General features: G+C 41.9%; 2 protein-coding genes and 2 long non-coding RNA genes across 4 annotated transcripts; 3 read left to right on the top strand and 1 right to left on the bottom strand.

The window, feature by feature from the left end:
• The first annotated feature begins 24,547 nt into the window (after positions 1–24,547).
• LOC139027637 (uncharacterized) lies at positions 24,548–25,092 on the top strand. The gene is made up of 2 exons (XR_011479757.1): positions 24,548–24,874; positions 25,032–25,092. It is a non-coding gene; the product is annotated as an uncharacterized lncRNA (long non-coding RNA).
• Positions 25,093–27,368: 2,276 nt separating this feature from the next.
• Positions 27,369–31,584, bottom strand: LOC111963042 (voltage-gated potassium channel regulatory subunit KCNF1-like). Its single transcript, XM_023986264.2, has one exon. The coding sequence runs from the start codon at positions 31,422–31,424 to the stop codon at positions 29,967–29,969; it is 1,458 nt and encodes a 485-aa protein (XP_023842032.1). The 5' UTR covers positions 31,425–31,584; the 3' UTR covers positions 27,369–29,966.
• Positions 31,585–43,605: 12,021 nt separating this feature from the next.
• LOC111963063 (uncharacterized) lies at positions 43,606–48,798 on the top strand. The gene is made up of 4 exons (XR_002877207.1): positions 43,606–43,680; positions 47,065–47,191; positions 48,520–48,599; positions 48,708–48,798. It is a non-coding gene; the product is annotated as an uncharacterized lncRNA (long non-coding RNA).
• A 1,098-nt stretch (positions 48,799–49,896) lies between these two features.
• LOC111962985 (nucleolar protein 10-like) lies at positions 49,897–55,356 on the top strand. The gene is made up of 5 exons (XM_024147056.2): positions 49,897–50,017; positions 50,122–50,183; positions 50,714–50,797; positions 53,026–53,202; positions 53,355–55,356. The coding sequence occupies exons 1-5, from the start codon at positions 49,897–49,899 to the stop codon at positions 53,514–53,516; spliced, it is 606 nt and encodes a 201-aa protein (XP_024002824.2). The 3' UTR covers positions 53,517–55,356.
• Positions 55,357–66,423: the final 11,067 nt, after the last annotated feature.

Here is a 66,423-nt window from a genome sequence, read left to right as displayed (position 1 = left end):
ACGGTCCCTGCCTTTAAGATGCACCTCTAACTGACCTCGCGCTTCGGAGGATAGCGCGGTGAACAAGGCATGGCTTGGGGTTGCTTGTCCTTGATGATCTTTATGCCTTCCTTGACATCGGGTGTGTTAGGTGTCCTGTGACGCGCAGGTAGTTTGCCCCCGGTGGTGCGTCTGCAGCACCTCACTACCCTCTGGAGAGCCTTACGGCTTTGGCGGAGCCAATTCCCGTAACCAGCGGTGATAACAGCCCGACAGGATCGCCCTCTCGCATTGCTGCATCTGTAGAAGTTGTGAGTGCTTTTGTGACAAGCCAATTTCTTCAGCCTCCTGAGCGTGAAGAGCGCGCTGCTGCCGCCTTCTTCACGACGCCGTCTGTGTGGGTGACCAATTCAGTTTGTCCGTGATTGTACACGAGGAACTTAAAACTTTCCACCTTTCTCCACTACTGCACCCGTCGATGTGGATAGTGGCGGTTCTCCCTCTGCCTGTGTCCTGAAGTCCACAATCATACTCCTTTGTTTGGTGACTTTGATATGAGTTATTTCCTGACACCACACTCCGAGGTCCTCACCTACCTTCCCCCCCCCCCCTCCCCTTTTCCCCCCCCATGAGGCCGTTCTCGTCGTTGCTTGGTAATACAAGCCTACCACTGTTAGTGTCATCCGCAAACTTGATGCATTGAGTTGGAGGCGGCATGCCACTCAGTCGTGGGTGAACAGGAGCTACAGGAGAGGGCTCAGAACGCACCCTTGTGGGGCCCACGTGCTTGCAGATCAGCGGGGTGGAGATGTTGTACCTACCCTCACCACCTGGGCGCCCGTCATAGTCCAGGACCCAGTTGCACCAGGGCGCGTCGAACCAACAGGGTCTCGAGCTTGATGAACGGGGGGGGGGGGGGGGGGGGCGGGGGGGGTTTGGAGCGGCTACGTATGTGTTAAATGCTGAGCCTGTAATCGATGAACAGCATTCTCACATGGTATTCTCTGCCTCAATGCTAGGCAGTGTCGCAGTGTGCGTTCGATTGCGTCGTCTGCTGGACCTATTGCGGCGGTAAGCAAATGGAGCTGGTGTCTAGCGGTCGGGGCGCCGGTAGGTGGAGGTGATATGCGTCGCTTGACTAGTCTCTCAAAGCCACTTCATGATACGGAAGTGCAGTGCCTACGGGCGGTAGTCGTTTAGCCTCAGTTACCTAGCTTTCTGGGAACAGGTAACAATGGTGCCCTCTTGAAGCTGTGGAACAGCAGACTGGATAAGATTGATTGAATATGTCCTGGTAAACACCACCAGCCAGCTGGTCTGCGCATGCTCTGCAGGACGCGGCTGGAATGCCCGTCTGGGCCTGCCAGCCTTGCGAGGGTTAACACGTTAAATGTTTACTCACCTCGGCCTACAGTGCAAGGAGAGCACGCAGGTTTTGGTAGGGGGCCGTGTCAGTGGCCACTGTATTGTCCTCAAAGCGGGCAAAAAGTTGTTTAGCCTGTCTGGCGAGCAAGACATCCTGGTCCGCCGACGGCTGGTTTTCTTTTGTAATCCGTTGATTGACTCGTAGACCCGCCACTACCTTCTGGTGCTGAGCTGGTTGAATTGCGACTCGAATTTTGTCTCGTGTAGCTGGAGACTGAGCCCTGTCTTGATTGCCTTGCGGAGAACAATACTACACTGTTTGATATACTATGCGTGTCTACACGCTCGCGGTCTACCTTGGCCCTGTTAAAAGCCAGTGCGTTTCGCGCGTTTTCAAGTTTTCACGCGAATCGCCTGCCCGTCAAATCCATCGTTTTGGTGGTTGGTACTATGTTTTATCGTTGCTGTGGTACGACAATCGTCAAGCACTTCCTATGAACTCGCTACCGAATCAGCATATTCGTCAATTTTGTGTGAACGCAATGCGGAACATATTCCATCCGCGTGATCGAAGCAGTCTTGAAGCGTGGAATCAAAGATGGCGGACCAGCGTGAACAGACCTGAGCGCGGAGCTTGTTTTTTAGTTTCTGTTTGTAGGCTGGAATCAACAAATGGAGTCTGGTCAGCTTTTCCGAAAGGGGGGCGGGGGAGGCCTTATATGCCGCCTGGAAATTAGTATAACAATGATCTAGGGTTTTCCAGCCCTGGTAGCACAATCGATATGCTGATAGAATTTAGGGAGTTTTGTTTTTAGATTAGCCTTGTTAAAATATCCCCAGCTACGATGAATTGCCAGCCTCAGGGTGTGTGGTTTCAGTTTACAAAGAGTCAGATAAAGTTCGTTCAGGGCCATCGATGTTCTGCTTGGGGGGGAATATATACGGCTGTGATTATGACGAAGAGAATTCCCTTGGTAGATAATGCGTCGACATTTGATTGTGAGGAGTTCTAGATTCCAGTGAACAGAATGACTTGAGTTCCTGTGGTTGTTATGATGATCACACCACGTCTCGTAATCATAACGCATACCCCCCCGCCCCTCTTCTTACCAGAAAGATGTTTGTTTCTGTCGGCGCGATGCATGAAGAAACCAGCTGGCTGCACCGACTCCGTTAGCGTCTCTTGAGTTAGCCATGTTTCCGTGAAGCAGAGCACGTTGCAATCCCTGATGTCTCTCTGGAATGCTACCCGTGCTCGGATTTCATCAACCTTATTGTCAAGAGACTGGACATTGGCGAGTAGTATGCTAGGGAGTGGAGCGCGATGTGCCCGTGTCCGAAGCCTGGCCAGGAGACCGCCTCGTTTGCCCCTTTTACGGCGTCGCACAGGGTCGCCGGCTGGGATCAGATCCATTGTATTGGGTGGAAGGCAAAACACTGGATCCGTTTCGGGAAAGTCATATTCCTGGTAGGAACGATGATGAGTTGACGTTAATCGTATATTCAGTAGTTCCTCCCGACTGTATGTAATGAAACCTAAGATTACCTGGGGTACCGATGTAAGAAATAACACATAAAAAAACAAAATACTGCATATTTTCCAAGGAACGCGAAGCGAGGCGGCCATCTCGTTTCGGCGCCGGATGTTCAATGTCGGGTAGGGGTGTGGATCAGAAAACCAGTCAGTGTCTGGTGTGACCCCCTTTTGCCTCATGCAGCGCGACACCTCTCCATCACATAGAGTTGATCAGGTTGTTGATTGTGGCCTGTGGAATGTTGTCCCACTCCTGTTCAATGGGTGTGCGAAGTTGCTTGATATTGGCGGGAACTGGAGCACGCTGTCATACGCATCAATCCAGAGTATCCCAAACGTGCTCAATGGGTGACATGTTTGATGAGTATGCATGGCATGGAAGAACTGGGACATTTTCAGCTTCCAGGAATTGTTTTCAGATCCTTGCAACATGGGGCTGTGCATTATAATGCCGTCAATGGCAGTGGATGAATGGCACGACAATGGACTTCAGGATCTCATCACGGTATCACTGTGCATTCAAATTGCCATCAACAAAATGCAATTGTGTTCATTGTCTGTAGCCTATGCCTGCCCATACCGTAACCCCACCACCACCATGGGGCACTCTGGCCACAACGTTGAAATCAGCAAACCGTTCTCCAACACGACGCCATACACGCTGTCTGCCATCTGCCCGGTAAAGTTGAAACCGGGATTGATCTGTGAAGAGCACACTTCTCCAGTGTGCCAGTGGCCATCGAAGGTGAGCATTTGCCCACTGACGTCAGTTACAACGCCAAAATGCAGTCAGGTCAAGACCCTGGTTAGGATGACGAGCCCGCAGATGAGCTTCCGTGAGACGGATTCTGAGAGTTTGTACAGAAATTCTTCTGTTGTGCAAACCCATAGTTTCCTCAGCAGTCCAGGTGGCTGGTCTCAGACAATCCTGCAGGTGAAGAAGCAGGACGTGGAGGTCCTGGGATGGCGTGGTTACATATGGTCTGCGGTTGAGAGGCTGGTTGGACGTACTGCCAAATTTTCTAAAACAACGTTAGAGGCCACTTATGATAGAGAAATCAAAATTAAATTAAATTATTTGGCAACAGCTTTGGTGGACATTCCTGCAGTCAGCATGCCAATTGCACACCCCCTCAAAACTTGTGGCATTGTGTTTTGTGACAAAACTGCACATTTTAGAGTTGCCTTTTATTGTCCCCAGCACAAGGTGCACCTGTGTGATGATAATTCTTAATATGCGACACCTGTCAGGTGAATGGATTATCTGTGCATAAATGCCCACTAACAAGGGTCTAAACAAATGTGTGCACATAATTTGAGAGAAATAAGTTTTGTGTGCATATGAAACGCTTGTGATCTTTTCTATTAGATCATGAAACATGAGACCAGCACTTTACATGTTGGGTTTATATTTCTGTTCACTATTATACATGATGAGATTATTATGGATAAGAGTGAGTGTATTTGTCAAATAAAAGTCAAGCATAGATCATCATGTCACTAGAAAAAGGCACCCTCGATAGTTATTGGAAAGGAGCATCAAGATCAGCGTACAATTTCACCACCCTGTGAAGTTCATAAGTTATTTCATCTGTAGCCTAATAAACTGCATGGTTTACCGAATCATAATGGGAGGAACACACACCATAGCATCTCGTGACTCAAAGTTTACTTAGGTATGATGGTTATTATATCAATATTTGCGAATAAAGGCTTTTTCACCGCCATTTCTCACATAATTAATGTTACCAACACAAAAAGATCCCATGTTGGCATGTATAAAATTGTACCGAAACTTCCTGTTTCCATCACAGCTGTCTTGATTTTTTTTAAATGGTATGACTTTTCTCACATAAAAACTGTGGATGGAAATGTGGTGTTTCAGTCCGTGTTTCAAGTCAGCAACCTGTAACATCTCCAACTGGCAGGCGCCCTTTTCACAACACATGTATTATTGATTATAAAGCTCTTTCTCCTCCCAAAAATATGAAACAAAATGAAACTTACATCTCCCCGTCAAAAAATACATTTTCCGAAGTGCTTCCAACCTGAAAAGCGCAGCAGGGCCATCTGAAATGCCAATAGACGAGGTGATCAACTGTGAGGGAGTGGGCGCAATAAAGAAAGAGCGAAAGAAAATCCATTCATGCAACTGCAAGGTTGAGTGCTTTCTGAAAGTCCCCGAACCCAAGAAAGGATTCTCAAAAGCTCATTTTACAATAGGAGTCTAGCCTGATAGACTGCAACTATTGGATTTTTGCAGTGGCGTGTATTCATGGATGCCAAGGGAAGCCAAGTTTACCCCAAAAATTAAACAATTGTGTCTCTCTGTGTTTCATAATTTCCCTTCAATGTACAATAGGCTGAATGTATAGTGAATTTGGAAAGTATTCAGACCCCTTTTTGCACATTTTGTTACGTTACAGCCTTTTTCTAAAAATTGATTCAATGTTTTTCCTCATCAATCTGCACACAATAACACTAATAACAAAGTTAAAACAGATTTTTGGACATTTTTGCAAATGTATTAAAAATAATAAACAGATACCTTATTTACAAAAGTATTCAGACCCTTTGCTATGAGACTCGAAATTGAGCTCAGATGCATCCTGTTTCCATTGATCATCCTTGAGATGTTTCTACAACTTGATTGGAGTCCACCTGTGGTAAATTCAATTGATTGGACATGATTTAGAAAGGCAAACACCTGTCTATATAACATCCCACAGTTGACAGTGCATGTTAGAGCAAAATCCAAGCCATGAGGTCGAAGGACTTGTCCATAGAGCTCCGAGACAGGATTGTGTCGAGGCACAGATCTGGTGCAGGGTACCAAAAAAATTCTGCAGCATTGAAGGTCCCCAAGAACACAGTGGCCTCCATCATTCTTAAATGGAAGAAGTTTGGAACCACCAAGACTCTTCCTAGAGCTGGTCGCCAGGTCAAACTGAGCAATCGGGGGATGGTAACTCTGACAGAGATCTAGAGTTCTTCTGTGGAGATGGGAGAACCTTCCAGAAGGACAACCATCTCTGCAGCACTCCACCAATCAGGCCTTTATGGTAGAGTGGCCAGACTGAAGCCACTCCTCAGTAAAAGGCACATGACAGCACGCTTGGAGCTTGCCAAAATTCACCTAAAGGACTCTCAGACCATGTGAGAAACAAGATTCTCTGGTCTGATGAAACCAATATTGAACTCTTTGGCGTGAATGCCAATTGTCACAGCTGGAGGAAACCTGGCACCATCCCTATGGTGAAGCATGGTGGTGGCAGCATCATTCTGTGAGGATGTTTTTCAGCGACAGGAACTGGGAGACTAGTAAGGATTGAGGGTAATATGAATGGCGCAAAGTACAGTGAGATCCTTGATGAAAACTTGCTCCAGAGCGCTCAGGACCTCTGACTGGGATGAAGGTGCACCTTCCAACAGGACAACAACCCTAAACACACAGACAAGACAATGCAGAAGTAGCTTCAAGACAAGTCTCTGAATGTCCTTGAATGGCCCAGCCAGAGCCCGGACTTGAACCCGATCGAACATCTCTGGAGAGACCTAGAAATAGCTGTGCAGCGATGCTCCCCATCCAACCTGACAGAGCTTGAGAGAATCTGCAGAGAAGAATGGGAGAAACTCCCCAAATACAGGTGTGCCAAGCTTGTGGCATCATACCAAAAAAGACTCAAGGTTGTAATTGCTGCCAAAGGTGCTTCAACAAAGTACTGAGTAAAGGGTCTGAATACTTAAGTAAATGTGATATTTCCATTTTTTATATTTAATACATTTGATAACATAAAAAAATAAAAATAAAAGAGTTTTTGCTTTTTCATTATGGTGTATTGTGTTTAGATTGATGAGGGGGAAAAACGATTTAATCAATTTTAGAATAAGGCTATAACTTAACAAAATGTGGAAAAAGTCGAGGGGTCTGAATACTTTAAGAGTGCACTGAATATCACAGGAGAAAGAATCCAAGTGAGCGAAACAGCTCCCCTCTGTCTCACTGCTAGTCAGTTGTCTATCTGATGCTGTCTGGTCCAAATGAGTATGACATTATTGCCGCCCGTATCATTGAAGGCAAGGGAAACCAGCGAGAATTTGGCCTCCCTTGACAAAAAAAGTATACAAATTAGCCAATCAGTGTTGAGCTAAACTGTGCGAGCTCAACTATGAATGCTCCTGGCGAACCAAAAAAAGTGTCATGGGAAGCCAGCTTGGATTTTGGCGTCACTCCTATCAAATCCCATTGAAAGCATACGTCATTGACAGAAAAACTTTAATTGTTGCATCTCGTTGTGTTGATGTCCTGCACTGACTAGCTAACTTTCAAAAATTGCCCCTTTCCAAAATTAGCCATGGATGGAGATAGGGATTTGGACTTGTGATTTTACTTAATTCTCTGTACTGGCCAATGATTATAACGGCGATTCTGATCCATCCATTAATTCATTCATTATTGTGCCCCTGGCCTGAAAGGATGGAAGTTCAATATGTAGCTAGATGTAGAAGGCTAATGTTAACTTGCTAGTGTTGCCCATGAATGGAAGTTATGCTAGCGATCAAGCATTTTAGCCAGGTAGCTTAGGACAACAAAGAAAAGTGTGTACTGTATGACGGAGTGATAGACCATGTCGTCAACATGAAAGAGAGGAGAATGGCATTGGCGTTTCTCTAGAAGTAGGACGAGTCAACATGTTTTTCTACTTGCACGAACGCGCGCACACACACACACACACATACACATAAATCAGAACCATGGACAGCCACATCATATTTAGCTTACGTTGATTGGACTAAATTGTTTTTGTTATCTTTTAGTTGTCACTGTATTAGACTAAGCAGAAGTGATTTGGTGATGTTGAAATGGTGCTGGAAAAGTGGAGGGAGCTCCTGTTTCTTTGCGACTTGCGGTAAATCTCTATGGTTCTAAATCAATAGTTGTTTAGTGGTCCGAAAAGGTCAGAAACATTAACTTGCTTGACCATGCTGTAGGTCATGTAACTGTCTGTAACTGTACATGCAATATGCTTAATGGACTTCACTGGACAGGGGTTGCTAGCTTGGCTTCCACAGTGATTTTACCCACGCACCGCTACTGGCTCTGTTATTTGACCCCACACATTTCCACCTGCTGATATATTCAGAAATACCTGAGTGATAGCTTTCTGGTCCGACTATATCTCTCAATGTTTAACAAAATATGGAATACCATTTTTTTTTAAATAATATATTGACCAACAGTTTCATTACCAAATTACTCAAACGTATTTTGTCTGGTGCTTTTTTCATTATACAGCTTTAACCACGTTTCCATCCAGTTTTTATGCAAGTAAAGTCATACCATAGGCATATCAAAAAATATGACAGCTGTGATGGAAACAGGAAATTTCAGTGCAATTTTATAAATGCCAACAGATAATTTGTTCGTTCAACATGGTGGGATCTTTTTGTGTTGTTAAAATGCATCATGCATAAATGGTGGTAGAAACACCTTTATCCACAAATGTTGACATACAGTATTAACTATCATATCGAAGTAAACTAGGAATCAACCCGATGATATTGTGTGTGTGTGTGGTCCTCCCACTACGAAACCATGCAGTTTGTTAGGCTACAGATGAAATACATTTCACAGGGTGGTTAAAGTGCACGGTGATGAGCTTGATGCTCCTTTCCAATAGATATCGAGGGTGTTATTCTGGTGACATGATGATCAATGCTTGACTGCCTTTTGACAAATACAAATATTCTTGCTCTTATCCATAATCTCATCATGTAGACTAGCCTACCTGCACAGCCTACCCATACATTATCTGCAAGCTGTTGGCTAGAGCGCATGTGCCAAGACCAAAATTGGCACATTTGCTATTTAAAGATGCACTGTACAGAAATCGCTCCGCCATTTCCTGGCTGCTAAAACTCGAATAGTTTGCCTAATTTCAGTTTGTGACAAAACAAGCAAGGATAGTGTAGATCATCATTGTACCATCTAAACCGCTGTGAAATATATTTTCCATAACCAAAAATATTGTATTTTCCGCTATTTGAAGCTGGTGTACAAAACCTAAAATATAAGATGCAAAAACTAAACTTAAAATTGGGAAGCATACAAATAGTGCACATACAACAGATCTACAGCTTCTTAGACTTGATTTTAATAAGAATTACAGATCTATACTCACATTTCTAAGTGAATTTTGTTGGGTCGCCCAAAAAGTAAAATATTTCAACTTTAATGCAATAATCTTTGTGACAAAACGGTAGGTGTGAAAATGCAATGGAAACACATTAAACTTTAGATTTAGATAAAAAGTAAATGTTGTGTGCACTGTCACCACACACTGATTTTTGCAGAAACATAACTGGTGGAAAAATGCAAATATTTTCTTTATGCAGATTTTAGCATATTCAAATTACACTGTCACTAAATGAATGGAAACCTGGCTAGGTAGAAAGAAATGTATACCGGTATACAAAAAACATTTGCTTTCAGTAGCCTACATGCATAACTATCACTCCTTCCAGATTTGGACTCAATGCCAAAAATATCCTTGAGGATGGTTGAGTCTCCTCAGTGGTGATATATCTGATATCTGATATCTCCTGTGAGGCTTTGGAAACGCTTCTAACTCAGCGCTCCCCAGTGACTACTGCAAAGTGATTTCTGTGTTTTCTGTCACTAGTTTTAAGGGAATGAAGTCCCACAAGTGAATTAGTTAATTTTAAATGCATTAACATGTTTTCACATTTTCATTAACATGTTGCACATTTTCACAGGGCTGTGCTCATCTCAGAAAATGTGCAACAGATTTACGCATATAAAATGGTGTAAAGTACTTAAGTTGTACTTTAAAATATATTTACTTAAGTCATTTTTTGGGGGCATCTGTACTTTACTATTCATATTATACTTATTTATTTTATAATTTTTTTAACCTTTTATTTAACTAGGCAAGTCAGTTAAGAACAAATTCTTATTTACAATGATGGCCTACTGGGGAACAGTAGGTTAACTGCCTTGTCAGCTCGGGGATTTGATCCAGCAACCTTTCAGTTACTGGCCCAACACCCTAACCACTAGGCTACCTGCCACCCCACCTTTTACTTTTACTTCACTACATTCCTAAAGAAAATAATGTACTTTTTACTTCATACATTTTCTTTGACAACCAAAAGTACTTGTTACATTTTGACAGGAAAATGGTCCAATTCACACACTTATCAAGAGAACTTCCCTGGTCATCTCTACTGCCTCTGATCTGGCGGACTCACTAAACACAAATGCTTTGTTTGCAAATTATGTCTGAGTGTTGGAGTGTGCCCCTGGCTATCCGTTAATAATAAAAAACAAGAAAATGGTGCCGTCTCCTTTGCTTAATTTAAGTAATTAGAAATAGTTTATACTTTTACTTTTGATACTTAAGTATATTTAAAATCAAAAACTTTAAGACTTTTACTCAAGTAGTATTTTACTGGGTGACTTTTACTTGAGTCATTTTCTATTAAGGAATCTTTACTTTTCCTGAAGTATGACAATTGAGTACTTTTTCCACCACTGGTTAGAATTAGTCTTTGTGTATGTATAGTATACTCTCCCCTGGACTGTATAGAATAGTGTGTCTATGTTCATACACTTGGCCTCCTCCTACTACCTGTCCCTTTGGGGTAAGCCTGAGGTCAATAAACCAACAAAGAAGCAACTTTGATCTCATCCAGTATCTATTTCCTGGTTACCTCCACCCACAGACAAACACAATGTAGAGCTGGCCTTACGTAAACAGTTCCATTTATTATCCTGTGATGTGAAGAAATTGCTTCTTATGTGACACATGCACATAGACAATCAACATGTCAGAAGACACCATCACCATGGCATCTTTATATCTTCCCCAGGCAGACTCACCATATCTTCTCTGCTCCCCTTGAGTCATTGCTTCACAGACGCTGCATTAATAAATTAGAGGATCGTATGAGGGGAGTCAGATGGTCATGAAATGATGCCCACAGCTCTCCTCTCTGGCTCTCTTCCCTCCTCTCTCATATACTGGGCTTCTAAATAAATTCTCAAAAGCCAAGCACCAACTGAATTTCCATGCAGCATCTGCTCTTGTCAATCCACTGCCAAGATGAGAGCTTACTTGAACTTGAACTTGATAGTGGTCACCAAACTTGACAATTCTACAGTGGGGTAGATACTTTTTCTTGGAGATGTACATGAAAACGGCATAAGAAGGAGAGTAGAAAAAGGTTCATTGTGCGCAACAGATGTTTGAAATGTAATTTCTGTATGTATAAATAGGTTTATTTTATCACTCTCCATTCCCAATCTCAAAAGCTTTTTCCAATCTATGAAAGCTTTTTTAAACATTCCTGCAGAAACAGGAAATGTGGATTATAATTCATGAACATTTCTGTAGGGGTTGAGACATTTTTCATTAGGGCAAATCACATTTCAAAGTGGGAATTACAAACTTCAGATGCCTTTTTACTCAAATAGACTAGAAGTTTGCAATTCTCAGCAACAAAAGTGTGATAAAAAAATCTCACAGAGTATGTTAGGGAAAAGCAACTGCTCTTTGTTTTCTGACCATGAACAGTACAGGAAGTGCTTTCATCATCATAGGAACCAAAAGAACCAATCTCCAAAAGAAGGGCTCTAATGAGGTGAAATAATGAGGGGGAGAATCTTATTTAAAGACTGAAGTCATGACAACAGACCACTGCTTCTGGTTGCTGGAAGAGAGTCTAGAAGGAGTGCGAGGAAGAGGGAGAATTAGAGAGATTATGTCTGGGAGTGTGCAAAAGAAACTGTAGGCAAGGATACTTTTCTTTTTAGAACGTTTAAAATCCCAGAATAAAGGAAAGTATGATGATTTGCTTCTGGCATTCACACACTGAGAGAGAACAGTACCGTTACATAAGTGTATGCTTAATTGTGGATGCAAATGTGTGCCTGTCAGTCTGTGTTTTAATAACCATGACAACAGAGAAGGGAGCATCTGTTTCACACACACCTTGGCTGCAATGCAACATTAGCCATTCCTCTGTACGAAACACGTACCCCCCCCCCCCCCCCCCCCCCCCCCCAAGACATTCACCATCAGATTCAACTTTCTAAAATGTAGGGGGAGGAGTAGACTGTTAATGTCAATGCAGAGTATCCACTGATTAAATATGGGCGCTTTTGCTATATGATTTCTTGCAAGTAAGGACTATAGGGACTAGTCCCATGAGGTCACAGAATTCATCAGTATGCAGCATGATGCAGTTATGATCAGGCTAGGGTCATATTCTGTCTTAGAACTAGCACTCAGTGTTTCCTATGAACTATTTCTCTCATCTTTTAGCTGAGTTTAACAATGACAAATGCTGAACAGTGAGAGGGAGCACGCTTATTATAATCAAGTGACTAATGTAGATTCAGTTGGTAAAAACAAACTTTTGCCTCTTTTTTTCTGAAACAGATCACAGCTGGAACAGTTGAGAGGGGCCTGTTCAATCACTGTGACCCATTTTTGGGGATGAATAAAAAAATATTATTCTCTTCACACCGCAATAATACAACCTTGGATTTGTGGGCTAAACTGTTTACAATGTTTAACAAGCTACATTAGCTTTCAGTTTTTGGCCAGTTTTTTGTGTGTGTTCAAGTTCAGTACAGAACAGTATCTCATGAGACTCAGATGGCCATCATATCTTGATCAGTCTGCCTCCCTCTGCACTGAGTCCTTTTGATGGGAGTACTTCAGCTCTCTATGACAGCCACGCTATTCAACACATGTTCTGTAAGTGTGATGTTAGGGTAATTCTTTAACACACCAATACATATTGTGCATCTGCTTCCACATCCTACCAGAAAAGAGAAGATCACAGCTGGAACAGTTGAGAGACAAGACTAGCATTTCCCCCTGTCACATTTTAGACCATTTCTGGGTTCTTTCAACTACTAACACTGACAGATTTAGACTGACATACACAAACACAACACAATTGAATGAAGTAATGTTACCATGGAGTTCAAATAGTGTGCCTGAAGATATCAAAGTCTTGAACATTTACTGCCTGAGCCTTTTGGGGCCTGTCTATTGACTTCATGGAGTTTCTCCCATCTGCCTTCCAGAGGTTTTAGCTCCCATTATCATCTAAATTATTAAAAGGCTGACTGACCTGGCCATACTATTGTTAATTCTCTTATGTATGTGGCATTTACAAAATAAAACGTCTTTAGGAAATGTTAGACAACGCTTACTGCACAGAGCAAAGGTCCACAGCTTCCTCAGCTGAAACCATGGATCAAACAGCAAAGAATCTGACATGATTACACACTTTGGCATTAGGGTTCACAAACTGCAGAGGCCTTACGTAAGCTTATACAATTGCAACACATGCATTTTACCTGTGTGCTTTCATATTGATGTGTAGGGTGCATCATTGTGCATGCAGGCATGTGAGTGACAAAGTGAAGCAATCGTACTGTGTGTTCACTTTCAAGATTTTACAATAAATATTTACAATTTGGGGGAACCACACTAAAGTTGCTACTGTAACTTTGTGACCCAATGGCTGTGTTGTGCCAGAGTTGCAATATTTCCTTAAGCATGACTGAAATCTCTGTGCAATGCAAGGGATTCCAGCAGTATATTAACGTATTCAATACACCACAAGTTACAAATAATGTTATGGCAATTGGGTCAAGAACTAACATTCTACAAAACGTACAGTAGCAAATGGGTAGAAGGAACATTAAATTATATGGATCACACATCACCTCACATTAAATGACACATCACCTTTGTTACTGCTTTATTTAATCCTCCTCATCCACTTTGGGACATAAGGCTACCTTCCACTTCTTCCTGTCCTTGGCGACATGTTAAGACATCACTAACCTCCGTACTATGAAGAGATTCCTCCTACAGTAAATCCTCCCCTTAAATATTTCAGAAGGGTATTTTATTTAAAAGATGGAGTAAGGGCATGAAACATTGACTGCCACTGTCTAATGTGCAGGAAGTTCGCTTAGATCCTATACTCATCCCTGATAATTACACACATCATCCCCTTCGCTGCACAGCTCAGGCCTCTGGGCTATTAATACATGTTCTGGACCCACACAGGCAGCAAAATTCTGATCTCTTTTTCACTAATTTATATTTTGACCAATCAGATCAGCTCTGAAAAAGATCTGATGTGAAAAAATATGATGTGATTGGTCAAAAATAAACGCAGTGTAAATGCAGCCACAGGCTTGTTTGCTCTAATTAAAACCATGTTTAATGTCACAGCTAAATAGAGTTTCGGTATGTTAGCTGATGGTCGCTCTCCCTCTCATCTCTATTAATTTCCCTTTTCTGCCTCTCTCGCTCCCTCTTACACTCTCTCTTGCTCCCTCCCTCTATATTACTTTTCTCTTTCTTGGTCCCTCCCTTAATGCTTCACGGGAGAGATGGCCCCATGTGGCACCTGGCAGAGAGAGTGAGAGAATGTGTGTTGGTGTGTGAGTTTGTATGCCAGTGTGTCACTCTGTATATCATTTTTGGCAATGATTTGATATTTCTTCAAAGTTCAACAGTTGAAGAGTTGCTGTGCATCGCATAAAAATAATAAATAGTGTTAGACTGCAGTGGTTGCACACTTTGCAGTATTTTTTCACAACTGGAAGTTAAGTGAACTACGTGAGTAAAACTTGTGTCTGTGATAAGAAGACCCCTTCTCAACTCAAATACTCTCACATATCAATTCCAGCAACATAATTACATACATAGATTATAACACTTGAAACGATTGTCATAAATGTTATTCCAATCCATATATGTAGAGTAAATATCTTAACACCAATACAATAACTAAAAGGATAACTGACTTGCGGCTTTTTGTTTTTAAGACTGCATTTTTTTTCTCTCCAAACGAACTGCCGCAGTAAACAAATACACTATAATTACAAAAGTATGTGGATACCCCTTCAAATTAGTGGATTCGGCTATGACAGCCACACCCGTTGCTGACAGGTGTGTAAAATCGAGCACACAGCCATGCAATCTCCATATACAAATATTGGCAGTAGAATGGCCTTACTGAAGAGCTCAGTGACTTTCAACGTGGCACCATCATAGGATGCCAACTTTCCAACAGGTCAGTTTGTCAAATTTCTGCCCTGCTAGAGCTGCCCCGGTCAACTGTAAGTGCTGTTATTGTAAAGGGGAAAGGTCTAGGAGCAACAACGGCCGTGAAGTGGTAGGCCACACAAGCTCACAGAATTGGACCGCGTAAAAATCCTTTGTCCTTGGTTGCAACACTCACTACCGAGTTCCAGACTGCCTCTGGAAGCAATGTCAGTGCAACAACTGTTCGTCGGGAGCTTCATGAAATTAGTTTCCATGGCCGAGCAGCCGCACACAAGCCTAAGATCACCATGCGCAATGCCAAGCGTCGGCTGGAGTGGTGTAAAGCTCGCTGCCATTGGACTCTGGAGCAGTGGAAACATGTTCTCTGGTGTGATGAATCACGCTTCACCATATGGTAGTCTGACAGACGAATCTGGGTTTGGCGGATACCAGGAGAACGCTACCTGCCCCAATGCATAGTGCCAACTGTAAAGTTTGGTGGAGGAGGAGTAATGGTCTGGGGCTGTTTTTCATTGTTCGGACTAGGCCCCTTAGTTCCAGTGAATGGAAATCTTAACGCTACAGCATACAATGACATTCTAGACGATTCTGTACTTCAAACTTTGTAGTGTATTTGAAGCTGTAGCTAGAAACAGACCCCAACGAGTCAGTGAGCTAGTAGGCTTCAGAAGTTTTCAATTTCCACTTTGAGATTTATGACTTGATTTCCCCTTATGAAAAATATATCAACCCCTGCAAAAATGTCCATTAATTATAATCCACATAATAACTCACATTTATTGTTGCTGCAGGATAACCAAGTTCAATGTTTATATTGGCGTGGTTTCAAAGTACTTACAATCTGATCTGTGTTTAAGAATATTTAATAAATTAAGCCCCTGGGCTTACATCCTTTAATAAGAAGGTCATCATGATTATATTTGATTGATTTTCAGTATAACCAAAAGGCTGTTTTCCTTGCAGAGTACATTCTCCATTGAAACAGAAATAACCTCATTCCATATGCTGTGCAGAAAGATGTGCTCTTGCATATTCAAGCCATTGTTTCTGTTTACACCCAGCTTACACCGACCTCACTCCATATTGACTGTCTTGGCCATTCTCTCTTAGCTATGTGGCAGACAATGTCCACTAATTCAATACATTATGGATTAGGAACACTAGGAAATGGACAAATAACCTGTGCTTTGCTTTTTGAAGGACATCAGTGAAAATACTCTTTGTGTTCAAATATGCCCTAGTCCTTGACATAAAGGTAAGGTAGGTGAATAGAGCAGTAAAGGTTGCAGGTTAAAGAGACATACAGTCAAAAGTTTGGACACATCTACTCATTCAAGGGTTTTTCTTTATTTTTACTATTTTCTACATTGTAGAGTAATAGTGAAGACATCAAAACAACAAATAACACATATGGAATCATGTAGTAACCAAAAAAGTGTTAAACAAATGATGCCTTGATGACAGTTTTGCAGACTCTTGGCATTCTCTCAACCAGCTTCACCTGTAATGCTTTTCCAACAGTCTTGAAGGAGTTCCCACATATGCTGAGCACTTGTTTGCTGCTTTTCTTTCGCTCTACAGTCCAACTCATCCCAAACCATCTCAATTGGGTTGAGGTCGGGGGATTGTGGATGCCAGGTCATCTGATGCAGCACTCCTTATTGGCTTGGTCAAATAGCCCTTACACAGCCTGGAGGTGTGTTGGGTCATTGTCCTGTTGAAAAACAAATAATAGAACCACTAAGCGCAAACCAGATGGGATGGCGTATCGCTGCAGAATGCTGTGGTTGCCATGCTGGTTAAGTGTGCCTTGAATTCTAAATAAATCACAGACAGTGTCACCAGCAAAGCACCCCCACACCATCACACCTCCTCCTCCATACTTCACGGTGGGAACCACACATGCAGAGATTATCCGTTCACCTACTCTGCGTCTCACAAAGACACAGCGGTTGGAAGCAAAAATCTCAAATTTGAACTCATCAGACCAAAGGACAGATTTCCACCAGACTAATGTCCAATGCTCATGTTTCTTGGCCCAAGCAAGTCTCTTCTTCTTATTGGTGTCCTTTAGTAGTTGTTTCTTTTCAGCAATTTGACCATGAAGGCCTGATTCACGCAGTCTCCTCTGAACAGCTGATGTTGAGATGTGTCTGTTACTGTCACGTCCTGACCATGGTGCTTACGTGTTTTGCTTGTTTTGGTGTTGGTCAGGACGTGAGCTGGGTGGGCATTCTATGTTGTGTGTCTAGTTTGTCTGTTTCTGTGTTCAGCCTAATATGGTTCTCAATCAGAGGCAGCTGTCAATCGTTGTCCCTGATTGAGAATCATATATAGGTGGCTTGTTTTGTGTTGGGGATTTGTGGGTGGTTGTCTCCTGTGTCAGTGTTTGTGCCACATGGGACTGTGACGGTTAGTACGTTTGTTGTTTTGTATTCTTGTCTAGTTTTCTTGTTATTAAATCATGGAAACTTACCACGCTGCACATTGGTCCTCCGATCCTTCTCGCCTCTCCTCGTCCGAGGAAGAGCTAGACTGCCGTTACAGTTACTTGAATTAAGTTCTTGACATTTTTCGTATTGACTGACTTTCATCTCTTAAGGTAATGATGGACTGTCATTTCTCTTTGATTATTTGAGCTGTTCTTGCCATAATATGGACTTGGTCTTTTACCAAATAGGGCCATCTTCTGTATACCACCCATACCTTGTCACAACACAACTGATTGGCTCAAACGCATTAAGAAGGAAAGAAATTCCATAAATGAACTTTTAACAATGCACACCTGTTAATTGAAATGCATTCAGGGTGACTACCTCATGAAGCTGGTTGAGAGAATGCCAAGAGTGTGCAAAGCTGTCATCAAGGCAAAGGGTGGCTACTTTGAAGAATGTCAAATATCTAATATTTTTTTGTTTTGTTTAACACTTTTTTTGGTTGCTACATAATTCAATATGTGTTATTTCATAGTTTCGATGTTTTCACTATTATTCTACAATGTAGAAAATAGTCAAAATAAAGAAAACCCTTTGAATGAGTAGGTGTGTCCAAACTTTGAATGGTACTGTAAATCCATAACAAAATGTCTGTGTAAAGAGGTAGTTCTCTACTCGTGTCTTTCCTCCTTATGAGTTATTGCTGGCTCAATTGTGTGGTGGAGAGTGTGTACACATGGCAATTATTCGAGTGTGTACGCAAATATAGTGGTATTGTACGAATGCAAGTAGTATGTGACACAGGGCTCAATTCACACACAGCTGAAATTCACAGTAAAAGACTACTACATATATTTTGCCAATTGTTTGGCATATCTGATCTTTTCCCTAATGTGTAAACAGTTTTGAAAAATCACATGGAATCAAATCTTTTGAGTTCAGATTTATACCACATTCATATGTGGATCTCCCTCCTGATACTATTCAGATGCTCCATATCATGTTACCTCAGTCTGGACGCTCAGATCAGTTTTTCTTTTGCTCTGAAGTAGTAGACCATTTTCCAGCACAAAAAACACATGTCTCTGTGTCTTTGAGATGATCTGTATAATGAAAAGCGCAATATAAATTAAATCTATTTTATTACATGATCTGTCATTACCCCGACAACTAACCCAAAAGGTAAAGGATCAGTGACAGAAAATGAGCATTGTATGTGTGTGCTACTTCAGCGGCTACATCAGTGGCTGCATTTAGACTTGCAGCCCAATTCAGTTTTTTCCAGATATTAATTGATCTTTTCATCAATCGAATCAGCTCTTTTGCCAATAATTGGGCAAAATATTATGATTGGACTGCCTACGTAAACACTGTCAAAGTGAATGCGCAAATCTGATATGTGTCACATATAAAACAGGTTGGACAGTAAAAAATGAATGTAGGTTCTCAGGGTGGCTGTGTAAACACAGCATAGGTAGAAAATAAAAATATAAAACCATGATCATTTATCTTTCTCTTTAATTATGTGATATTGATATCACTGTTATTATATGTAACAGTGTCCTTTGGAGGCAAATTAATTATTAATCAATAGGGAGAAATATGGTAGCCATCTCTGGTCCAAGTAATTAACCAATTAAAACCTTGGACTGCAGCAATCTGTCTTTCTTCAGTTTGGACTGTCTGCTCCACAACTCCTTTCTCTTTCTGTCCAGATAAAGGAAGCTCATTTGACATTCCAGAGACTTGGCTGTAGCTGTGTAATTTACAGAAATTGAAATTCAAAAACATCAGAACAAAATTATTGGATCAGAGAGAAGTTATCTGTAAAAGTTCTTAGGCTGCATTTACACAAGCAACTATAAATTGGGCAAAGGATTAGAATTGGGCTGCCTGTGTAAACAAAGCCTTTGTATCACTTTGACGTGTTACTGGCACATTGTTATTTTTGTAAGTGGATGTGCCCTTTACCATGGCTGGTAATTGCATATATAGTGCATTCAGAAAGTATTCAGACCCCTTCACGCTTTTCACATTTTGTTACAGCCTTTTCCTCATCAATCTACACACAATACCCCATAATGACAAAGCAAAAACAGGTTTTTAGACATTTTTGCTAATGTATTAAAAATAAAAACAGAAATACCTTATTTACATAAGTATTCAGACCCTTTGCTGAGAGATTCTAAATTGAGCTCAGGTGCATCCTGTTTCCATTGATCGGCCTTGAGATGTTTCTACAACTTGATTAGTCAACCTTTGCTAAATTCAATTGATTGGACATTATTTGGAAAGGCACACACCTGTCTATATAGAACACAGTGGCTTCCATCATCCTTATATGGAAGAAGTTTGGAACCTCTCGTCGTAGAGCTTGCCACCCGGCCAAACTGAGCAATCGGGGGAGAAGGGCCTTGGTCAGGGAGGTGACCAAGAACCCCATGGTCACTCTGACAGAGCTCTAGAGTTCCTCTGTGGAGATGGGAGAACCTTCCAGAAGGACAACCATTTCTGCAGCACTCCACCAATCAGGACATTATGGAAGAGTGGCCAGACGGAAGCCACTCCTCAGTAAAAGGCACCTGACAGCCCGCTTGGAGTTTACCAAAAGGCACCTAAAGGACTCTCTGACCATGATAAACAAGATTCTCTGGTCTGATGAAACCAAGATTGAACTCTTTGGCCTGAATGCCAAGCGTCACGTCTGGAGAAAACCAGGCACCGCTCATCACCTTGACAATACCATCCCTTCGGTGAAGCATGGTGGTGGCAGTATCATGCTGTGGGGATGTTTTTCAGTGGCAGGAACTGAGAGACTAGTCAGGATCGCGGGAAAGATGAACGTAGCAAAGTACAGAGAGATACTTGATGAAAACCTGCTCTAAAGAGCTCAGGACCTCTGACTGGGGGCGAAGGTTCAACTTCCAACAGGACAACAACCATACGCACACAGCCAAGACAATGCAGGAGTGGCTTTGAGACAAGTCTCCGAATGTCACTGAGTGGCCCTGCCAGAACCCGGACTTGAACCCAATCGAACATCTCTGGAGAGACCGAACATCTCTGGAGAGAAACTCCTCAAATACAGTTGTACCAAGCTTGTAGCATCGTACCCAAGAACACTCAAGGTTGTAATCGCTGACAACGGTGCTTCAACAAAGCACTGAGTAAAGGGTCTGAAAACTTATTTAAATGTGATATTTCAGTTTTTTTTATTTCTATAAACCTGTTTTTACTTTGCCATTATGGGGTATTGTGTGTAGATTGATGAGGTGAAAAAAACAATTCTAATGCATTTTAAAATAAGGCTGTAACGTAACAAAATCTGGGAAAATTTAAGGAGTCTGAATACTTTCCGAATGCATTGTATATACACTGAATGTACAAAACATTAGGAAAACCTTCGTAATATTGAGTTGCACCCCCTTTTGCCCTTGAGTTCAGCCTCAACTCATTGTGCGATGGACTCTACAAGGTGTCAAAAACATTCCACAGGGATGCTGGCCCATGTTGACTCCATTGCTTCCCACAGTTATTTCAAGTTGGCTTGATGTCCTTTGAGTGGTGGACCATTCTTGATACACACAGGACACTATTGAGTGTGAAAAACCCAGCAGCGTTGCAGTTCGTGACACACTCAAACCGGTGCGCCTGGCACCTTCTACTGTACCCCATTCAAAAGCACTTAAATCTTTGTCTTGCCCATTCACCCTCTGAATGGTACACATACACAATCCATATCTCAATTGTCTCAAGGCTTAAACATCCTTCTTTATCTCCTCCCCTTCATCTCCAATGATTAAGTGGATTTAACAGGTGACATCAGTAAGGGATCATACAGCAGCTTTCACCTGGATTCACCTGGTCAGTCTATGTCATGGAAAGAGCAGGTGTTCCTAATGTTTTGTACACTCAGTGTATATCAACTTTTATTTATGTATTTATTTCCCTTTAGAACTAATTAGTTGGGGGCCTCCCGAGTGGCGCAGCGGTATAAGGCACTGTATCGTAGTGCTAGAGGCGTCACTACAGACCCGGGTTCGATCCCAGGCTGTTTCACCACGGGTCGTGTTCGGGACTCCCATCAGGCGGCACACAATTGGCCCAGCATCGTCCAGCTAAGGGAAGGGTTTGGCTGGGGGGGCTTTACTTGGGTCATCACACTCTAGAAACTCCTTGTGGTGGGCTGGGTGCCACAAGGAGATGGCGCCGACAGATATGGCAGCTCTGCTTCTAGCTCCTAAGAAACTTTACACTATTTAGTTTTTTTGTGTGTTAGTTCTACATTATTGGCCCAGAAAATTGGTTGTGTTATTAAATACAGCCGGCAATTTAACTTATTCCAAAGGCTGCTCCAAAACACCACTGGCGGAGAAGAGGTATTTGCAGTCGACTTCTAGTCCGACTCAGGAGGCGTGCACACCATCCACCGCTTCCGAGTATATTACTCGCTAATGTTCAGTCTCTGGGTAATAAAGTAGACGAGCTCAGGGCGAGGATCTCCTTCCAGAGAGACATCAGGGATTGTAATATGCTCTGTTTCATGGAAACATGGCTCTCTTAGGATATACTGTCCTCTTCCATATAGCCTGCTGGGTTCTCAGTACATCGCGCAGACAGGAATAAAGAACTCTCCGGGAAGAAGAAAAGCGGGGTGTATGTTTCGTGATTAACTACTCATGGTGTGATTGTGATAACATACAGAAACTCAAGTCCTTTTGTTCACCAGACCTAGAATACCTCACAATCAAATGCCGACCGTATTACCTCCCAAGAGAATTTTCTTCGGTTATAGTCACAGCCATGTATATTCCCCCTCAAGCCGATACCAAGACAGCCCTTAAAGAACTACACTGGACTTTATTCAAACTGGAAACCACATATCCTGGGACCGCATTTATTGTAGCTGGGGATTTTAACAAAGCAAATCTGAGGAAAACGCTACCAAAGTTATACCAACACATTGACTGTAGTACTCACGCTGGGAAAACACTGAACCACTGCTACTCAATTTTTTGAAATGCCTACAAGGCCCTTCCCCACCCTCCCTTCGGCAAATCAATGCCACTCCGACATTGCTCGATCTGATATTTACAGTGGGGTAAAAAAGTATTTAGTCAGCCACCAATTGTGCAAGTTCTCCCACTTAAAAAGATGAGAGAGACCTGTAATTTTCATCATAGGTACACTTCAACTATGACAGACAAAATGAGAAAAAAAATCCAGAAAATCACATTGTAGGATTGTTTATGAATTTATTTGCAAATTATGGTGGAAAATAAGTATTTCGCTACCGGGCCGCATGGAAAGGATAAATATATATTTTATTTTTATCTGTAAAATAAAATAATAATTATATACAATTATAGGCTATTTGTGCAGTAATTACATTGAACCTGGTGCAGTCTGTTGGTCCTTTTCTCACCACTCTAATATCTCTGTCATGCGCACAACAGTTTACAGATTTTGAACTTGAGTAACGCTGCGAGTTCATCGCGGTCTGCGTGAGCTGTGTTGCCCACCAACTTTGTACTAGCTAGCTACGTTGGCTGACATAAATAAAAACAAACAAACGTCGCTGGAGAGCTTCTTCGGAAGGGGTAAGGGAGATTAAAGGCCCAATGACAATGCAGAGACAGCAGAGCCCGAGACTGCAAAAATGTGAAAATATGATGAGTCCTACCGAATGAGTCTACCTAAAATATATGATGAGTCCTACCTAAAATATGGCTTTATCGCGACAGGTGACTTGCATGCCCCTGTGCGTGGTATGTGGAGATAGGCTATCTAACGAGGCAATGAAGCCCTCAAAACTGCTTCGGCACATCAAATCCAAGCACCCTGCACTTAAAGACAAACCTGTTGAATTCTTTGAGCGAAGAAAACGTGAACAAGAAGGACAGAAGCAAGTCTTGAAAGCCAACGCATCAACAAATGTGGCTGCACTGAGAGCGTCATACTTAGTTGCTAGTGTTGATAAAACATGTTTACTGGAGAACTGAGACGAAGTAGAGACTCTGGACAGGGTGGATGAGGTTTAATTAAATGCAATTTATTCAGAGGTAAAGATATCTGAAATAGCGTGCACGGACCCTTTCATCAAGCTCAAAATGGAACTCTCCGAAAGAAGCCCAGATAACAGAGTGCATATACATTTTATACAGTACAGAAAGTAGGTTGAGTCTGGAAGTTCTGGTCCTCTGGTTGGTTCTGATGAGTTGGGCGAGGTCTKCTTCAGGCCAGTATCACTGTCCCATTGGCTCTGAGTAGAGTTCTTTGTCTTCAGAAATGTTCAGCTAAAACAGGAGATTAGGTGTGTGCGTAGATGTTCCTATTTTGACATTTCTGTGTGTGTCTGTAAAATGTTCAGACTGAAGAGGAGTTTTTGTGTGTGCGTAGATGTTCCTGTCTTATCTGTGTTTATGAAAGGTTTACGTCAGCCCTCTGTCCTTGGGTATGTGTGTGTCTCAGTTTCTCGTGATATGCAGTYCCAGGCACCCCTTTTCTTATCAGTCTTTATGAAAAGGCCTGTGTCAGCCATCTGTCTCTGGGTGTGTGTGGGTCTCCGTATCTGCTATGAGTTTGTGAGAAACCCTGTTTGGAAAGAAGTTAGTTATAACAATGTATTAGCAAATATGCTTGTGTTATAATAAATGATATTTATTACACTAGCAGTATTGCTAAGGCCAAGAAGCCTTTCACTATTGGCAAGTAGTTGATTCTACCTGCTGCTAAGGACATTTGCGTGAACTCTTAGGAGATTTTTTTTTAAATTCACCTGAATTTAACGTCGTATTGAATGATGTTATTCAAGTTAGCAATCACATCAAAGCACACGCCCTTAACTCGCGTCTGTTTGAGCAGCTTTGTGAGGAAATGGACACAGAGCACAAACACCTTCTCTTATACACAGAAGTAAGATGGCTATCCAGGGGGAGATCGCCTGCCAGTGTTTGAGTTACGAGAGCCGCTGCAGCGATTTCTTTTAGGAAAAAAGTCACCACTGGCAGCACATTTCAATGACGAGGAATGGGTCGCAAAACTCGTTTACCTGTGCGACATATTCAACCCGCTCAACGAACTCAATCTGTCACTTCAGAGGAGTGTAACTGACAGTTAGACTTACAGGTTATGTCGTTGTTTTGTGTTTGAATTGTTTACGTGTCCGCTGTGCGGGGAAATGATAAGACAAGCGGAACTACGTAGCTAATAACTGTTGTAACGGGGATCCTTATTGTAGCAACACACTTTTGGAGGGAACGCAATCCCGCGCTGTGTTAGCTAAATTTTCATGTCATCGGGTGTAGTTCATAAAGTTTGAAGCGTATATGTTAGGATGGTAACGTTATAATAATTAAGGATGAAGCGTGAATTCATGCCAGGAATAATAAGTGTGAAGTTTGATTTCCTCCCTTCTGTAATAAGCAGCCAATGAGGTATTTTTCCTTTATTCATGTGTTTAATCTAATACTGTTATAACGCCGGCTAAACTGTTTATGTATGTAAGCACTTCAGAGTTATACCAAGCTAATAAGTCACTCGTAAGATAAGGTTGTAAGAGTGTGCTTAACTGTATTTTCATTTACTTTATAGTTCTCACGGAAGGTGATAATTCTGACTAAATCTACAGAATAAAGCCGCCAGTTAAAATCAAGGAACGGTTGTGCTCGTGGTTACTGGAGGGAGCTACAAGGAGAATGACGACTGTCTTTAAATTGGCAAATGAATTGGCTGCATTCAAACCTAAATTTTATTTATAGGCCTAATCGATATTCCGGTCATGTCGTGACCGGTCTGTGGTGAAAAAAATGTTGGGGACCACTGCCTTAGAACACTGCGCCACACGGGAGGCCTGTTTTAAATTATTCTAATATTGTTTGACACGGGACAATTGTTGGAGAACTTCACACATGGAACCAAAAGCAGTGAATGTAACCTTTGCGGTAGTTTAGAATTGGCATATCAGTAGTTAACCTTTCAGTTAATCAAAACATCTAATCAATGTGGTTGACAGATGTAGTAATGTCTTGTCAGTGTGATGTATAGCGCCTTCAGAAAGTATTCACACCTTTTTACTTTTTACACATTTTGTTGTGTTACAAAGTGTGATTCGAATAGATTGAATTGTCATTTTTTGTCAAGGATCTACACAAAATACTCTAATGTCAAAATTTGTTTAAAAAATCACAAAAAATAAACACTCATATGTTTTGATTAGATAAGTATTCAATCCCCTGAGTCAATACATGTTAGGCTGCCGTTACACGATGCAACTTGCACACAATTTTAGTTGCTTGCAACAGAGTTGCTTCTTGATTGCTTTGTGAAACACCCCATGCAACTATTAAGCAACTCATCTGCAACTTGGTTGCATCCAGTTGAAACTCTTCAACTGTGTTGATAGTTGCAAGAAAGAGCCAATCAAAACAAACACTTTTGCCACATTATCTATTCGAAGGTTCGGAATTCTGACCCAGTTGTCATGTCAACACAGCTTTCAGTGCTGCGCTGCTCAACCCGCGAATCAGGGTTGACAGAACAGAGACTAGCACAACAGCAGATGTATACAAATGATCGTACAAGTTATGATTTAGCAGTCAATAAATGTAATTTTGAAGAGAACCCAAATCTCTCCCTGACCAGTTTCAACTGAAATTGTCCACCCTGAACTCTGCTGGCAAGCTTAGTTCGTTGCTAGATTGGTTAACTGTGTTGGTGTTTGCACCATGCTCAAAGGGATAATCAATGTCTGCTTTAAAAAAAAAAAAATATCTACCAATAGGTGCCCTTTTTTGCGAGGCATTGGACAACCTTCCTGGTCTTCGTGGTTGAATCTGTGTTTGAAATTCACTGCTCGACTGAGGGACCTTACAGATAATTGTATCTGTGGGGCACAGAAATGAGGTAGTCACTCAAAAATCATATTAGGTATTATTATTGCACACAGAGTGAGTCCATGCAACTTATTGTGTGGCTTGTTAAGCAAGCCCCTGAACTTATTTAGGCTTGCCATAACAAAAGGGTTGAATACTTATTGACTCAAGACATTTCGAAAACATAACTCCTCTTTGACATTATGAGGTATTGTGTTTAGGCCAGTGACACAACATCTCAATGTAATAAAAATTAATTTAGGTTGAAACAACAAAATGTTGAAAAAGTCGAGGGGTGTGAATACTTTTTGAAGGCACTGTACAGCCATTTTGTTTACAGAAATGGGAACAGGGGTTAGGAAAGTGTGTTGTGAAAGGGAATGTGTAGAGGCATTTATTAGTGAGCTTCAGTTAGAGTCAGACAGACACTAACAGATGCGCTGAGGAGGAGGTGGCAGTATATGGAGCTTGCATGACAGAAAATCAGAGAGAACAGTTATATAAACATCAATGTCATGATTTTGTGATTAGAAGTTGGGTAATTGAGACTATAATGATTGTTATTATTGGCCTATAAAACCAAATGTATAGTTTTATTCACATGTCAATTCAGTGGCGCTTAGATGTCGTTGAAGGGTCGTTGTGTCCTTGGTAAACACACTGAACAAAAACATAAATGCAACATGTAAAGTGTTGGTCCCATGTCTCATGAAATAAAAGATCCCAGAAATGTTCCATACGCACAAAAAGCTTGCTTCTCTCAGATTTTGTGCACAAATTTGTTTACATCCCTGTTAGTGAGCATTTCTCCTTTGCCAAGATAATCCATCCACCTGACAAGTGTGACATATCAAGAAGCTGATTAAACAGCATGATCATTACACAGGTGTACCTTGTGCTGGGGACAATAAAAGGCCACTCTAAAATGTGCAGTTTTGCCACACAACACAATGCCACAGATGTCTTAAGTTTTAAGAGACTGTTCAATTGGCATGCTGCCTGCAGGAATGTCCACCAGAGCTGTTGCCAGACAATTGAATGTTCATTTATAATTTTTTATTTTATTTATTTCACCTTTATTTAACCAGGTAGGCAAGTTGAGAACAAGTTCTCATTTACAATTGCGACCTGGCCAAGATAAAGCAAAGCAGTTCGACACACAACAACACAGTTACACATGGAGTAAAACAAACATACAGTCAGTAATTCAGTAGAAAAATAAGTCTATATACAATGTGAGCAAATGAGGTGAGACAAGGGAGGTAAAGGCAAAAAAGGCCATGGTGGCGAAGTAAATACAATATAGCAAGTAAAACACTGGAATGGTAGATTTGCAGTGGAAGAATGTGCAAAGTAGAAATTGAAATAATGGGGTGCAAAGGAGCAAAATAAATAAATAGTCGGGGAAGAGGTAGTTGTTTGGGCTAAATTATAGATGGGCTATGTACAGGTGCAGTAATCTGTGAGCTGCTCTGACAGCTGGTGCTTAAAGCTAGTGAGGGAGATAAGTGTTTCCAGTTTCAGAGATTTTTGTAGTTTGTTCCAGTCATTGGCAGCAGAGAACTGGAAGGAGAGGCGGCCAAAGGAGGAATTGGTTTTGGGGGTGACCAGAGAGATATACTTGCTGGAGCGCGTGCTACAGATGGGTGCTGCTATGGTGACCAGCGAGCTGAGAAAGGGGGGACTTTACCTAGCAGGGTCTTGTAGATGACCAATGGTAATGACTAATGGTAATATGGCACCTCCAATCTTGTTTTAGAGAATTTGGCAGTACTTACAACCGGCCTCACAACTGCAGACCATGTGTATGGCGTCATGTGGGCGATGAACGTATACAACAGCGTGTTCCAGTTCCCGCCAATATCCAGGAACTTCGCACAGCCTTTGAAGAGGAATGGGACAACATTCCACAGGCCACAATCAACAGCCTGATCAACTTTGTGCGAAGGACATGTGTCGTGCTGCATGAGGCAAATGGTGGTCCCACCAGAAACTAACTGGTTTTCTTTTCCACTCCCCTACCTTTTTGGGGGGTATCTCTGACCAACATATGCATATCTGTATTCTCGTTCATGTGAAATCCATAGATTAGGGCCTAATGAATCTATTTCAATTGACTGATTTCCTTATATGAACTGTAACTCAGTAAAAAATTGTTGCACGTTGCATTTATATTTTTGTTCACTATATATTCATTAGCCTCGCAAGCTGCCTGATCTTGCAAGCTTATATGAATGTTAATCAGTCTGGTAATTACGAGGCTAATATTTTATGTACCTCAGATAAAAAACGAAATGCCATTCTTTCCCCTGCAGGTCCAGAAGACAAGCCAATGTTTAAAATGTTTAAGTTGCATTGAGGATTAAAAAAATACCCATTAGGCTATCTGTGCATAAAAGGTCTGTGCACCGGTATAATAATTACAGGCATCCCCCTGTACAAACATCAAAGACATAGGAGTGAGCACTGTATTTCAAAATAACTTTCCTGAGAAGAAATGGGAATGGGGTGGTTAAGCTCCACATTAGTACGCCTATGTCTCCAGATTTGGATACTCAGGTCCATTTCAATGTTTCTCATGCAAACGCTTTATTCGATGCTAATTGAATAAATACAATTACAATTCTCCCCGAAAAACTCCATTCTTGATGTTTGCTGTAGACTGACTAGAGTCACTAGACCCACATGTACATGGTAAAATCACAAGAGTTAATTCAACTCCTATGGAGTGAAATGTAACACTATTTGGGGGTTTATATGGTCCCACCCCAATTTTGTGTTAAAACTACTCTGATCATGGTGTTGATATTTTGGGATTTAAAACAGCACAAAATGGAGTAAATGTCCAACTCTCAGAGAGTTGCTTAAATATAACACCAATTGACATTTTACTATTTTCAGTGTTGTTTTGAATTAACAATCACCTCCAGCAGAGTACATTTCTCTTTCAGTTTACTTCCTTTACGTTATAAGGGTGTTAAAAACATATATGAATATTTCTTAATGTTTCACATTATGGTGGTTTGTAATGTGAAATGACATCTCTACTGGAATCCAATTTGCAGGAAGGTATCCAACAATTTTATGTCCCCACAATTTGCTTATAGAATACCTGTCATAGTAGGGTAGAAAATACACAGTACATCAGGACTACCAACTACACCATGTAAACTGGAACAACTATCTCACTACTGGTTGCTAGAAATCCAACCATTTACCGATTGGATTAGTTTAGAAAAATCTAAGTTTCTTATCTTTGTGTAGCATAAGATCAAAAACAACCAATGTGCATGCAAAAACACAGATATTGAAACAAACAATTTCAAAAATCAAGCTTCAACAGAGCAAGCTGGGAAATATGCCAATGATGCTCCTCCCACATCGTAGACAACTCCATATATTTAATTCCTTGTCTCTGGTTTCTCTTAAGGGAGTTAAAAGTACTCTGTCCCAATCAACTCCAGTTATCAACACTAACTCCACAGAGCATATCACTCTCTTGAGGGTTAAAATAACTCCCAGTAGAGTCAATTTAACCCAAATGATTTTAACACTGATTTCAACTATCCTTGATTTACTGTGTAGAAGCTACAGGAGGAAATACCTCATCGAACTGAAACACGTTACTCTACAATAGGCCTATGTCTATGTCAAGTTAAAACGATTCTGTTTCGGAGCAATACTTTTTCGACTTAAAAGTCCTGGTTGATTCCTCAATAAGTGGTATAGAATTATCACTACGAGAGGTGCGCATAGAGCTCTCCAATGCACCCAATGCGCCAGACTTGCGCGTGGCCTTCACCATTGAGTCCTCGCTAGACTGCAACTCCATGAGCTCCAGCTCGTGCTTGGCCGCAGTCTCGAGCAATCTCTGCTTGTTGTAAAAAATAACGAAGTTGTTGATAATGGGGTGAATGGGCAACGCGATGGCTATCACCCCACACAGGAAGCTGATGGCTGCGTTGCACTTTCCGAGCGTGGTTTTGGGGTAAATGTCTCCATAGCCTACGGTCGTCATGGTGATAATAGCCCACCAGAAGGACTGTGGGATGCTACTGAAGAGGGTCTCCGGGTGGCTTTGCTCCAGGGTGTAGCCCAGTGCTGAGAACACGAATATCCCTATGCCCATGTACATAAGGAGCAGCCCCAGCTCTTTGAAACTCCTCTTCAGCGCATAGGTGAGAGTCTGTAGCCCGGAGGAGTGACGTGCCAGTTTGAAGATGCGGGCAATACGCATGATGCGAAGCGCCTGGACCGCTTGCTGGACCTTGGCCAGATCCATCATGGCCGTACCCTGGTAAGTTAGGGTCAGCACCACGTAAAAGGGCATGATAGCCATGAAGTCTATTATGTTCATAAAGGATAGGAAAAAGTGCAGTTTGTTTGGGGAGGACATAAAACGCAGCAGATATTCTACGGTGAACCAGCCTATGCATGCTGTCTCGATGGCCTCCAGCGTTGGGTGTTCCACAAGGTCCCCCTCGTCGTCCTCCATTTGGACTTCTGGAATGGTACCCACGCACATCACCAAGGATGACACAAGGACGAAGAGGAAAGATGCAATGGCGATAATGCGCGCAGGCAATGAGGACTCCGGTTTCTCCATGAGTTTCCAAAGGGACTTTTGGTACCGCGCTGAGCGGTTGAAAGAAGGGACCACATCTAGATCATCCAAGATAAGCTTCACTTTGTTGGCAATCTCAGCCAGCTCTTCCTCTTTTTCAGTCAAGTCACTTTTACAGCACTCGTCCAAATAGCTTTGGTCAATTTTCCAGAATTCCATCTCTTTAATAAAACAAATGGGACAGATACCTCGTTTGATGTGAATCTCACCGAAGTAATACACGTCAATGATACATCTGAAAGCGTCAGGATCCCGGTCAAAATAAAACTCCCTTTTACCGGGGTCGTAGTCATCACAAAGTGAGTAAATAATGTCGTAACTCAGAGTTGAGCAGTTGATAAGTTCTGCAAGTCGACTCTCCGGGTAGCGGTTAAGTACATCCCCGTATAAAACGAGCTTCACCCCGCCAATGTTCACGGATATCTCGGCTTCATCCCTCGTGTCCAAGCTGTTGCAGTTCTTATATCGGGGTTTGGGTATAGTCCACATCTTTCCTGCTGTCGTGGGCTATTTTTGGCGTCGAAAATGTCGAAATGCAATAAACAGACTTGTGTTTCATGTGCATGAACAGTTTAAAGTGCAGGTAGCCTATAAATTATACTAATTTTAAAAAGGAGGAAAGCCATTGCGCAAAACACCGCTCCGTGCTCTCCCATTACCAAAGCAGCAATTAAGTAATCTCTCTCTCTGTCTCTCCTTTCTCCTCTCTCTCGCTCTTTCTCTCTCTTACACACACACTCACAATGACACACACTGCTGCTGCGCCTCTGAGCTCTGTGGGCGGATATCCTCTGTGGGCGATATTACTCTGCTTGAAGTTTTGAATTTACCAAACCGGCATGGGCAATTAACACAATTATTCCGTATGGTTGAAGTGAGGTGATATGATGTGAGTACAGTGGCGACCCGTCATTCAGGGCAGTTGGGGCTACCTGTTTTGCTGCTATTTTGACATTAATACGTGTCACATATCAGTTCGCAAACAATGTAAAAAATAAATTATAATTTAGTTAATAAAGCCACATACAAACATGGTCTCTTTGTTTTCTGGAGTAAGGCAGCTCGAAAATGCAGGTGTTTCAGCCTAGGTCAGTGCTTTCTGTGGAGGTGGGGCAACCAGCGGAATATACGGAACATGGGGGTTAGTAATGTTCGCTAGTTGCGCTGTGATTGGCTCAGTGTTCTGTCACTCATGGGGACACTATGTCATCGCAAAATCTACGGGGAGAGCTCGAAAATTCAAGCCCCATGGGTGCTGCCATATAGTTACATTAAAAGTGCCCATCCAAGAAGGCTCAAGGTCATTGGCCACAGATAAAATTACGTCAAATCACGTTATATCTACCATAGCTTTGAATGGACTGATCATGTCAAAATCATACTTTCAAAATCTTAGCTAGCAAGCTAGCAGTCATCATCACGAATCAAGTCGACATTCTACTGACAAATCCTTTTCAATCGTTGTTATATGAAGAGAAATTATGAAGAGAAATTAGAGATAAAACATATCGGTGCATTGGACATAAACATAACACAAGTTGGAAATCCCAAATTCAACATTGAGTGGTTTGGAAGGAATCAGTAGCTAACTGCAAGCATTGTAAAGCAATCACTAGCCTGCTATTCATTGGAGTGGATGTGTGGTCAAAGTCTGGGTTTAAGGGTCTATTTTTCAAGCTTAAACCTTTTCTCAATATAGGGGGTGCTGTTTCAACGTTACCATTTATCGTTCCCAAATTAAACTGCCTCGTACTCAATTCTTGCTTGTACAATATGCATATTATTATTACTATTGGATAGAAAACTCTTTAGTTCTAAAACCGTTTGAATTATTTCTCTGAGTGAAACAGAACTGTTTGGCAGCGAAATTCCTGACGGGTACTGCAAAACTGAAAATGTTGACCCTGTTCTAGGATCAGTTTAAAACTCTGTAATGTATCCTATGGGTCGACATGAACTGCACGCGCCTTCCCTGGATGTCAGTAACCAATGAGAATTGGAATGGGTTTCTGCAGATCTCAGACCTTATAAAAGGCCATGGCATGGGGGGTGCAGTCTTTTCATTGTTCGTCATTGCGCAGAGCAGGACTCAGCATGGCGTTCGGAAAAGCTCAAGTTATCGGCTTAGATATATCCGTCTGTGATTTAATTGGATATAGGTGTTAGAAACATCATAACGAAGTTATTTTAACCGAGTTATATCAGTTTTATGCGAGTATATTGCGATTTTCGGAATTTCCTTAGTATTGCGTTTTGAGGATTTGGGCATGTCTGCGCATAGCTAACGTTAGCTGCTATTTCAAAGTTGAAGAGGACGTTTTACAACCGAGCAACGATTCTTTTGGACAAAGGACAACTTGCCCAAGATTCTGATGGAAGCTCGTCCAAAAGTAAGAGCTATTCATGATTTAATTCGTATTTATGTGGAAAAATGTAAAAGGATTTGTCCGCCATTAATTTCGGCACTGGTCTGGCTGTAACGCACACTGTATTCTAGTACGTTATTTTAAAAATCTAACACAGCGTTGCATTAATAACTAATGCATCTTTCATTTGCTGTCCAACCTGTATTTTTTAGTCAAGTTTACGATTATTATCGATTAGATTAGGTGCCTCTCCAAGATGGCGCCGGCCAGAATGCCTGAAATGTTGCTACTGATCACATTGTATAACCACGATTTGTGCTGCTAATATGCACATTTTCGAACAAACCTATATGCTTGTGTAATATGATGTTACAGGACTGTCATCTGATGAAGTTTATCAAGGTAGTCAAATTATATATCTTTTGCTGGATTGTTACGATCGCTAACCTTTGCTGCTGGTAAATGCGGTTGTGTTTCTGGCTATTGTGGTAGCTAATATAATGCTATATTGTGTTTTCGCTGTAAAACACTTAAAAATCTGACATATTGGCTGGATTCACAAGATGTTGGGCTTTCATTTGCTGTACACTGTGTATTTTTCAGAAATGATTTATGATGAGTAATTAGGTATTTGACGTTGGTCTCTAATTTTCTGGCTGCATCGACGCTATTTCAGATTGCTGCTGCAATGTAGAATGTGATTTATACCTGAAATATGCACATTTTTCTAACAAAACATATGCTTACAATAAATATGTTATCAGACTGTCATCTGATGAAGTTATTTCTTGGTTAGTGACTATTTATATTTTATTTGGTCGAAATTGTGATAGCTACCTATGCAGGAAAAAAATGGTGGGAAAAAAAGTTGTGTCTTTTGCTATCGTGGTTAGCTAATAGATTTACATATTGTGTCTTCCCTGTAAAACATTTTAAAAATCAGAATGATGGCTGGATTCACAAGATGTGTATCTTTCATCTGGTGTCTTGGACTTGTATTTAATGATATTTAGATGCTAGTATTTACTTGTGACGCTATGCTAGGCTATGCTAGTCAGCTTTTTTACTGTGGGGGGTGCTCCCGGATCCGGGATTGGGACCAATTAGAAGTTAAAAGGATAAACATTCAACATTTAGCCATGCTGTCAATCCAGCATGACTTTTGCCGCCTTCAAAACAACTGGAAACTCGGAACTGGGAAATAAGTTTTGAACGGACATCCAACTCAGAATTCCAAGTCGGGAACCCGGGCCTCTTTCTAGAGCTGCGACCTGAAGATCACTGACATCATGATTCAACCTTGTTTTTTCTGAGTTCCCATTTGTCTTGAAAGCAACATAAATCCAGCGAATGCCCGACTTTGATGACAAAGTTTTCCATGAAGGACCACCGCGCCACCTTCCTGTTCAAGTGAGCACAGCACAACAAGGTGAGTCCAAAAATGTATTGTATGCTGCTGCATAAATTATGTAATATACCAGGGAGATATGTACACCATTGCTAAGAAAGTAATACTAAGTGTTTGTTGTGAAGTAAGCTGTTTGTAGCCCATGTGCCTCACCCTAATAATTTGGTCCCTTTTCCCCTCATAACTTATCCTACTGTTCTGACTTGGTGGTGCACATATAGCCTATAGCCTGTTTTAGAGAAATGTCATAATCAAATATTGTAAGAGCTTTCATTGTCTGCTTATATGCCCCCTTTATTTATCCTACAATTCTGATTTGGTGTACAGAGAGAATACTGTAAGAACGGCCCATGTTCTGAATTCTGTAGCTGTACATTTCAAAAGTACTGAACAAATAGTTATATTGACTATGTCCATCCATTATTATTTTATTTTTTTGCCCCACCAAGATTTACATGCTAAAATCGTCGCTGTGTGAGTGGGAATTGATGCAGAACTTGTTGGTGAGTGCATGGCACACTACAATACATATCTGTCTTGACAACACATAGGAAAATAAAAAACGTAGTCTGGGAAATTAATACGAAGTTATTGTCAGAGGTAATGTCAAAGCGTAACCACTAAATTACATCACTATCTGCTGTTGCCCTTTTGATAACTTTTGATAACGTGACAGCTGTGCAATTACACACGTCTCCAGAAAACTGAGTTAGGGCGCTCTCTGCTAACAACAGATACAATTGCAGAATTTGAGACGCTCTGACATACTGTAAGATTCCAGTCCAGTGGGTCAGATTAAATGTACGGTGATATCTCGTGCTCAGGTGCTAAACCTATCTCATCTTTCCACAACTGACAAAGGGCCTTTTCCTATATACCAACATAAAGTGTCTTAATAGTGCATTGGGCCACCGCGAGCCAGAACAGCTTCAACGCTCCTTGGCATAGATTCTACAAGTGTCTGGAACTCTATTGGAGGGATGTGACATCATTCTTCCACAAATGGTGTTTGGTTGATGGTGTGTTGGTGATGGTGCTGCTCCAGAATCTCCCATAAGTGGTCAATTTAGCCGAGATCTGGTGACTGAGACGGCCATGGCATCATGCTCATCAAACCATTCATTTGTGCTATGTGGATGGGGGCATTGTCATCCTATGAGGGCATTTTGCCTACCATAGCCATGGTAGCCAAAATAATGGCAAAAAATGGCCTGCCCAGAATTTTTATTCATGACCCTAAGCATGATGGGATTTTAGCTGCTTAATTAACTGGAACCACAGCTGTGTGGAAGCACCTGCTTTCAATATACTTTGTGTCCCTCATTTAGGCCTACTCGTGTTTCCATTATTTTGTTAGTTACCTGTACATGTTCAGCATGAACAATTATAGATAACACAAGGACATCACATTTACCATACAAAAACTTCTATTGCAGTCACAAAGTGTAAAACATGTGACATTTCTGTTATGGTTTTTGTGAGGCAAAAAGATCAGTATCACAACATCACAGATCCACAGTCACGTATCAGCAATACCTCAGAATCACATCCCTAATTGATATACACACAAGATAGTTGGTGTCATGAGGATTTAGCTTCATACCAATCCTCTCAGATCGAGTCCAGAACTGGGTGGATTTCGGATTGGGCACAAGAAATAGAGCTGTTGCTGTTGACTTGGTAGTTTAGTCCACACTTTTAGGGTGAATTCTGTAGGCACAACATGGATGTATTTTCTGTTGCATATCATTGGTCCCGACCTGCAATAGATTTTGTATACATTCATATTGTCACATAATACCATGTAGGCCAAGTGGGGCCAAATCAAGGATCAGCAGTACATATATTTTCTTTGGTCTGTAGATCATATCTAGAAATGGATTCTCAACATCTGAAAAAGGTCGCTTGCTTGTAGTCATTGAAGATCATCAAAGCTGAAAAAGTGTATCTGAAATTTGAATTCCTGGCTATCCTGATATTAATAATATCTAAATCTTTAAAAAATCTTTGCTAAGATCAACCACTTTTTAAAGGGTTTTGGTATTTTTACAGGGTTTATTCTATTCCACGGGGAGTTCAGGATGCAACCCAATCCCAAACCAATCCCTCCTTCCTAACCTTAGAGACTTTTTGACTTCCCTTCATCCAACTGAAAGGACTAGATATGTATTAACAATATGATCATCTCTCAATCGTAACCCTCTGGTGGCAAGGTAGGGGCCCACAATATTGTTAAGACTTATTTATGCTTTTGAAGTTAACAGGGAACTTAATTTGGGATTGGGGCCCACTCCTCATTGGCTACTAGCTATGATCCAGAAGCGTGACACTGATCTGGACACAAATGTAGGAGTAGTAGTCCTGCGGAAACACAGCGCTCAATCCTGTCATTTCAAGGGCCACCTGGCAGACAGAGGGAGACAGAGAGCATAATATCTCAACAGTGTTCCGCAGTGATAGGAGGGACAATCTACTAACACTTAACAAAAATATAAACGCAATATGTAAAGTGTTGGTCTCATGTTTCATGAGCTGAAATAAAAGATCCCAGAAATGTTCCATACGCACCAAAACAAAATGTGCACAAATTTGTTTACATCCCTGTTAGTGAGACTTTCTCCTTTGACAAGATAATCCATCCACCTGACAGGTGTGGAATATCAAGAGATGATTAAAGAGCATGATCATTAATTATACCTTGTGCTGGGGACAATAAAATGGCCACTCCAAAATGTGCAGTTTTGTCACACAACACAATGGCAAGTTTTGAGGGAGCATGCAATTGGCATGCTGACATCAGGAATGTCCACCAGAGCTGTTGCCAGAGAATTTTATGTTAATTTCTCTACCAAAAGCCGCCTCCAACGTTGTTTTAGAGAATTTGGCAGTACTGTACGTCCAACCGGCTTCACAACCGCAGACCGCATGTAATCACGCCAGCCCAGGACCTCCACATCTGGCTTCTTCATCTGCGGGATCATCTGAGACCAGCCACCCGGACAGCTGATGAAACTGTGGGTTTGCACAACTGAATAATTTCTGCACAAACTGTCAAAAACCGTATCATGGAAGCTCATCTGCGTGCTCGTCAACCTCACCAGGGTTTTGACCTGACTGCAGTTTGGTGTCGTAACTGACTTCAGTGGGCAAATGCTCATCTTCGAATGCCACTGGCACGCTGGAGAAATGTGCTCTTCACAGATGAATCCCGGTTTCAACTGTACCGGGCAGATGGCAGACAGCGTGCATTGCGTTGTGTGGGCGAGTGGTTTGCTGATGTCAATGCTGTAAACAGAGTGCCCCATGATGTTGGTGGGGTTATGGTATGGGCAGGCTTAAGCTACAGACAAGAAACACAATTGCATTTTATTGATGGCAATTTCAATGCACAGAGATACCGTGATGAGAAGCTGAGGTCCATTGTGAGGCCCATTTATTTTAAGGTATCTGTGACCAACAGATGCATATCCGTATTCCCAGTCATGTGAAATCCATAGATTAGGGCTGAATTAATTAATTTAAATTGACTGATTTCTTCATAAGAACTGTAACTCTTTGAAATTGTTGCATGTTGCGTTTATATTTTTGTTCAGTATACATGTGCATGAGAGTAAAGACTAAATTAAGAAAACTATCCAAAACACATCCATCAAACCAACTAAACTCTGCATCACCATTACAATCCTGCAAACAAAGAAGATAAAATCCCCAAATCAAGCCAAAATACCCAGCAAGCCCTTGAAGTAAGCTTTCGAGGGTGACTGGGAGACTATGATTAAATAAAATAAAATGTTATTTGTCACATGCGCCGAATACAATAGGTGTAGACCTTACACTGAAATGCTTACTTACAGGCCCTTAACCATCAATGCGGATTTAAGAAAATACCTAAAAAAAAGTATTATATAAAGATAATAATATATACAAATAATTAAAGAGCGGCAGTAAAATAACAATAACGGGGCTATATACAGGGGATACCGGTACAGAGTCAATGTGCAGGGGCACCGGTGTCGAGTTAATTGAGGTAATATGTACATGTAGGTAGAGTTATTAAAGTGACTATGCATATAGTCTGGGTAGACAGGGAGGAAATGCAAATAGTCTGGATAGCCATTTGATTAGATGTTCAGGAGTCTTATGGCTTGGGGGTAGAAGCTGTTTAGAAGCCTTTTGGACCTAGACTTGGCGCTCCGGCACCACTTGCCGTGCGGTAGCAGAGAGAACAATCTATGACTAGGGTGGCTGGAGTCTGACAATTTTGTGTCAAAGACAAAAACATCTCCCCTCTGATGAGGGTAGATGTGGTGGGGAGATGAGGGGAGAACAGTGAGCATACTACTGCTAGTCTCTTAGCTGTAGAATGTCAGCTGTCAGAACTTTCTTCCACATTTTGTTGCGTTACAGCCTTATTCTAAAATCTAAAATCGTTTTTTCCCTCATCAATCTACACACAATACCCCATAATAGAGCAAAAACAGGTTTTAAGAAATTTCTGCAAATTTAAAAAAAAATATAATAATGAAATATCACATTTATATAAGTTTTCAGARGCTTTGCTCAGTACTCTGTTGAAGAACCTTTAACAGCAATTACAGACTCGAGTCTTCTTAGTTATAATGCTACAAGCTTGGCACACCTGTATTTGGGGAGTTTCTCCTATTCTTCTCCCTAGATAATGTCAAGCTCTGTCAGGTTGGTTGGGGAGTGTCACTGCGCAGCTATTTTCAGGTCTCTCCAGAGATGTTCGATCGGGTTCAAGTCCGGGCTCTGGCTGGGCCACTCAATGACATTAAGAGATGTCAAAACAGATCTACTGCTTCTTAGACTTTCTTAGAAGGATCTATAACTCAAATTTCTATGTGAATTTGGTCAGGTTGCCCAAAAAGTGTTACATTCCAGCTTTAAGTATTTACAATAAATGTTGTGGTAATATTGGGGAAATAGCTTTGCATTTTTGATAGTAAAAATGTGTTTGTCATTGGACACTTAGTTAATTAGTGGTCTGTCCTTCATCAACTATCACAGTGCAGAATTGATATTCTAACCATACCTCTGGTCTGTTTCACCCTAGGGGAAAGTGTTCTCCTCCATTGAGCCCCAGACTAACATCAATGATGTGTGCATCTACCCTGATTCTGGTGAGATCACCAGAGACATTCTATTAGCAATGAGCTAGATACACTAAACATTGCTTCTGTACCAAGTTTATCTCTTAGGGTTGGCCAACAGACACTCTTGTTATTTTCTTGGGTAGTCATTTACCAGTATGCTCAACTACCACTAGATGGTGCCCATTGACCTCATCAACAAGTCCTTAACACTCCTGCAGGGTCGGCAACAGAAACGGCCCACAAGTGATTTAGTTTTATGTTACAAAAAACTGTAAAATCACCATGAATTCGGGAAAAATTTGGAAATCTGTTTCCAGGTGTGTGTCCCAAGCCCCCCTCAAAAAAAAATACAAGTGATTGTATCTCAATGTGATCAAGTTTTGAAATGATTGTATTTGAAAAGAACAATCCCTTTTTGGGCTTAGTTATGGTCAATTTGCAGTGTAGTCATTTTTTTCAGTACCCCCAACCATTCGCTCCAACAAAAATCGTCCTACGGCTGAATTTAGTTGCTTTCCCCTGTGCTACTGTAAAGAGGGCTTGGACTGTGCTTTTTAAGTTAGACTGCCACACTGTCCACTGACAGCTTCTCTACCAGCAATTCTGTCTAATTACATCAATCTTTACTGAGCACTTGAGTTAAACTGTTTAAGACGCTCATTCAAGTTCATGTTTTATTGTCACAAGTATAGTGAAATGCTTAACTTGCATGCTCTACCCAGCAGTGAATAATCAATATCAAAATAGTATCACTAATAAAAGATGTATGTGTATATATAATAAAGAAAACACGAAAAATTAGATGGGAAACTATATACAGGGTCAGTGACAATAACAAATGTGCAAGGATACTGGAGTATTTGAGGTAGAGATGTACATATAGGCGGGTATTAGGAGAAAGTGACTGGTAGCAGGATAAATAGTCAACAGTATGGCAGCAGCATAAGTGGTGGGTGTGTGTGAGAGTGTAGGTGTGATATACATGTAAACAGGGCTGGAAAGTGACTGGTAGCAGGAATATATCAATATTTATGGTATATATTACCACTAGTGTGTACAAAATATTAGGAACATCTGCTCTTTCCATGACATAGACTGACTAGGTGAATCCAGGTAAAGTTTATGATCCCTTATTCAGCCCCAATTTATTACAATCCTGCTTCAGTTCTTTTTGGCATGTACATTCTCTCCATGCGTGACTTCATCACAGAGATCACACACACACCTCATCTCTTTGGTATTTCCGTTGCAGACACACATGCCATTTAAGTTTTGTCTACGCCCGTGCCTCTTTCCCAACCATCCCATGATGGGCACGCATTGTCTCCAATTCAGGTGCTCCTGGCATGAGATGTTTGTGTGAAATTACCAAATATTTATTTTGTTAACCCCACCCTCTTGGTCTAAACAATCTCTGAAGTTCCAGTGTTATTCATTTTGGGAGGAGTGTGTAGGGGGGTGTGGAAGTGTGTCAATGGGATGTTACAACTATTCATTAATTGGGAAAGGGAACAAATAGGAATGGAGGATGTTCCACTAACTAGCCCCCCAGTCACACAAAATGTGAGACGTGTTGTTGGGGGTTGGCGCGGCTACCAAAAGTAAACTTGAAGCGTCCGGAGTGCTCTGCCAGTTACTACTCAACTTGAGGCACCTAGCGCTTCCCATGTGTTTTCTCACTCATAACTGGCCATGAAGGAGGAAAGGAGGCCATTTTAGGCTATTGGCATCTAGGCCATCTTCTCCCACTATACTGTCCTACCTACCTCCCTCTTCTTTCCAGTAACCCTCCCTCCCCCAGGGCTATGCACATGTACACATGTGTTGATTCAGTGTGTGACCTACACTGAGTGTACAAAACATTAGGAACACCTGCTCTTTTCATGACTGACCAGGTGAAAGCTATGATCCTTTTTGATGTCACTTGTTAAATCCACTTCAATCAGTGTAGATGAAGGGGAGGAGACAGGTTAAAGAAGGATTTTTAAGCCTTGTGACAATTGAGACTTGGATTGTGTATGTGTGCCATTGAGGGTGAATGAGCAAGACAAATTCAAAGTGCCTTTGAATTTGGTATGGTCGTAGGTGCCAGGCGCACCGGTTTGAGTGTGTCAAGAAATGCAACGCTGCTGAGTTTTTCACGCTCAACAGTTTCCTGTGTATATCAAGAATGGTCCACAACCCAAAGGACATCCAGCCGACTTGGCACAATTGGGGGAAGCATTGGAGTCAACATGGGCCAGCATCCCTGTGGAACGCTTTCGTCACCTTGTAGAGTCAATGCCCCAAAGAATTGAGGCTGTTCTGATGGCAAAAGGGGGTGCAACTCAATATTAGAAAGCTGTTCCTAATATCTTGTACACTCAGTAATAGTAACCAGTTGCAGGATAAATAGATACTAATGGTAATCAGTAAACAGCAGCGTAGTGGTAGTAATCAATAATAGTTTTAGCAGAAGTAGTTGTTAGCGATTTTTATGGCCAGGGGATAGAAGCTGTTTAGGAGTCTGTTGGTCTAAGCCTTGATTCACCGGTACTGTCTGTCGGACTGGAGCATGGAGAACCCTCCATGTATCGGGTGGCTGGAGTCTTTGGTAATTTTTCAGGCCTTTCTCAGACACCGCCTGGCATGTATGTCCTGGATGGCTGGGAGCTCACCCACAGTGATGCGCTGCGTCGTCCTCACCACCCTCTGTAGGGACTTCGGGTCGAGGGTGGTGCAGTTGCCATACCAGACGGTGATATGACCAATCAGGATGCTCTCGATGCAGCAGCTGTAAAAGTTCCTAAGGATCTGAGGGGCCATGCCAAATCGTTTCAGCCTCCTGAGGGACTGTCCTGGTGTGAGAGGACCATGATAAGTCCTCAGTGATGTGGATACAGAAGATCTTGAAGCTCTTGACTGGCTTCACTGCAGCCTTGCTGATGTTGAGAGAAGGTTGAAGGATGAAGTTGATGTGTGCCATGGCCAGCCTTTCAAAGCACTTAATGATTACAGATGTGAGTGCTACATAGCGGTAGTCATTGTGGCAGGATGTCTTAGAGTTCTTGAGGACAGGAATGATGGAAGTCATCTTGAAACATTTTGGGATTACAGACTGGGACAATGAGAGGTTGAAAATGTCCTTGAAGACACCTGCCAGATGGTCTGCGCATGCCCTGAGTACACACCCTGGAATACCATCTGGCCCTGCGGCCTTGCAAGTGTTGGCCCGTTTAAAAACATGACTCATGTCAGCCTCAGAGAGAGAGTTCAGTCAGTACTCTGGGTTGGCGGGGGCCCTCACGCAGGGCTCTCTTGATTTTGTTAAAGCATGCTTACATTATTTTTCACGTACTAGAGTTAGCAAAGTAATAAACTAAGAATGGAGCTGCTCAAAAAGGCCCATTGTCTGCTTTATTAATTCAGGATATAATCACTGTAATTTCACATTTTTAGCAAATTCCCAGAACCATTTATGAATGATTTGTGGTCAGGTGAAGATATGAGCAAGCCAGGCTTTTGTCAGTAATGGTAACATACCTTTTAAAACCCAGCAAGACTTTTTGGTTCTTTTGCTGTTGTCTACTTGTCCCTGTCTAGTCTGCCTGCAAACGTACTACTGTCATCCTATGCTTAAGTGGGCTTTGCTTTCTGCATGTACATGCAGTTAGGATTTTTAACTGGAGTCGAACAAAACCAGCAGACGCCTTTGTACAGTTCCACTTTCTTAGTTTATTACTTTGCTAACTTCAGTATCTGAAAATGATCTGTCTATATCGTTAGCTTATCTCACGCTTTTTTTCTTCTCTTTTAACGTCACAGGTATGCTCTTTACTGCCAATGAAGACCCCAAGATGAATACGTTCTACATCCCTGTGAGTTCTACAATCCTCACACTCCCTCAGGCTAGTTTTGCATATCTTAGTGTGCCGCAGGTTTGGTTTGAAAGTCAAATCTTTCCATGAGATAGATTTACTCCAGGGTGGGAATTGAAACCAAACAGACCAAGGCAGTATAGAGAAGGCACGAAAGGACGATCTCTATTTGAGACATTCATTTGTTTGGTTTGGCTGGTTTTCTATGGTCTGCAAAAAAGCTAAACCAAGGGCACTATTCGTAGAAAGCTGCCCACCTGGTTTCACCTAGAAAGTGCCCTTGTTGGGTTGTGAATGTTCTTCAGCAACAGGTCGTCTTGTGCCTACCCCTATACCAGCTTTTCAGTTCTTCTAGGAAAAGCGTGTGTACACTTTAAAGTTGTCTCTGTTTAGGAAGATGTGTGTACTGTAAAGTAGTCTCTGTTTAGTAAGATTGTGTGTGTACTGTAAAGTAGTCTGCTTTGAAAGATGTGTCGACCCTGACACATGATTAGTTTCTAAGTACTGTCCCATTCATCAACCACTGATTAGATCACTGTGGTGTTGAGCTACAGAACAACAAGGTCTTAACTAGCGTGTGTTTGGGCCTAAAGAGAGCTAATACTGAACTTAGGAAATATTGTGTTTATCTGTTAACAGCAAAGGCGTTATATTTTTTGCTATTGGGAGTTTTAGAATACTTCAGCGGCCGATATTAAACATTGATATAGCAGTGCTCAAACTGCCCTGAATAAATAGCTACATTTTTCACTCGGGTATGCACTCGGGTAACCCCAAATATCACACAAAGTTGTGTGCTATGAACATCAATGGTAACCAACATAAAGTTGTCAACTTGTTTGGTTTATGATTCCAGTTCCTGAGAGTTAATTCTTCCCTAGATTTTTAATTCGAGTGGTGTGCAAAGGCCTTCAACGCATGCCTCCCTAGCTGCCTATAGAACATTAGGGAATTGTTTGGAAGTTAACATTAGCCATTGGCTCGTCAATGATTACACTAAGGGAACGGGGGGATACCTAGTCAGTTATTCAACTGAAATGTGTCTCGCATTTAACCCAACCCCTCTGAATCAGAGAGGTGCGGGGGGCTGCCATAATCGGCATCCACGTCTTCAGCGCCCGGGGAACAGTGTGTTAAAACTTCTTGTCAATAGGGGGGCGCTGTTTTCACTTTGGAAAAAATCTTGCCCAAATTAAACTGCCTCGTACTCTATTCTAAATCGTACAATATACATATTATTATTACTATTGGATAGAAAACACTCAAGTTTCTAAAACTGTTTGAATTATATCTGTGAGTAAAACAGAACTCATTTTGCAGCAAACTTCCAGACAGGAAGTGAAAAATCTGAAAACGAGGCTCTGTTTCAGGGCCTGCCTATTCAATTGCCTAATATTTATCGATATGCATGCACTTCATACGCCTTCCACTAGATGTCAACAGGCAGTGGAAGGTGGAATGGGGTGTCTAGCTTGATCTGAGGCCGAACAAGAGCTTTTGGAGTGACTGGAAATTTCTTTGTCTTCTCTGGCGCGCGAAGTACGTCGACATTGGCTTCTGAAAAGCGTTCGGTATACACGGCGGATATCTCCGGCTCTGATTTTATTTGATACATGTGATAATAACATCATAAAGTAGTTTTTTTCAACCGAGTTGTATCAGTTTATTCAACGTTTATTGGGACTTTTGGAATTTTCCGTTCTTTGCATCAAGAGAAGATGGGCATGTTCGCGCCACATGGCTAGCTAAGGTTGCTAATTCGACAGGAGAAAAGGACATTCTAAAACCAAACAACGATTTATTCTGGACCWAGGACTCCTTGTACAAGATTCTGATGGAAGCTCAYCAAAAGTAAGAACAATTTATGATGTTATTTCGTATTTCTGTGGAAAATGTTGATTCCTATTCTCTGCCATTTTGGCGGGCGCTGTCTCGCAATAACGCAAGCTGTTTGTTATGGTAAAGTTATTTTAAAAAKTCTAACACGGCGGTTGCATTAAGAACCAGTGTATCTTTCATTTGCCATACAACAAGTATTTTTATGTAAAGTTTATGATGAGTTCTTTGGTCAGATTAGGTGAGTGTCCAAAATAGCTCCGGACATTCTGGTGAATCGATGCTACATATTCACAATGTATAACCACGGTTTGCAGCTCTAAATATGCACATTTTCGAACAAAACATAAGTGTATTGTATAACCTGATGTTATAAGACTGTCATCTGATGAAGTTGGTCAAGGTTAGTGATTTAATTTTATATATTTTGCTGGTTTCTGCGAATGCTATCTATGCGGTGAATAAATGCGGTTGTGTGTTTGGCTATTGTGGTAAGCTAATATAATGCTATGTTGTGTTTTCGCTGTAAAACACTTAAAAAATCGGAAATATTGGCTGGATTCACAAGATGTTTATCTTTCATTTGCTGTACACCATGTATTTTTCATAAATGGTTTATGATGAGTATTTAGGTATTTCACGTTGCTCTCTGTAATTATTCTGGCTGCTTTGGTGATATTTTTGATGGTAGCTGCAATGTAAAACTATGATTTATACCTCAAATATGCACATTTTCGAACAAAACATAAATTTATTGTATAACATGTTATAAGACTGTCATCTGATGAAGTTGTTTCTTGGTTAGTGACTAATTATATCTCTATTTGGTCGGTTTTGTGATAGCTACCTATGCGGTAGAAACATGGTGAAAATATGCGGTTGAGTCTTTGGCTATTGTGGTTAGCTAATAGAAATACATATTGTGTTTTCGCTGTAAAACATTTAAAAAATCGGAATTGATGGCTGGATTCACAAGATGTTTATCTTTCATTTGCTGTATTGGACTTGTGATTTTATGATATTTATATGCTATTATTTACTTGTGATGCTAGGCTATGCTAGTCAGCTTTTACTGATGAGGATGCTCCCGGATCTGGGATGGGTGTTAAGTAAAGGTTAACTGCCTTGCTCAGGGGCAGAACAACATATTTTTACCTTGTCAGCTCAGGGATTCAATCCAGCAAAGTGGACATTCCGTAGACTTTGAGCTCTGATTTTATAGACAAACAGAAGTCAGTTCGGATTGAACCCAGTAGCATTCAATTATCTTAAGTAAAGGGGTGATTCCAATCTGGTAACGCAGGCAATCCTTGTCGATTCATCCTCAGAGCCCTTAGAGGATTGGATAGGTGCAAGAAACTACACCTAACCATAGGAACGTTGCCAACACCTACCTCCCTTACCAGCCCTCAAGAGCAGTAGAAATATATTGAATTAGAATTGTTCAAATGTTCCATGAATCTTCCTTGTTCTTCATTCCTTGTCCCTCCTTCACTTCATCCCTTGTTCTTGTCTCTCCTTCCTCCCCTACATGTTGTCCTTGTGTAGGCACTGGGGCCTGCTCCTCGCTGATGCTCTTTCCTGGACAACCTGACAGAGGAGCTGGAGGAGAGCCCTGAGAGTACCACCTACGATGATTACAAGTTTGTCACCCGCAAGGACCTGGAGAACCTGGGTGAGAGGGGGGTGGAGGTAGAGCTATTGGCATATTACGTATCAGCTATTATCTATTTGTTCCTCTCAAATCTACAGAAATACAAGTACCTATTACATAGAGGTTTGGGGCCTTGAATTGGAATGGAGCATTCAAGTTATTTTTGGCCTAAAGTTCCTAAGGAACCTTCCAGGGCTGTGTACACTACACTTTTCATTCAGTGGAGGCCATTTTGTATTTGTATTTAGGCAGGTTGGGGCAACACTGCTAGGTCAGGGGTATACACATTTTTGCAACTAAAACAAACGTTTATTTAGGTCCACCCCACCATTCCGTTTGCTTCCGTTTAAGAAACGTTTTGCAACAGAATTGGCATAATGAATACACTCCAGGCTTACCCGTCCCGCCTAAAAGGGAAACACTGGCGGAATGGAGAGAGAAATTAAGAGATGGGAGGAGGGATAGGGAAAGATGAAGGGGCGGAGAACAGAGTGGGTTGAAAGAACAGAGGAATGCTTGGGTCAGCACTAAAGAGATCAAATGACATGGAGGAGAAAGGCGGTTATTGGGGAGGGAAGGAGAGATAAGGGTGGAGTAGATGGGAGGGGGAGAGGGACCTAGGGGGGAGGGGAGTTCAGTTCACTGCAGCTGTGCAATGTGTCCTTGTTATGTAACAGACCGGCAGCGGGCCGTATAGAGTAAGATTTCTGGGGAAAGAGGGTTTCTATCTGGTTACCACACACACACAGTCCTTGTGTGCCACAACTACCACACATTCCTGAACTAAAGTGATCTTACAGGGACCAAAAAGACTCATGGCAGTCACTAACAAGTTTATTCAGTGCTGAAGGAATGGTGTCTGGAGACTGATGTTACACAACTTTATCTAAACTGTCAAAAGGTTTCTTACCAAATAGCTATGTTAGCAGAAAGGCCTATTTTGACAGAAAAATTAAACAAGCTATCACTACGGGCCTGTTGAAAGACGTGAGCTTGGACAAAGCAGTTAAAATGAAAATCTGTTATACGAAGTTAAAGCTTAAGATTTTAATCGCCACTTATAGGCCTACCCTCTGTTCCCCACTGTCCTGAATGTGTCAGTTTAAATGGAAGCAACCAGCCTTGATGTCACACAGCCTCAGGGCAAAAAATAGTTGTCTACAGTCATGTCATTTTCTTCCAGCACATTCAAACAGGCTGCTTCACAAAGTTAATTACTCAGCCTTACTGTCCTTGGCATGTCAGCCAATTTGAAAGAGTACAAATATTTTAATGAATTTCATTCAGGAAATATGTATGATTAATGTCACTACAATCTATAATGCTACCTGCCCTGTGTTCAACTATAGGTCTGTCTCACCTGGTGGGATCTTCTCTACTGCGGGCCTACATGCATGGCTTCTTGATGGACATCAGACTGTACCATAAGGTAGGGTGTGTGTTTGTCTTCTTATTTGTGTGTGTATAACTGCATATTCTTAGTTGATTGTCGATGTTAGAGTTGTGTGTCTAAATATATTTTGTGTGACTTGTCCAGGTGAAGACCATGGCCAATCCATTTGCCTACGATGAGTACCGCAAGGACAAGATTCGCCAAAAGATAGGAGTCCAGGGCGCAGAGAATACAAATCAAGGTGGGATATACTCTGTCACTGTTAAAAATATAATACATTCAGACAGACAAGGATGTAAAAAGGCCTTTCTAAAATACATGACATCACCAAAAGTATGTGGACACCCCTTCAAATGAGTGCATTTGTCTATTTCAGCCACACCCGTTGCTGATAGTTGTGTAAAATTGAGCTCACAGCAATGCAATCTCCATAGACAAACATTGGCATTAGAATGGCCCGTACTCAAGAGCTCAGTGACTTTCAACGTAGCACCGTCATAGGATGCCCCTTTTCCAACAAATCAGTTTGTCAAATTTCTGCCCTGCTAGAGCTACCCCGCTCAACTGTAAGTGCTGTTATTGTGAAGTGTAAACGTCTAGGAACAACAACGGCTCAGCCGCGAAGTGGTAGGCCACACAAGCTCACAGAACGAGACCGTCTGTCCTCAGTTGCAACACTCACTACAGAGTTCCAAACTGCCTCTGGAAGCAACGTCAGCACAATAACTGTTCATTGGGAGCTTCATGAAATGGGTTTCCATGACCGAGCAGCTGCACACAAGCCTAAGATCACCAATGCGCAATGCCAAGTGTCGGTTGGAGTGGTGTAAAGCTCGCCGCCATTGGACTATGGAGTAGTGGAAACACGTTCTTTGGAGTGATGAATCACGCTTTGGTGCAACAATTTGGGGAGGGCCCTTTCCTGTTTCAGCATAACAATTCCCCTGTGCACAAAGTGAGGCCCATACAGAAATGGTTTGTCGAGATCAGTGTGGAAGAACTTGACTGGTCTGCACAGAGCCCTGACCTCAACCCCATCAAACACCTTTGGGATGAATTGGAATGCCGACTGCGAGCCAGGCCTAATCACTCAACCTCACTAATGCTCTTGTGGCTGAATGGAACCATGTACCCGCAGCAATGTTCCAACATCTAGTGGAATCCTTTCCAGAAGAGTGGAGGCTGTTACAGTGCATTCGGAAAGTATTCATACGCTACAAGCTTGGCACACCTATATTTGGGGCCTTTTTCCCATTCTCCTCTGCAGATCCTCTCAAGCGCTATCAGGTTTGATGCCGAGTGTCGCTGAACAGCTTTTTTCAGGTCTCCAAAGATGTTAGATCGGGTTCAAGTCCGGGCTCTGGCTGGGACACTCAAGGACATTCAGAGACTTGTCCTGAAGCTACTCCTGAGTTTTCTTGGTTGTGTGCTTAGGGTCGTTGTCCTGTTGGAAGGTGAACCTTCACCCCAGTCTGAGGTCCTGAGCACTCTGGAGCAGGTTTTCATCAAGGATCTCTCTGTACCTTACTCCGTTCATCTTTCCCTCTATCCTGACTAGTCTCCCAGTCCCTGCCGCTGAAGAAATCCCCACAGCAGGATGTTGCCACCACCATGCTTCACGTAGGGACAGTGCCAGGTTTTCTCTCGATGTGACGCTTGGCATTCAGGTCAAAGAGTTCAATCTTGGTTTCATCAGAACAGAGAATCTTGTTTCTCATGGTCTGAGACTCCAAGCAGGCAGTCATGTGCCTTTTACTGAGGAGAGGCTTCCGTTTGGCCACTCTACCGTAAAGGCCTGATTGGTGGAGTGCTGCAGAGATGAATGTCCTTCTGGAAGGTTCTCATCTCCACAGAAGAAATCTAGATCTCTGTCAGAGTGACCATCATGTTCATTATGAAGTGTTGTGTGTAGATTGATGAGGGGGAAAAAACAATTGAATCAATTTTAGAATAATAGCAGCAAAGGGGGGACCAACTCCATAATAATGGCCATGATTTTGGAATGAGATGTTCACATAGTAATTTTCATGTAGTGCACATTTTATTGATTAATTGAAGGACATGGTGATACAGACGATGTTATCTAAGAAGTGTATATAGCTAATATATTGTGTGTTGTGTTGTATGAATGTTCTGTGTTGCTGAGACAGAAGCTGCCCAAGGTGAACAAAGAGCTGGCTCTCAAACTGATGGAGGAGGGAGACAACGAGGAGGAACTGTCTGCCAGGAAGAAGGTAGGAGCAAATACACCTGCACACACACTCGGGTTTCACATGCTATTGGTCTAGGGCTGACCCCATTTAGTCGACTGGTCGATTGTTTGGTCGATAGGTTGTTGGTCGACCAATATTTTTCTTTGTCGAGCAGTTACAAATATGTGTATATTTTTTATGGCACACAAGACGCCTGTCTGATTCACTCCTGTTTCAGTGGACTAATTCATTGTGGAGGCTACGGGGACGGCACACCAGTAGTATCACCATTTACTGTTAATTCCCATCATTTCTAATCTACAATGTTTGCTAGGTTATGGTAATTTCTGTTATTTCATTCAATATATTTATTAGTCTTTTACTGTTCTTTTTGTCGGAGTAGACACGTTGTTTGCGGGCTACACTTGTGAGGAACAAGTTTTTTTTCTTTTTCGTTTAAAAAATATATAAATCTCCTGTCAATGTTGAGTAAGGACGCACACCTGATTATACATAGAAGTAGGCCTAGGCTACCTTGCCTGCATGCAAATGTAGGCATTTAAATATGCCCATTTGGGGATCTGATAGTATTTCTGATTGTCTTAACTCACGAGAACTGTGGCGCTTCTCAAAAGTAATATTTTCTACACTTCAAACAGCAAGTTAATAACTAAGTCCATTGAGAATGACAATAGTTCCTCAACATAGCCTATATAAAAAAAAACATCTTTACAGCTCTCTTTCAATAACCACTTGACGTGAAAGGTGAAAAAAATGTCATGCTCTGATCCGGTGGAAACGTAATAAAATAAGCCTACCTGATTGCTTCTTATCCCTTGCGGAATAGCCTACAGCTGTGTCTGTCTGGAGCTCACTGGTGGGAAACTGAGTGGCCAAAATATTTTATACAATGTTGCAAGTTTGCTAGCAAGAGCTTCAGGCCAACCAAGTTGATACAATGTTTCAAGTTCCTTGCAGACAGGCCATGCATAGCCAATGTGATTTATAGGATATTTATTTTTATCTGGATATTTTCTACCTGCAGGCTGCAATGTTTTAATTTTTTGGCTTTATGTAGGCTATTTTTACATAGTTGGCAATAGCAAAATTAACTGACGTATGTGTTCGTGAGAGTCTCACTTTTTCACGGAGAGGTCATATTAGTGTGTAGCCCAAACTGTTCGGACGCTACAGACAGAAGTTGTCAGATCGGCTGTATCGATTTCAGACGAGAGCAAAACGGCGAACACAGTCGTATTCGAGAGAGTATCGTCTTACCATAGAAGGGTCGTAATAGTTTGTACCATAGAAGGGTCATAATAGTTTGTAGGCCAAACCGTTCGGACGCTACAGACAAATTTTGGGATGTCACAAAGTCCACCAAACACCGCTTTAGCTCTATCACCTGTTACACAGGCAGATATTGCTAGCTTAAACTGACAGATTTTTATGGGGATTTTTTTGATTATGCGCGGACATTGACTCTAGGGGGTTTAAAACACATTGGGTGTGTTTATATAGGGAAAAATACTACTAACAAATGTAGACCAATTGATTGGTCGAAAGAACAGACGACTCTTGGTCGACCAAGATTTCTTTTTTCTTTTGGGGACTGCCCTATACTGGTCTTTTCAGAGCTGAAGGCGGTGTTTATATATTTTAGGTTCTAAGGTAATGTAGAGGGAACTGGCATGTACATGTAACTGCCAAAATAAAGGAAACACCAACTTAAAGTGTCTTAATAGGGTGTTGGGCACCAGAACAGCCTCAATGTATCTTGGCATAGATTCTACAGGTGTCTGGAACTCTATTGGAGGGATGTGACACCATTCTTTCACAAGAAATTCCATGATTTGGTCTTTTGTTGATGGTGCTGGAAAACTCAGTCTCAAGCGCCGCTTTAGAATCGCCTGTAAGTGTTCAATTGGGTTGAGATCTGGTGACTGAGATGGCCATGGCGTAAGGTTTACATCGTTTTTATGCTCCTCAAACTCAGTGACCACTCGTGCCTGGGACCATTGTCATCTTATGGGGGCATAGCCATGGTATCCAAAATAATGGCCTGCCCAGCATTTTTATACATGACTCTAAACATGATGGGATGTTAATTGCTTAATATTCTCAGGAACCATTCCTGTGTGAAAGAACCTGCTTTCAATATACTTTGTATCCCATATTTACTTAAGTGTTTCCATTATTTTGTCAGTTACATATCTCAAACATGATCATCTAGCGAATGTCAGCTGTTAATCAAATCCTCTCTCTGCCAGGCTCTACCCAGCATCCTTAGCGACGAGCGTTTCCAGGTGATGTTTGAGAACCCAGACTACCAAGTGGAGGAGCAGAGTGAGGAGTTTCACATGCTCAACCCCATCGTGTCCAAAGTGGGGCAGAATAGGAGGAAGAAGCTGCGGCTGCTAGCCAAGCAAACCACAGACTCTGAAAAGGTAACAAGACTAGCTAGCAATACTACCCCTACTGAAGTTTGATAGATACGCTTTTAAATCATAGCCTACACCGAATATGGATTGTGGCTTTCAATGTGAACAAACTTTCTACCCATTCTAATTCTACAATGTCACCACCTTCCTCTCTGAAGACTGAGGCAGACCAAGAAGAGGAGGAGCCAGGAGGGCGTGGCAGCTCAGACGAGAGTTCTGATGACGATAAGAGCTGGGTGGACGATGTCAGGGAGCAGCGGCGCCTCATATATGAGGAGGGACGGGATCCAGTGAGCTTCTGGCGATGCTCTAGTCTCTAGGAACAACCTCTGAACCATAACATTTTGAATAGACGCCACGGAACGTCACAGCACACCATCCAAAGCAAGCATGGAGTAGTACTACAGTGATTGCATCAAATGCCAAGCATTTTCACATTGTTACTGTCAATCAGCACAAATAATCAACCCTCACATGGACATGGTATATAGAGTCAGTTATTTTTTTTGCCATTACAATGATTAGCAGGGAAACACGTGACTGTGTCTTAAGGTGTCTGACCTGTGTTCTCTGCAGCAGACAGAAACGTATGGCCTGCCTTGGTCACAGCCTGAGAGAGGCTGTCACATCCATCACTGTATTGACAGGTGGACACATGCAGCAGGACAAATGAGGACACGGGTCAAATATAGGAAGGGAAGGGTGTCCCAAGGGTTACCTCCCATTATGTAAAACACCCTCTACTTGGTTCTCGTGCTTCAAACTCATTAAAAAGCAAATATTTTAGAGTGAAATAAGACTAAATGGTAAATAGTAGAACAGTAGATGTAGTGTACCCCACTCTCAACACTTACAATTTGCAAAGATTTCAGGGCAATTACAAAAACAAGTTATTGTTGGCATAAATGCCTTTTATTTATTTTTACTTTATCCACTCTACCCCTCTTTGACCTTTGATCCTCTAATGAACAAAAATACGAATGCAACATCCAACAATTTCAAAGATTTTTACAGAGTTAGTTCATATAAGGAAATCAGTCAATTGAAAGAAATTCAGTTTAAGTTTTGAGTATCCAAATACAAGTAGGCAAACTGCTAACTTATGGCCTAAACTCACCAAAGGCAAGCATGCGAGGCATGTGCGTGATTTATTTTAGAATGCATCGTTTTGAATTATAATGACCAAACTGAAGCCGGGCTGGCGGGTTATCCTCTTTGACGCATTTTGGCTCTTTTGAATTGGAAGAGGTAGCTAAGGGTTGAAGCTTTACCATACATACTAAATTAGACCAATTCCTCCACTTATGGAAACCCATCGCTATCAGCAAAGATGATTGGAGATATGGACTGTCATACAAGCATACAGTCACTGCTCTGCCTGTTCCGTCCTTTCCACCCACCGTGCTCTGCTTTCTCCGGCCGCCTGCTCTACTGTTGTGAGTGTGAAGAAATTAAAGCAGTGGAGGGTCTGAATTTAAACTGACTACAACAACCAGGTCAAAGTTTAATGTCTCTTGCTCCTTCCCGGCAATGGCTATATAAAAAGTGAATACCGACAAGAAAGAAGTAAAATAGGGCTGTTTGAAAGAAACATTGCCCAATTTATTTACAGGCAGAATACCGGGAATCCTATGTGAAAGCAGTATAGGAAACAGGCTTTCTAGGTACTGCATTTCAACACAATGTGTGATTTGCATGCAACAAATGCTGCATTCACAGTCCTGTCTTTTCAAATGGAGCTCTTTTCTCTTTTATCCAGAGTCCTTTTCATTTTCTTCTCACTTGTAGTCCATTCAGTCAGAATGATTCATGAGGAACGTGAGTGTGTGGGTGACTGTGGGTTGGTGAGGTCAACTTTCCATTTGACTACTGACTACTAATCTGGATTTCTGCTGATCCTGGGTTCAGTAACAGTAACAAATAGAGCTTGTCATTGACATTTTACCTCCATCAGTCTGTTCTCCCAAACGTAGATGTTTACACAAAATACGAAAGTACCGGTTAAAGTTGACACTGCAGTGTAGTCACTGTGTATAATCTGTAATGGTGCATGCAGAAGAGGACCAATGTCACAGGAAATGCTGTGTTTTGATCATGATCATTTTTGACTGTTTAGGCTTTGTGTTATAACCCCAGATAAAGGTTGAGCTCCCAAATCAGTCAGTGACTCACTCTTGTGTCTTGTATTTCTATCTTGTATCAGCACCCTTTGAAACATGCTTCAATTATCAATAAGTTGCATGGATATTGCAGTTTTAAAAAACAATACCATTGGTTTTGCACGGGACACTGATGGTGCAAGGCCAAGCTAGGTTTGGGTAAGGCTCCCGTCTGTTGGGTAAATCCCCTGGACTACAGCGTGAGCTGGAGGAAGCAGTGCCAAGGTCAATGTTGATTACAGATTTGACAATAGAAAAGCTATTATTTTTTTGCACAAGGTCGCCTAATCATACTCCAATGAAAAGTATCTCTTTCACTGCCTCCCTCTCCTCTCTCTTCCTGTCCTTTCTCAATGATCTCCTTCAGTCGGAGCAGCAACAGCGGCAGCAGCAGGCAGAGCGTGATCACCACGAGGAGAGGAAGAAGCTGAGGAGGTCCGCAGTACACCTGTAGAGGGGGATTTAGAGGCAGAGGTGGGAGTACAGGTGGATTTAGAGGGGGGGGGGGGGGGGGGTAGAGGCAGGGGCACTACTGAGGTAGAGGCAGAGGTAGTGGAACTACTCTGACACTACTGAGATTAAGAATCCCAGCCAGAATCCCAGCCATCCCAGCCATCCCAGCCATTTCTCAACTTAATTTGTGGCAGAATGACACTTTGTTACCGTCTGGGAGTCGAGAGGGTGTGATGGAAAAGTGAGCTGATCGATTGTGACTTGTCCTGTAACACAGTTATGAAGATATATTGGTGGAGCTGCTATGAAAGGATACAATGTGTATTATCTATTGATTGCAAAATGTTTTGATTGTGTGGTGTATGCAGTTTGTGCATCCACGTATGTGCACTTTTGTGTGTGCCTTCAGAAAGTATTCATACCCCTTGACTTATTCCACATTTTGTTACAGCCTGAATTCAACATTTATTCAATTGTGTTTTCTTCTCACCCATCTATACACACACTACCCCATAATGACAAAGTAAAAACATGTTTTTTGACGTGTGTGTCCGTGAGAAGCTCCTGACATTCACTGTGTTCTTTTTTACTTCACAATCCTAATTTTCCTGTAGTGCAGACTGAACATGTCTGTATTATGCTCCGTGCTTGACAGATAAAAGATTTGTACTAAACGTATAGCTCCCTGGTCTGTGCTATGTTCTTATAGTGGCCTTATGATATCTGGGGATGCAGTTCTATGTTGGAAAAAGCTATCCACAAATAAGTCCAACAGTTGGACACAAGGTCTCAGTTGTATGGGGAAAGTTGTATTTTATTAACTGACGTACCATTTATAATGATTAGCATCCGAAAATACATGTCCATCCACTGGCATGTCCAACAACTCTAAATGGCTTCACAAATATATTTTACTTCCTTGGTATGACATAACACTTTTTGTGGATATTAAACCGCCACTATTTCACTCCAGTCCAGACAGATTAAAAAAGAAAGGAGGGAAGAGGAAAAAAAGGTGAAGACAAGTCCTGAGAACATGGAGCCCCAATTCTTGGAAGCAGCTTTCTCCGTTTGACCTCTCATCCCCCTGGTTCACACATGGCTGGCCCTGCTGTCTCCTTCCCTGGCCCTTTTGAAATGGGAGGAGGTGCTGTGAAATTCACCCCCACCCCCTCCTTAAATAACTGCTGCCTGGGGCCTCAAACCATGAGGCTTTAGGCACTGTCTGCCTCCCTTGCTCTTCCTTCCCGCCTGTTTGGTGCTTGACCCTCTAACCTCACTAGTACCACCTAGAATTGTTAAACTCATTTTACTTTGCCCAGCGCATCGCGAGTGGAGTATGACATACAAATGTAATCCAAATATTAGATGTCTAAAGAAAGTTTAAGCTATGCCTTCTAGTCTCCATTGTTGGTTGCTGCAGAGTGAGATGTATAACAGGCGAAACAAAGGATAACCGTTCAACTCATGTAATGCAAAATACAATGAATTATCTACTATGACAAATCAACTCCCTAACTCTTAAATGGCTGCAAATCTCATTGACGTCAATGCATTTACTCAAACGTCCAAGTTATGCAAGCATATCTCAAGATTCAATAGTAGCATTCAAAAGGAAAGCCTTGACCATATAGTCATGTGTATAGTAAAGCTGAAAAAATTGAGTGCAGTCAGATACAGAAATAATGAGGGATATTGAGTGTCTTTGAGGAGTTGAGGCTTGTGGTCTTCATACAATAATGACATACATTTCAGTTGGTGAAGAACTGGGGACTCTTTCTTCATGGCACAGTTGTTGTGGGGTGGTGGTTAGGGGTGCATGGGCAGTGGGTAGATGATGTAGATCTGAACAATGGAGATGCAGTAGCTTCCCTAGCCTTTTGTATCTTAACCACTGTTGTGTGCTGTCAGGGGGTCACATAGCTGATCGCCCCGGCCTACTTTTTCTCATTGTTTGGCAAGAAAAGAGGGAAAGAAAGTGAGAGGGTGACTGCGTGTCACCACCAATCATACTTACGTAAGAGGCGCATTCAAGCTGTCAACTGAGATATTAAAAAGTGAACTTTGGAGAAATTGATTTCATTCAGGCCTGAGGTCGTGTTTGTCGTTTGATAACTTACCATCAGACAGCTAACTGATTGATGTGGGAATGGTTAGTTTATCTTTCTCAGGTCTGGACAGCGGGTCACGCTTGTTGTTTTCTTTGGCAGGATCCTCTTTTTCGCTCAACAAAACCATCACCATGGATACGCCAAATCTAGGCCACAGGAAGTGGGTCAAGCTCAGTTGGCACTTCCTGTAGCACATCACTCTTTTTCCAAGATATTACAAAGAAAGGAAAATGCATAAATAACCAATAGGATGCATTTCTGTTTAGGCTGTCTAAAATCAGCTCAGAGCAGTGTATTAATTTGTTACCTATGACCTTTTTTGGCAGTGGTAGGCCTACTGCTTTCTTGAATTGTATTTTGTGTTATTTTGAATACTCCATCCGCCAATTAACTGAGCTGCTTAACTAACTCATGCTTTATTTAACCTAAGATGACAGTTTGAAAACTTGGGATGTGTCTCCTTTGAATACATTCAAAAGAGCTTCCAAAAAATGTGTGAAAGATTGTTTCACCACAATCACATCATTAATTTATTGGAATAGTATTTGATCGAATCACCAAATCATGGTATTTATTGGGGAGGCAGGTAGCCTAGTGGTTAGAGCGTTGGGCCAGTAACCGAAAGGTTGCTGCATCGAATTCCCGAGCTGACAAGGTAAAAATCTGTTGTTCTGCCCCTGAACAACACAGTTAACCCATGTCATTTTAAATAAGAATTTGTTCTTAACTGACTTGCCTAGTTAAATAAAGGTTAAATAATATATATTATATATATATATCTACTGCCACACTGACTCATTCACAGCAAGATGAGCAGTAACTTCCTCAGACCCTTCAGCTTTCCCATTTTGCATTGAGGCAACCAAAATGGGCATTTTTACCAGCGTGCACTGCTTCAGCGGGCCAAAGCCGTCCAGACAAAAGAAGCCGAGGTGGGGCTGCTTTCACAGAGTAATCCCCTCACTGTGTGCTTGAATGGGCCTCCCTGAGAAGCGACCTCACACACGTCACCATCTGAGCTCTGATGTTGGGTTACATGGTGTGTAAAGGGAAGAGCGGAGGCCAGGGGAGAGAGGGTGATTTTTAGGAAAAACATAACATTTTTACATCTGACTGCTTTTTGACCCTGGGTAGTTTTTTCATCATCACTTGACCATTCTTTGTCAGCGCTTTCAAAGATTGGTCCCTTGAGCATATGGAGAATTTTATTGGTTTAATGAGCAATCCAGGGTTCAAATGACAAGGGTGCTCTGGTGTTCCTTTCTTGGCACTACGTAAACTTCAGCCCGTGCCCTAGTAATTAGCAGTGACATTGTGTGGGAATGTTAGAAATGCTGAAGAATGAACTGTGTAGCCTACTTATGCTTATAGGTGTGTGGACAAATCCCCATGCAGCCGATTCAAACGTAGGACATTTTACGCCTTTCTTAGGGCATGGTTCCCTTGCGCACACTAAATAAATTGAATTTAACCCCAGAAAACACACATAATGAGTGGCCTTTATTAGCAGGGAGTTTTTATTCAATTCGTTTTTTCTGTTCATTTCTCTAAAGCAATCCCTTTAAATATGGTGTACCTTTTTCATTTGAATGTGACAAGACTTGAATGTAGACTTGAGAATGCTTTCAGAATATAGAGGGAGAGCCATGAAACATGCATATTTGTCTCCATTTCAGATCTCATGGTTGATTTAAAAAGAGTCAGATTTTACGTTTAGGGAATAATCATGAATCCCACTTCATGGAAAAATAGACCCTTTACGCACAAACGAAAGAAAGGTGGTTTGATTAATTTAGAAAATTGCCACATGTAGTTTGTTGGAAGTAGTATAGCCTACAATATAATTATAATATGGAGAATAGTATACAATAGTATGACAAATATACCTTAATAACCCTCACTGATGTGCCAAGTCTTGCACCGTGGGCCAAGTTTAAAGTAATGGTTTGAGCTCCATAATGATTTACTAAGCCTGCATTTTTACTTCAATTTGTATTTGGCCTTCATTAAACAGTATACACTATTACTTGACCCTGAGCCACAACCACAAGGACGTGACAGCATTTACAGAGAGAACAAAAGTTAGGCTAAATAAAACAATGGAATGATACCAATGTAGAGAAGGGAACAAAAACTAAATTGGCAGTAAAATATACATAGTTATTACTTATGGTCGCTACTGATAGTGGCTAATAATATTTAACATAGGCTATAGCCTAGACATTTAAGGAAACAGGAAAAGTCGAGGTATATTATTCAAACATTCTAGAGAGCTCAAATTTTACTCTTTGCCTTGTCATCCAATTTGGCTAATGTATCTAAAATGTATCGCTGCAAGTTGTAAAGCAATACAATTCAAATGCTGCATAATGGTCTGAATTTTCCCCAATGTCAATAAGGTCTTCCAAGACTATAAAACATGTAGTAATTCATAAAGCGAGGGAGAGTGCTTTTTTGGAGGGAAACACTTTTGTCTCTTCATCTCTCTCTCTCTCTCTCTGATCCCTCTTTTGTCTCAGAGAGAATGATCTTACTGCCGTCTGGGCATCTCTCCTACCTCCGCTGCTGCCCTCCGTCGCCACTAGAGAACCCAAACTGCTCGACCCCTACACACCGTTAAGTAGTCATAAAATATATCCCATGAAAAAAGTAGCTTTTCCGCTCTGTCTGCCATACCGCAAATCTAACTTTGGATGACTCTGACTTGAAAGGCCCAGGGAGGGACGGCTCAGAGATGAAAGCATTGTGACCGTCAACCAGGGCAGGGAGACATGCTGAGTTGGCAGAAAAGGCCTGCACAAGGATTCCTTATGCAACTCATGGCCCACTACAGTGGACTGAGTGGCATGGATTGGTAGTAAAGGTTGAATATGTCCAGTCAAGTGTCACAAAATCCAACCTGACTGTTTCACTGTGACCTGGTTTTAACCATTGACTGAATAGCCTCCTTGCAGCAAAGCAAATTCATGAATTACCCTCAAAATAAAACTTGAGTTAAACAAGGATGAACCACAAGCGTGTCAAGAAGTGAAATTAGATTGAGCTCCCCTCCACTCTTTTAAACAGTCGTTTTCTACCTTCGACTGAGTTACTGGTGCAGCTCTGTAAATTTGAGTATGCGTACATGCTATTGAGCATTGAGCAAATGTGCATTACTGCGCTTTCAAAATGAATGTTGGTGTGTGAGGCTGCTTTCTAGGAGTTGTTGGTTGGTGAATAGTCTTCATCGATCCCCGAAGGTGAAATCTATCACTTGGTATTCGTGACAGTCTGTTTAGATACATATACTTTAGCTGGTATCCTTGGTAGCACAGATGGCATTCTGAACTATAGTCAGTGCAGTGTCGTGAGCTGCTTTGACTGTCACCCCATTGGTTCTCATGTCCTGGCATGACCCCAATGGGACTTGGGACAAGCGTTCAGGCAATGATCATGGGGATAAACATTCCGCTTTACACACACAGATGGACTTGAGAAACATTAAGGTTTTTCAGCCCAACACACGCTTAGTTAGTGTGTATATACACTGAGTATACAAAATATTAGGAACATCTTCCTAATATTGAGTTGCACCCCCATTTGCCCTCAGAACATCCTCAGTTTGTTGGTGCATGGACTCTACAAGGTGTCGAAAGAGTTCCACAGGGATGCTGGCCCATGTTGATTCCAATGCTTCCCACAGTTGTGCCAAGTTGGCTGGCTGTCCTTTGGGTGGTGGACAGTTCTTGATACACATGGAAAACTGTTGAGCATGAAAAACCCAGCAGCGTTGCAGTTCTTGAAACACTCAAACTGGTGTATCTGACACTTACTACCATACTCCGTTTAAAGTCACTTCAAACTTTTGTCTTGCCCGTTCGCCCTCTGAATGGCACATATACACTGAGTATACCAAACGTTAGGAACATCTTCCTAATATTGAGTTGCACACCCACCCTTTTGCCCTTAGAACTCCCTCAATTTGTTGGGGGATGGACATGTTGACTCCAATGCTTCCCACAGTTGTAAAGTTGACTGGATGTCTTTTGGGTGGTGGACCATTCTTGATACACATGGGAAACTGTTGAGCGTGAAAAACCCAGCAGCATTGCAGTTCTTGACACAAACCGGTGTGCCTGGCACCTACTACCATACCCCGTTCAGTTAAATATTTTGTGTTGCCCATTAACCCTCTAAAATGGCACACGTACACAATCCGTGTCTCAAGGCTTAAAAATCCTTCTTTACCCTGTCTCCTCCCCTTCATCGACACTTATTGAAGTGGATTTAACAAGTGACATCAATAAGGGATCATAGACTGAAAGCTGTGTCATGGAAAGAGCAGGCGTTCCTAATGTTTTATACACTGTAGGTCACACACTGAATAGTGAATCAAACATAGCCCTGGGGGAGGGAGGGTTACTGGAAAGAAGAGGGAGGTAGGTAGGACAGTATAGTGGGAGAAGATGGCCTAGATGCCAATAGCCTAAAATGGCCTCCTTTCCTCCTTCATGGCCAGTTATGAGTGAGAAAACACATGGGAAGCGCTAGGTGCCTCAAGTTGAGTAGTAACTGGCAGAGCACTCCGGACGCTTCAAGTTTACTTTTGGTAGCCGCGCCAACCCCCAACAACACGTTTCACGTTTTGTGTGACTAGTTAGTGGAACATCCTCCATTCCTATTTGTTCCCTTTCCTAATTAATGAATAGTTGTAACATCCCATTGACACACTTCCACACCCCCCTACACACTCCTCCCAAAATGAATAACACTGGAACTTCAGAGATTGTTTAGAGCAAGAGGGTGGGGTTAACAACATTAATATTTGGTAATTTCACACTAACATCTCATGCCAGGAGCACCTGAATTGGAGACAATGCATGCTCATCATGGGATGGTTGAGAAATAGGGGTTCGGGCGTAGTATGATCTCTGTGATGAAGTCACGCATGGAGAGAATATACATGCCAAAAAGAACTGAAGCAGGATTGTAATAAATTGAATTCGGGCTGAATTCCTACAGCAGATGTGTTTGTCCAGAGGCATACTCATTGTTGAGGGGTAATAAAGGGTTGTGTTGTCTTTAGAGGGGATCAAATTCTAAACCCTACAGTATGAATATAATGTATATAAAACTCTGGCCAGTTTATTAGGTACACCACCCCATTCACAAATGTCGTGCTCCTTCAAACAGTGAGTCAGGTGGCCATGCCTTGCTATATAAAGCGTGCTCATCATGGGATGGTTGGGAAATAGGGGCTCGTTGCTATATAAAGCAAGCAGACAGGCATCAAGGAATTAAATTACTGTTTGATTGAACATCAAATTGGCAAAACAATTGACCTAAACGACTTTGAGTGTGGTATGATCGTCGGTGCCAGGCGTGCCGGTTCCAGTATCTGAGAAACGTCTGGCCTCCTGGGCTTTTCATGCACAACAGTGTCTAGGGTTTACTGAGAAGGTTGCGACAAACAAAAAACATCCAGTCAGCGGCAGTCCTCTGGGCAAAAACAGCTCATTCATGAGAGGTCAAAGGAGAATGGCAAGAATCGTGCAAGCTAACAGGCGGGCCACAAACAGGCAAATAACAGCGCAGTATAACAGTGGTGTGCAGAACAGCATCTCGGAACGCACAACTCGTCAGTCCTTGTCATTGATGGGCTATTGCAGTAGACAGCACCGGGTTGCACTCTTATCAGCTAAAGTCAAGGCCCCTTCCTGCCTGGTGTCAACGTTATAGGCTGGTGGCGGTGGTGTAATGGTGTGGGGAATGTTTTCCTGGCACACATTAGGTCCCTTGATAACAATTGAGCTGCGTTTCCATGCCCCGGATAATTCAGGCTGTTCTGGAGGCAAAGGGAGGTCCGACCTGGTACTATACTGAACAACAATATAAACGCAACATGCAACAATTTAAACTATTTTACTGACTCAATTTACTCAGTCAATTGAAATAAATAAATTGGGGACTAATCTATGGATTTCACATGACTAGGCGGGGGCGCAGCCATGGGCCCACCCACTGGGGAGCCAGGACCAGCCAATCAGAATACATTTTTTCCTCACAAAGGGGCTTTATTACAGACAGAAATAGTGCTCAGTTTCATCAGCTGTCCGGGTGGCTGGTCTCAGACAATCCCGCAGGTGAAGAAGACGGATATGGAGGTCCTTGGCTGGCATGGTTACACGTGGTGTGCTGTTGTGAGGCTGGTTGGACGTACTGCCAAATTCTCTTAAGCAACGTTGGAGGCAGATTATGGTAGAGAAATTAACTTTAAATTCTCTGGCAACCACTCCGGTGAACATTCCTGCAGTCAGCATGCCAATTGCACGCTGACTCAAAACTTGAGACATCTGTGGCATTGTGTTGTGTGACAAACTGTACATTTTAGAGTGGTCTTTTATTGTCCCGAACACAAGTTGCACCTGTGTCATGATCATGCTGTTTAGTTAGCTTCTTGATATGCCACAACTGTCAAGTGGATGGATTATCTTGGCAAAGGAGAAATGTTCACTAACAGGGATATAAACAAATTTGTGCACAACATTTGAGAGAAATAAGCTTTTGTGCGTATGAAAAATTGCTGGATTATTTTATTTCAGTTCATGAAACATGGGACCTACATGTTTATATTTTTGTTCGGTATAGATGGGTGTATGTGTGGTCTGGGTCAGTGTACCCTTGTGGATGTTTGTGTCTATGTGCGTGTCCCTGTGTTTATGCATGGATGTGTGTGTTTTGTACAATCATTTCACGGAATCTCTTTCAAGGAATCTCGAATAAATTTAAATTAAACTTTATTCTTCACCAATTAACATTGCAGACAACAACAAACAACATGATAAATGCACTTTCAACGGGTGAAATCCTGGTGACCAGGCAGAAAAAGTGACTCACCACTGTTGGATAAGTACCGCCGCCCTGCGTCATCCATTGACTTATGCGGTACATGTGATTGTGTGTACACACAATGATTCCTGCTCGGGTTTCATAAGCAATCGCAACTTGGAGCAGAGGAAAATTGCCGGGTGGAAAATCCAACCCTAACAGTTTTAGGTCAAAGCTTTTGTGTTGCGTGAAATCATCTGTCTCTCTCTCTTTAAATGGGCTGTGTTTATTTTCATGCCTTATTTTATTATATAGTCACCAGAGCAATAGGAACGACCTACATCAGCTACCCACCCAGATCTGTGTGTGTGTGTATGAGAGAGAGAGAGCGAGAGAGAATGATAAAAGCAAGTAGTATCTAACCAAACTGCAACTGAGGGTATTCCATTAGCAAAGGGGAAAGGTTAAATGATTGTCTAACACATTGTACAACTAATGCAGGGCTGATAATAGTTGGTCATTCAAACAACTAATTCTACTTCGGCTCAAGATAATCACGTTGGGTAGAGGTTTCTGCCAAATTATCATATTCTAAGACGTTTATTACAAGGGGCTTTTAACTAGTGATGCAGTGCCATAGCTAATATGTTACTAGAGCATGATGTGCACACATGAGGCTGAGAGTTATTGAGTGCAAAGATGGGAATACTGCTGTATCAGTCCACACTCAGCAATAGTCAAACACACCTCATCACTGCCAAATGGTCATTAGGTCAGACTGCATTAATTGGCTCACCTCATAAGATCTCATCTTACCTGCCTGAGATAAGACTTAATTATTTGATCAAATCAGGCAATTGCTTTGTAAATGTATAGTCATTTCATAATGTAGCCTAACAATTATTATTTTAGTGTACCTTTATTTAACTAGGCAAGTCAGTTAAGAACAAATTCTTATTTGGCCTACCGGGGAACAGTGGGTTAACTGCCTTGTTCAGGGGCAGAACAACAGTTACCTTGTCAGCTCTGGGATTTTATCCAGCAACCTTTCGGTTACTTGCCCAACGCTCTAACCACTGTGCTACCTGCCGCTCCATGGCTGTATCCATGTTGTCTTGATCTGGCTCTGATGTTAAGAGTTGTGAAAGAGTTCATGCCTCTTTTCCATTGCAGTCAATGTGTATGCTATTATTGTTGTAGTCCCAGTTCAGACTAATCTTGTTTGGTTCAACAGAGCTCTACTACTTAGTGGGAAGAGAGAGATAGATAAAGAGACAAAAAATAAGGAAATGTGGGTCAAATTTAGAGCGTTGTGACCTTGTGTCAGTATGTGTGACACGTAGGCAAACTGTTTACACCACAGACTCACAGGAGATATACACAATGTACTAGGTACACCCATCTAGTACTGGGTCGGACCCCCTTTTCCTCTAGAACAGCCTGAAACCTCTGGGGCATGGAAATGTTGCTCAATTGGTATCAAGGGACCTAATGTGTGCCAGGAAAAACATTCTCCACCAGCCTGTACCAGGCAGCATGGAGCCATGGACTTATACCAAATCCTGACTCTGCCATCAGCATGACGCAACAGACACCAGGATTCGTCAGAGCAGGCAATGTTTTCCCACTCCTCAATTGTCCAGTGTTGGTGATCGCGTGTCCACTGGAGCCACTCCTTGTTTTTAGCTGATAGGAGT

Source organism: Salvelinus sp. IW2-2015, linkage group LG4q.2 (genome assembly GCF_002910315.2).
Source record: "Salvelinus sp. IW2-2015 linkage group LG4q.2, ASM291031v2, whole genome shotgun sequence".
Taxonomy (NCBI): Eukaryota; Metazoa; Chordata; class Actinopteri; order Salmoniformes; family Salmonidae; genus Salvelinus; species Salvelinus sp. IW2-2015.
This window is presented reverse-complemented; position numbering and strand designations above follow the sequence as displayed.

Excerpts from the sequence above, each read along its gene's own strand:
- LOC111963042 (XM_023986264.2), bottom strand. The coding sequence starts at position 31,424 with ATGTGGACTATACCCAAACCCCGATATAAGAACTGCAACAGCTTGGAC.
- LOC111962985 (XM_024147056.2), top strand. The coding sequence starts at position 49,897 with ATGTTAGATCGGGTTCAAGTCCGGGCTCTGGCTGGGACACTCAAGGAC. Across the intron at positions 50,184-50,713 it reads TTGCCACCACCATGCTTCAC|AAGCTGCCCAAGGTGAACAA; the intron begins GTAGGGACAGTG and ends TTGCTGAGACAG. Across the intron at positions 53,203-53,354 it reads AAACCACAGACTCTGAAAAG|ACTGAGGCAGACCAAGAAGA; the intron begins GTAACAAGACTA and ends TCCTCTCTGAAG.